General features: G+C 45.4%; 2 protein-coding genes across 4 annotated transcripts in view; both read left to right on the top strand.

Moving 5' to 3' along the window:
• ACER1 (alkaline ceramidase 1) overlaps positions 1 to 4,050 on the top strand; it is a 10,618-nt gene extending 6,568 nt beyond the window's left edge. Inside the window, exons 3-7 of the mRNA XM_054181812.1 lie at positions 261 to 375; positions 754 to 892; positions 2,045 to 2,182; positions 2,778 to 2,915; positions 3,735 to 4,050. Of these exons, the coding sequence (XP_054037787.1) occupies positions 261 to 375; positions 754 to 892; positions 2,045 to 2,182; positions 2,778 to 2,915; positions 3,735 to 3,903 (699 nt within the window). The 3' untranslated portion in view covers positions 3,904 to 4,050. The remainder of the gene's footprint in view (positions 1 to 260; positions 376 to 753; positions 893 to 2,044; positions 2,183 to 2,777; positions 2,916 to 3,734) is intronic.
• A 13,608-nt stretch (positions 4,051 to 17,658) lies between these two features.
• Positions 17,659 to 50,654, top strand: MLLT1 (MLLT1 super elongation complex subunit). Of its 3 annotated transcripts, XR_008463305.1 has the most exons (13): positions 17,659 to 17,790; positions 20,876 to 21,056; positions 23,788 to 23,870; positions 32,657 to 32,800; positions 34,432 to 34,557; positions 36,321 to 36,867; positions 40,543 to 40,638; positions 41,461 to 41,572; positions 42,886 to 42,985; positions 43,197 to 43,268; positions 45,037 to 45,108; positions 45,622 to 49,761; positions 50,118 to 50,654. XR_008463305.1 is itself a non-coding variant. In XM_054181796.1 (12 exons), exons 1-12 carry the CDS (start codon positions 17,779 to 17,781, stop codon positions 45,748 to 45,750), a joined length of 1,674 nt encoding a protein of 557 aa, XP_054037771.1. In that variant the 5' UTR covers positions 17,659 to 17,778; the 3' UTR covers positions 45,751 to 50,080. The 3 variants fall into 3 exon arrangements, 2 of the variants coding, with proteins under 2 accessions (XP_054037771.1, XP_054037772.1); XM_054181796.1 differs by lacking the exon at positions 50,118 to 50,654 and having other exon boundaries at positions 45,622 to 50,080; XM_054181797.1 differs by lacking the exon at positions 50,118 to 50,654 and having other exon boundaries at positions 36,321 to 36,866; positions 40,551 to 40,638; positions 45,622 to 50,079.
• Positions 50,655 to 50,908: the final 254 nt, after the last annotated feature.

The following is a 50,908-nucleotide window of genomic DNA, read 5'->3' as shown; positions in this document are numbered from 1 at the left end:
CTGGCCCCAGAAGTGCCTGCAGGGAGAGCCCAGATATCTGCAGCCATCGCTGTCACAGCAATAGCTGTCCTTCCAGTTCCAGTCTCACTTCTCAAGAAACGCCTCTGCCCTCTCCCTGTGCCAAGAGTAATACCTGCCTTCGCACGATGCTTTCCACTAGAGATCAGTATCCTCTTTGCACATGGAGGTACTGAGGCACATGGTGGGATGGGACTTGCCCAAGATCATGCAATAAGCTGCATATGCCTCTTGTTTTTCAGATCAGCAATGTAAGCTTCTTTGTCCTTTCTCCTGCCCTGCTCTACCTGAACCGTCAGTACCGTCAGCAGCGCGCCTTGCCCTTGTATTTCGTCTCTGGCCTGCTCTTCTGCGTAGGTGGGTGCCAAGGTTGTGAGAAGACCGGAGAGGTTGCCAGAGTACCCGACTGTTCATTCACGGTACCTTTGGCTTTGGAGGCTGGTTCTTAGTGGCCAAAGCACGGGGGCAAGCTGGGGTGGGAAACCGAGCAGCGACGTCTGTTTGAAGCCCTGCAGCTCATGGTTCCTGCTGTCTGCAGATGCACAGCTTCCAGCCCAGTGAGTCCCCGTGGTGCTGTGTGGACTGACTCACTCAAGTGTCCATTAACGCCAAGATCCATGCCCTGCCCTTCAGGAACTATGTGTCTTTAGGAATGGCCACCAAGAAATTCCCAGGCCAGACAGGCTTGCGTAAGGACGGAGCTTTGCTGACACAAGCTGTCCTTGCTCCTTGCAGGTATCTTCTCCGTGTACTTTCACATGACCCTGAGCTACGTGGGACAACTCTTGGACGAGCTCTCCATCCTCTGGACACTGGCTGTGGCATATTCCTTTTGGTACCCAAGGGTTTACTTCCCCAGGTTCATCAAGAGCAGGTATGACTCAGAGGGACACAGGGTTGCAGGCTCTGAGGGGAGGGCTGGGACATTGACATTGATGTGTGTGACCCACAGATCCCCCCCCAGCCCACAGCCAGCTCCCCTGCAAGGGGTCAACATTGAGGTTACTGCAGTTTGCTTTGGGACCAGACCCTCCATCACTCAGTGGTGGATGTGCTGACAGAGGAAGAGTCAAACACCCTCCCATGGGGAAGGACTGTGCTGGGCTCCTGCCAACTGGAGCTGCTTGTCTTTGTGAAGCTGCAGAGGAAACTTAGCATGGAGAATTTCAAAATTAATTAGGAAATTAAATGTTCCTGAGCACTGACATATAATTACCCATGCTGTCAAACTGTCATAGCACCCCTTGCCATCCACAGAGAGCTTTCCCTGAAGGCTGGTGGGGTTTCCCATGGGACAAGCTGATCCAAGTTAACACCCCACATTTCAAAGGCAGTTTGCAGCAGGGCTGGCTGGGCTAGAGGAGCTCAGCAGAAAGGATGGGGAGACGGGGTGAGCATGGATTAGGATAAACAGGAACCCAGCAGGGCTTTGCTCAAAGGATGGTCCCAGCCTGGCAGGCTTGCTGGAGCCCTCTAAGCCAGCCCAGTTAGGAGCCTTGCAAAGGCCTGCTCCGGGTCTGCTCTTCCCATGCCAGCGAGGAGGTCACCAGGAGTTCACTGTGGAGACATGGTCGGGGAGAGGGGAAGGGACTTGGGGAAGGATTTGCATGTGAAAGGCCCTTCTGAGCCCTATTGTTGTTCAGTCAGCCCAAGTCTGCCTGTTTGCACGGCTCCGGCCCCTGCCCACCGCTGCTGGGACTCCTGCTTTGCAGCCCTTCCCTGTGCAAATGCCTTTGACTCTCCATGCTCTGGCATCACCACGACAGTGCACGAGTTACCTTCCGGGCTGTGTTCCCCACTCTGTCATGGACAAACTGGAGGGCTTTTGGCAAAGCACAGATATAAACAGATACCTCAGCCTTCCTGCCAGGACTACTGCAGAGGCTGAGATCAGCCATGTGCAAACAGATCAGAGGTGCTGGAGAAGGTGTTTCCTCTCTCAGGCAACGAGCAGGACCTCTCCCATCCTTATCCTTCCATACTGTGAACCTTGGGGGCGCTGACACTCACTCCCAATTCTCTCTAGGAAGCATTTCTTCTGGTTGAGTGGTATCACCACCGTGATCAGTACCTTGATGTCCTTCATCAAACCAGCATTCAATGCCTACGTGCTCAACTGCATCGCCTTCCACCTGCTGTACCTGACATGGCTTGAACTGAAAAAGTAAGGAGGGAGCTGAGAGGGTTATCTGCAGGTCCATTACGCACTCCTGGCAGGCTCACATGTGGCAGTGACTCTCTGCTCAACAGTGAATGGAGGCCAAGATTTCATCAGCCACATGTTGGACTATCAGTTCTGCAAAGAGTTGGGGCAGCCTGGGAGGGACCCAGGAAGAGGCATAGGCAGGACTGTGGGCAGTGGGGTACAAGAAAGCCATCTGGGCCAGGTGCCATGCAGAATGGGGATAATCCAGGGGACAAGTGCATCTTCTCCTCCTCAGCTGCCGACTCTGCAGCTCTTTCCCCTTTGTGGGGGATTTAGGAACGAGTGTGGGGTTGGAAGAACTCCCCAGGCTCTGGGGAGAAAGACAGGAGCGCCCTGGCATCTCCTAGCATCATCCTCACCCACAGAAAGTCAGAAACCTCCTCTACAGTGCCACACCTCTCCAGTTCTTGTGGTCTGATGAATACCCTCCAGAAGAAACTTGCTGGGTTTTGCTGTGTTGTATTACCATTTGCAGACAGGAACCAGCCATCTTTAAAACTCTCTTTCCTTCCAACACGATACTCCGCTCACCCTCTCTCACTGTGTCTTCCAGGTGCAATGACAAAAGGGTTCACCGGATGGCCGCAGTCATGGTTGTGTGGTGGGTACTGGCCATCAGCAGCTGGATAAGTGACAGGTGGCTCTGCGGGCTCTGGCAGGCGATCAACTTCCCCTACTTCCACAGTTTCTGGTAAGGGCTCCAGCGTAGAGGCAGGAACCTCAGCCCAAACATTTCAGCAGCTGAAGGGCTACAGCTAAGGGAAGGTGGCAGCAGGGATGTGATACTGCACCAGGGAGCAGCCGCATCTCTGCCCAACCCTCTCCCCCTTTCCTCTGTCGCTATTGATGCTGCTCCTCACCCTGGCCCCAACCCAGAGACTCGGCCCTAATCACTGCTTAATATCCCTTACCTCCTCCGCACAAGCCAAATGGTGTTTTGCAAGTGAAATTGTTCTAAAAGTCCCTCCAGGTAAGCAGCTTGCTTTCAAAGGGCTGCTTCTGCTCCCGGGAAGCTGCGTGAAGTGCAATGTTCTTTGAGTTATAATAGACAAACTGAAAGATGGTGATTTGCTTGAGCAAGGCATTTCAGTGCCCGGCCAAGTGTGTCTGTAAGTGCTGCACACTGTGTAATTTCTCACATTCATCCTCACAAATCACTGGGATGACTGGGACGGATACCCAGCGCTGTTGGGCTAAGCCAGGCAAGGTGGAGTGGGTGCTTCGGTTTGGGGCTTAAGTCCCTTATATCACCCCATCCCCTCTGCGCAAGTAATTACCCCAACCCCGGCTCACAAAGCTTTTCTAGGGTCTCCCCATAGGCACAAACCCTGCAGGACCCGCACTCCCTGCAGCCCTTGTGCATCACAGTGTTGGGACCTTTGCCTGCCGTTGCCATATCCCTTGTCTCTAGCCGCAGGGTGGCAATGCCAGCTGCACACCGCTACAAGGTGCAGGAGGAGCAGATGGAGTTGCCCCTGTCCAACACAGATTTTTTTGGTTTCCTTGCCAGGCATGTGCTGATAGCCATGTCCCTCCTATACTGCTGCCCGCTGGTCATCTACTTCGACGTCAACTACGAGATGCCATCGTTCAAGCCAAAGCTAGGATATTGGCCCAGCGAGTCTTGGCCTGTCGTGGTGCCTTACATTGCCCTGGAGAAACCCCACAAGCAGTGCTAGAGCTGGTTGCCCTCAGGCATCCCTCGGGCCTGGGGTGTGTGATGCACACGTGTGCATCTGTGCGGGGAACACCTCAGCTGTGCGCCTGTTCCTCGGACAAGGGCAATGTGGCTAGTGGATGGGGCAGGGAGCAGCTGAGCCTCGTGATGCCGGGCATGAAGCAGGGTGGGAGCCCACAGGTGCCTTGGAAGACTCTGCCCGGACTGGCATCCAGGGAACCGAAGATCTCCTCCAGCAGATCCCCACTGAGAAGGGGGGGGAGACGGTGCTTCTTCTATGTCTTCTGTATTAGTCAAGCGGCGGCACCCCTTGCTGACAAGGGCGCAGCGGAGAACACAGAAGCAAAACTGGTGACAGCTGGGTTTGTTGGGGCTGCTCTAATTATTATTATTAATTTTATTTATTGATGTATGTGGTCTTGCTCAGGAGAGCTGTGCATTAAAGCTATGGACACTGACTTGCACTGAGCCCCTTTCTTTCCCCTGTTATCTGTCAGTCACTCCCGCAGGCAGGGTGGCCAAAGCTCTCTCTGACCTAGAAAGAGCTGTTTATAAAGAGAAATCCTCCCGGGTGACAGCCCAAAAGAGGTCCTGGGGTGCTCTGCCCCAGGCTCTACCTGTTCTTCAGCGCCCAGCGGCCTTTGTTCCCCCCTGCTCTGACAGTCTCCCATGGCCATGTGTGAGACTGCTGTGCTTGCCGGAAGGGCTAGCTAGTGGCAGAGCGAGGTGAGGAGCCAATACATGAGACAAACATGTCGGTACCTTTGCAAGAACAAAGAGAAGATGTAAAGCCTCAGAGAAAGACCACTGCTGTGCCATGGGTACAGAGCGATGCTTTCCAGGCTCTCCCTACAGCGTAACAGTGAAGAAGTTGCTCTCGTGGCCACAGGACGCGCTCCTGTTCTCCAAGCCTTGCTGCATCACAGTGAGGAGTTGAACCATGTCGTGGGTCCGGGTCCTCGCACAGCCAGCGGGGATTGCCTCTGGAGAACACCAAGAGGCTGGCAGAGTGGGTTGCTGGCTCCCTGCAATGCAGACAGACCAAAGTAATGTCATTCCAGGGACCACCAGCTTTTTGGGTCCCCGTGAGTAAAGCAAAAGCACTCTGGGCTTAGCCTCCGTGGCAGCTGCCACGCAGCCCCCGTGCCATGGCCCTCCCCTGGCTGCTGCTGCCTCGTGGGTCCCTCTGCAATGGTCCCCAAAGCCACTAGATGGCAAATTTGGCTCATGAACCCCGAGCAATATTTCATCTTGGGAAAGGGATGCCTTTGCTGGGACTGAACCCCCAGGCTGGATCCCCCTCCCCTCTCCATCCCCCAGCACTGGGGTCAAACACCTCTCTGCCAGCACAGCCACTGACGAGACACCTGCACAAGGTGCAGGACAAGGGGGGCTCGCAGCCCCAGCCTTTGTACGCCTTTGAGTCCCCATGTCAATGCCCATCTCCTCCTTTTTTTGCCTCTCTGTCTCTCCCACATGCCATCACTCCTGCCTCTCCCTCCATCACCCCATCTCCCTTTCACTGACCCTCCCCATTTTGCTCCCTCTTGCTCTCCCCCCACCTCCCCCCCCACCCCCCCCCCGGCCTCACCCCTTCCCCGGCCCATCACATTCTTCTACAGCCTATTAATAACTTCTGGGCAATTGCACTGGGTCCCTGCTGGGCTCAGCCCCGCCGCCGGCGCAGCCCCGCACAGCCACTGAGCGCGCCGGCAGCAAGTTCAAAAGTGCAGCGGGGCTTTCACAGCCCCTCTCCCCGTCAGGGGGTGGAGGAGGCCGCTGGAAAAGAATAGGCCGCGTTGCCAGGGAGCCTGGCACAGGAAAAGGGGGTCACCTTCACCTCCGACGGGACCGCCGGAGATGGACAGGCGCCAGCAGCCCCGCGGGCTGGAGATGCGGGGAGAGCTGCGAAGGGATGGAGGCTGGACGAGGGCGAGGAGGGCTAATTGGCCACCTCCGGCCACCGAGCCGGTGTGATGCTTAGGGGAGAAATCCAGTGGCAAAATCCCCCGTGTGGTATGGTAATAAGGGAGGTGTCCTGGGCGCCGCTGCCTTGAGAACAATGTTGCTGCAGTTGAGTGACTGTAACAGGCCCCGATGACAGCCGGGGACGCGTTAAAAATGCCTATTCAAGCAGATCAAGACATTGAGAGGCCTCGTGGGGATCTGAAACCCTCAGGGATTTCTGGATGAAGCCAGAAGCTGAATCCCCAGCCCTGGGAACCTGGGGCGGGGGGGGGGGGGAAGAAAGAGAGAAAAGAAAAGAAACCCACAAAGCAGCAGCTTTAAAAGGGTTGCAGCGCTCGAGGCAGGGCCTCCTGCTCCAAGCTGGGCTGTAGCCCGAGAAAGCGAAGCAGCCCCGACACCGGTGTGTGACTGTGTCTGTGGTCCCTGGGGCAGCACAGGGTTACCTGGGGCTGGGGTCACACCTCCAAAAGGTTCCTGAGCTGCTGGGGTTGCTCTGTCCTTCCTGCCAGGGAGCCACGGTTCCTGCTTGTGGGGCAGTGCTGGCAAACACCCCGTAAAAACGAGCAGGGCTGTCAAAAGGACGAGTCAGGGAATCTTCTCCCTGAGCTGGAAGGGGTCCTGCGGAGATGACCAGCACTCTGAACGGGTAAAGCTGGGAGCCCTCAGAGGGGGAAAGGCAACGGTGTCCCCTTCTCAACCCCCCCAGGACATGGGGAGTTTTGACGGTCCCTCCTGCACCGGGACCCTTGGCCATCCGAGTGCCTCTCCGCGTGTAACCAAAGTAACACAGGCAGGGCAGGAAGCGCTGCAAACCCCGCACGCGGGGATATGAGTTAAAACCGGTCAAAATTAAACCTTTCCTTATTTTTGCCAGATGAGCCCTAACCCGCATCATTTCCCTGATTTTGGTTCACCATGTGGCTGCCTCGACCACAAGGAAAGAGGCAAGAGAAGGAGCAGGAATGAGGAAGAGGATAGGGGCTGCTGCTTTCAACTGGTGCCAGATTAAAGGGGTTGTGAAACAACAGCATCGGTTGAGCCTATTTGGTGCAATTGCAACACAAATGAAATAATAATGTTGATAACGCACCAGTCCCGCAGCATCAAGGATTAATACTTACCTGTTCTGCTGCACCGAATTGCCTCCTGCTGTTACAGATTCACACTGCAGGATTTGGCTTACAGACTGGAAACTTCTCAAGGCAGAGTGATTTATCTGTAAAGGACATTGCACATTCATGGATCTACATAAATAATGCAAAAGTAATTAATAATAACCTGGGCCCTGCTCTTAACAACACCAGGAGAAGAAATTGCTTCACTGGAGTGTCTCTTACGCCTTTCGCAAAAGATCTTTATTTGTTAACTGTCTCAAAGAGAAAGGAAGATAATAGTTTTGAAACACGGAATGGATGTCGCTAGGTCCTGGGATTTTATTGCCAGCCTGGCAATTTTTATGATTGATTTAAAGAAGCCTCTGCTGGAGTCATGTTAAAACAGCATTGATTCAGTTTTGATTTTTTTTCAATTTTAATCTTCTTGGTCTGCAGTCAAAAGTTTGAAACCACGAACGCAAAGGGCTAAGAAACCCAGGAAGGAAAGAGATAAGCTCCAAGAATTATTACCTCTAAAAGTCTTGTCCTTTCAACTCCAAGTGCTACTTTTGAGGTTTGATACAGGAGTTCCAACTCAGGGGCCGGCACTTCTGTTACACCCACCTCACAACTGCTAGGAAAGCTGTTTCTTTTTTTTTTTTTTTTTCCCACTGTTTTGCCTACATCCTTGCTATCCACTTCTCATACAGACAAAATTAGCCGTCGGTACATAAACCAATGCCAGGATTTTCCAGCTATTGATGGCTGTTCCGGACAGACGAAAGGTATCAGGTCCTGCTTAGCTGGAAGTCGTATTTCAGTGAATAATCTGTCACCGTGTTTGCAGCAGTCAGGGTCTTGAGGTCCCCTGCCCGTGTTTTTCTGTATGAGCTCACACGGTGGCTGCACACATAATCAGCCAGTTTTGACCAGCCATCGCAGAGGAGATAGGGGTAAAAGTTGCTTCTCAGTGAGGAGAAGCACGGCCATTACACGGCCAAATAAATCAGTTGATAAAAAATGTTTTTTAATCAAAAGACCAAGTGATCTCTTCAGCTGTTTCTATGATTTCCATGATTTCCTTCCACCCAGTAAGACATTCTCACTGCTGTTTCCAGAAGGAAAACAAGCAGTTCGCATTTGTCTGGCAAAGTGGTTCAAATAACTTCAGTTCTCTAGTAATGGCTGCTATCGAAATACCTAAAATGGAAGGATCAACGTTTCTGTGCCTTCACATTACGGCTCAGAACGTGGTTTCAATTAGGACTGTTCTCCACTTTTTATTTGTTCACTTCCTATGAACATTCAGTCACTTGGGTCCCGATTCACGAGCTCACTGAAACACACGTTTTTTTATAAATGTGTTTAAACATAAAACGGAATCATGGTGTTCTCCTGAAATGGCACACTTAGTTTCAGTGTCTCAAGTATTTAACAAAAGGCAAAGATCCATCTCAAATCCTGAAGTGTTCACCAAAAGCAACATTCAGTTGTGCATCGGGTTATAAAATTCACAATCTGCAATCGATGCTGCATTGATTTAGATAGGCCTTCCATAAGAGACCAGCTGCCTCAGTTCACTAAAATGCTCAAGCATATGTTTAATTTTAAGAATATGAATAATTCCATTGATGTCAATGGCACTTGCTTACACTTAAGAATATATTTTGCTGGGCTAGAGCCAGAAATAGTGCCATGTAATGCCAATAAAGTGCAAACTGCAATATTTCTCTAAGTGCTTTCTGGGACCAATTTAAAAACTAATCAATGGAGACCTGTAATGTGAAAATGCAAAAATTAATATATGTGAGATTTTGCTGTTTACTATCCTAACATTGCCAAGTATTAACATCCACCAGAACACTGCCAAGTGCAATCAAAACCAAATCTGCGAAACAGAGCAAAAATGGCAACAAGTTGAATTTGTTATTCACCATGAATCATCCTATCAGACTTAAAGATTTACTCATGTAACATTAACATTTACGATCCTTACAGAAAGACATGCATGTAAAGACAGGGTCTGACCCCGTTTGTACCATCCCCAATGCGTACTAACTCTACCCAGCCCAGGGAGACACTCCAGTTTGAAGTGGATGCTTAAAAGAGAGAAGAGGATCTGCTCTGTAACAGCAAAAACGTGCCTTGGACAAGGATGACTTTTGATGACCAAAATGTCATGGAGCAAAGGGCCGCTAAAAACATGATTTTGCTCTGCTGCTTGCTGCGCCGTACCTCCCACAAAACTCCATGAATTGCCCTCTTATGAGGAACCGATGAAAATTTGCAGGCACCAAACACTCTAGCAATTTGTATTTATTCTTATAGCTTTATGCATCATAAGTACAACAGTACTGACGTTGCCAGTGACCTGCGTGGACTTGGGACATTCCCCTTACTCCCCTACGATGGTATCGGCGTATAAATAGCTATATATCCGTATGCAAATGATTGCTGTTTTCAAGCTGTTCATGAGTGACCTTATACACTGCCCATACGGTACAGTAATATGTTTTCCGCATATGTCAGATGTTTCATGACACATTTCACGCATATATTTAAAATAGATTTCATAGCATATAAAAATGTGCAGGCAGTGGAAGAAAATGGCCTGCATCTGCAATGTTTACATAATGCATTTCAAAACTGCATGAAACGCGTCCAAATTGATTGTATTCTTCATCTATCTAAAATATTGATGGCATATAAAATGTATGTGTAATGGATTCACTCATGAGCATGTATTACATGCCTTGTTTTGATGCCTGAGTAACAAAGGGAAAGAATTTGTTACAGCTCTGCCTCCACGGTGGAGCTACAGAGACAATTCACAATTCTCCCTGTGTTGGTCGAAACGGTATTTGTCGCATGTGTACGTCGCTTTATATTCCAACCTGACTCCCTCGAAACTGCCTTAACTGGGCCTTTATGCAACAAAATCAAGCCCCAAGGCGTTTGAGAGGTGCCACACTGCTGAGATATGGCTTTGCTGCAATCAGGTGCTCTATTGTCTCACAGGTAGCGATACCAGCCACAAGGATTAAGTTTCAGTGGGACAAATTTCAGGGCGGTAGGGCCAGCCAAATTCCCTGAGTCACAGGCAAGTTTGCATAGCCCATACTGCAGCGCGGGGGATTATCTGAACTGCTATCGTACCTGAGCTAGATAGATCAGAGGTGGTTTGCATACATTTACACACGTGGCAACCCCACCTCCGGTTGCTGTACAGACAGGTGAAAACTCATTTTGTATCATTCCATCAAAACAGCTCAGTTTTGCTGGAATCTGTCGTGAGAACAGCTGACCCAGAATCCACAATAAAATCAGGAATTCATGCTAATTCGAATCTTACATGCTCTGAAACGCTGCTCCGCCGGCTCTGGGATGTCTCACAATCTGCTCTGAGTATAGAGAGGATCAAACCACGAGGCTGGGTATCTGCTGATGTTGGAGGTGGCCAGTTGCTCTGAAAACCACCATTATTTTTTTTACTGGGGGCTGTAAATAGCAGAAACACTGGTCCCAAGAGGAAAAGGCATCACGCAATGTGAGCCAGAGCTCAGGATGCTCAGAAACATGGCAAGCGTGAGCGCGCAGCCACTGGACTGCTACGTTAGAGCCCCAGGAAACTCCAAACACTGGGAATGCCTTGGGAGAAGTTATATCTAAATGTATTTGTCCGGGATGGTAATTCCTACTTGCTTTTTGGATTCTTTTTGATACAGAAAACAATTCAGAGCAGGCTTTTTGGTACTGGTCAGACTCCCCTACTGAACTCCTCCTGTCGTGTCCTATTTTTCAAGCTATTTTTTCCCCCATCTGGTATGTTTCAGTGGCCTGAAGGTTATCCTGCCTAGGGTGACAGTCACCAGCCCTCTCTCTGAGCATGCAGATGAGCACCTTTCAATGACTTTGGCATCGACCAAAAGAAGCCCCATGCAAAGCAGACACAAATTCCGGCAGTGAATCTCACTGCCACCTATTGTACCGTGATTGTGTTTGCTCCAACGGGCACATAGGGTGCCTGGGCCCGTCTTCTCCAGCCTGCACTTCTGCCAGCAGCTGGTATTCAGTGTTGGACAAATCCAGGCTGTGAAATGCTCGTCACGGCAGGTCCAGCCGGTGGGTTTGGCACAACACATCCAGTTACATCACTTGGCCAAAGCTGACCTCTTGTCTGTAGAGTACAAGAGAAAGGTGCTGTCATCCAACAGCTGCTCAATAGCCAGGCGAAACGAATTGATAGGTGTCGATTCAGGCTGCGGTGGACCAGTAGCTACATTATAATGCCAACCTCACCTTTGGTGTTAATGAGGCCCCTTCATTAACAGCCTTGAGCAGAGGGGTCAAGGACTGAATAGAGACAGACTCCTTTCTCACCCAGAAAGCTGGTCCTTCTCATTCAGAATTGAAGCACGTTGGCGGGGCAGTTTGAGGACGCTTGCGCTGCCCATGCTGCATCTGCAAGGGACGTGATGTATTTGTGACTATTCATCTGTCTCTTTTCACCAGCACTAAATACACAGAAAGAATAAAATAAATTCTCATTGTGTTCCCGCTTACTAAGAAAATTTTCCCTTCTTCCTTCTGGTTTGGAGGGCTATTGTACATTAAAAGCCTTTTGCATTTTTCAGTAGCTATAGTATGCTATAATTTAGATTTTCCTTAGGCACAAAAGGACTTAGTTAAGCTAAACTGTATTGCAGTGTGGGGTTTTTTTTCTACTAAGTCCTTCATTAATAAGTGAACTAAAGAATTTCCAAGCTGTCCGTAATTTTTCCCAGATGCAGCTAGTAGTTGCTAAGAGTATCTTTTTGGCAATCAGAGTTTTTGGCTATTAAAAATCTGGACTTTTGCTATACTATCCTGGTGTTAAATATGTGCTGTGAATACTGTAGCGTGGAGTGTGAATTGGAGAAGGAGGGCAAGGCAGAGAACAGGCAAAGCAAAAATCATTTTTAGAAGAATAAATATTGCTAGGATGAACAGCTGATACGAACGAACACACTTCCCTGCAGGGATCCCGATGCCGATTAGCAAACCAGGAGCCCTGCTACACCAGCACGAGCATCGCTGCAGAGCTAACTCCCTCCTTCTCACTCACAGCTTCTCTCTCTGTCGCTACCTGCCCTGTTTTCTCCCTGGCAGCCAGCATGGACAAGTCCTGCCGTGAGCCTGTGCCACCAGCTGAAGACAACAAAGGCCACAGCCAGCCATACACAAACCCAGCTTCCCTCAGCACCACCAGAGAAACTCTCTTGGCTTCAGGTTCAGGACGTTTTCTGAGGCTGCAAGTAAGGACTGTTGTTGGCAAAGCCATGGTAAGTACCAGGAGAAAGATATCTGTCCCTTATTACCTAAAATATCACCATTTCCTTGTTTCAACTGCAGGTATGTTCATCTTGGAAATGCCGCGGAGTATTTGGCACATTGGATGTGCTTCATGAGAGTAGATCAAGATCACTATAATCATTTTGCAGCTGGTAAGAGAAGGCGATGAAGTGACTTGCACAAGTCCAGGAGAGAACTTAGTGGTCTTTCCTCTCAGTCATGTTGCATACGGACACAAAGTGGAGGCATGTATTTTCTGAGAGAAACCCTGCTCAAATGCCAGATTTGTGTCTGAATCTTTAGATCCGCGGGACTATTAGGAGATCGTCATTTTTCTACACTGCCTGACTCTTTAAGTGCTGGAGACAGCTCTGCTTGTTGGCTGGCTGGTGTCCAAGCCCCTCAAAGCACAGACTGACCACAAAACTCATGGTCTTCAGTTCAGTGGTAAAAGGGAAGATGCAACCAAATGAGTAATGAGAAAATAATAATGAATGACAACAAACACTGAAACAAACTTGTTTCTCCAGGGATAGGAAGCGCAATCCACAAACTTACAGATGATATAAATTGATGATGGGGGTCTTATAGCAGACATACAGCCAACCATGCCAAGGAGTGACGCTAAGCCTACAGGAAAGTACTTTTTAAGCCTACAGGAAAGTACTTTTGCTGCAATATGAGAGATGGTGGTTGGGGGCTGGCGAGTAAGAAATTTGGGCATCTTGGGTTGCATGGCAATTGGGATCATCATCTGAGGGGTTGTGTGTGTTTTCGGGGGTTCATTGTTGTGTTCCCACAGAGAGGGGGAGCCGAGGAGAAGGAAGGAGAGGTGCAGTTGTGATGGCTCTTGCCTGCTCCCCAGGCAGAGCCTCGGAAAAGCTCTGGGGGTCTGTCACAGCTCAGCGCCTGCCGGCCAGTCCTCTCCCAGGAGGTGTCTGTGGATGTCCCAGCGTGGGCTGTGCTGTCCCAACTCGCACTTGACATGACTTTCCCCACCGAAGCACTAGGACTCGTCTCTTTCCAAAGATCCCAGTTGTTGCCTCCTTCGCTTATGCTCCCCAAGAGCAGCGAGGTTTGGCCTGTACAGCAGCCATGGCATGCACAGGCAGGAACGAAAAAGATGTGTTGCACCTTCCCCAGACTGTAGATTAGCTTGTGCTGGCAGAAACACCCCAAAAATCTTTCCCATCCCTGGGTTTACCTGGCCCAGGCAGGGACAAGTGCAGTGCAAAGTCTTTTTTCCACTTTATTTTCCACCATCCACGACTCTCAGGGGACAGAACCAGCCCTTGGCGTAGCCTTCTACTGTGGGCCAAGCCAGATTAAACACACACCTTTCAGTCCAGGGCAGAGATCTTTGAAGCAAGACTCTGGAAAGAAAAATAAAAAGCCCAAACAAAAATTAGGGAGAGCTGTCATGTTTCATTTGCATATTTGAATATGCAAATAAGATCTGTTTCTTATCCATTGGCACTGGCCCTACTGTAGATGGCAGCAACACAGCAGATCTCTGCCAGCATACAGTGCCACAAAGAAAGACGCTAATTGGATTTGCAGACGCTTATTGCAGAACCCAGAAGTTGCTGGAATAGATATAAAGAAACAGGAGCTCAGCCCACGGCTGCCTTGGGTGCGAAGGCGCTCAGCTGACAGCTTGTTAGCTTGAGATGGCCCTGCGAAATTAGAAGTTTGGAGGAGCCTGGATGGCTGCTGGCTACACCTTCCCCAGCACTACCCAGCACCTGAAACTCGCAACACACTCCCATGGAGCCTGGCAAATTTTCTACCCTCGGCTGTGGGTTTTTTTTCAGACCTTGAAAAGCAAATCGGGGCTAAGCTTGATCATTCCTTGGGCTGGAAACTGTTCAGAACTGGGAACTACTAGTGGAGCAAAGGCTGGTTATAGGAATTTCTCTCCTTCAGTATTTTTGCAGTTGAATGCAAGGAGCTACCCCAGCACATTCTAAATTAAACCACTCGCACCGCTTGTCCTAGCACAGAGCCCTGGGGTGCTGGCTTGGAGCAGGCGTCGATCTAATGAAATGCTTACTCTGAATGGGGCACCCCAACTTCTCCAGTATAGTTTAATGGCCATGCACTTAGTCTGAGGTGCCACGGAAGCTGAGGTGCCTGACTCAGGGTTTCCCATCCCCGACGGGAAAGTTCTTGCTCAGATCCCACCCCAGGTGGGAGCAGCTGGAAGCTGGAGGAGCGACTTGTGTCCAAACCAGCAGAAGTACACGTGGTTGTGCTGAAGTGGGAGCGCAGTCCAGGACCTGCACTGGGAGAGCACAAAAAAACCCATTAGCACCAGGCTGGGCAAAACTAAAGGCACAGAAAAATTGTCGCCCATGGGAATTAAAATAAAAAGCAAATTCTAATGATGTTTCAGAGGAAGTAACAGACAATTTTTTCAGGAAAGGGAAAAGTTCAGGGTCTCGTGTGTCTGAGCAACATCTCTTGCACAAGGAGGAAATTCAACAGAGCAAGAGTGGAGTTAAACTTGGGAAAGACGGAGACATTTCCAGAAAAGGTTCAGGCCTGGGAGCATGTAACCCCCAAGGACTGCGATGAGGCTGTGAGTGAATAGCCAGGACTGAGAGTTAGAAAATAAAAGATTTAGACCTAAGAGTCATGTGCATGGGAATAATGTCCACAATTAAAGATATCAATGAGAACTCCCAGAGAAAGAGGCCCTGTCTCAATGGAGAAGAAAAGAGACTGTCCAAGGAGATGTCTCTTGGGACTGCATCAGACAGAAACACGGAAAATTAAAACTGGGGCACTTAAAAGAACCCAAATCAGGCTCTTTTTTGTTGTTGTTGTTGTTAACTGAAGCGATTAAGCATTTTGCTTTACTAATATCCTCTATCAGGTTGATGAGGTAAACTGGCTCTTTAGAATGATTTGGGAACCGATTAATCCTTGCCTGTGGCTATCAGTTAGCGACACACACAGCGTTATTGGCTAACACGCATTTTTCTGCTGCCTTGCAGAGATCAACAAACCATTCTCAAACAAGAAAGTTGCACGGAGGGAAAAAAAAATAAAAATAAATTCTGCCTTGCATCGAAAATTTGCACAGAAACAGTCACAAATTGTACTTGCAGCGGCAGTCCCGCGGTAATTTAAGGCTGGCAAAATTGAGCGCGATAACTTGTCATGTGGAGCTCTAAGAAAAGGTAAACAAAACCCCACTTTTGAGATGCAAATGCCACGCTCGGAGTCGGCGGCGGTGCTGAGAAAACCGCCTTTGCGGGGCGGGCGGCTTTTACCGCTGCCCCCGCCGCAGCCGGGACAGTGACCTCCGGGCCCGTCCCCCGGCTGAGCCCGCGGCCGATAACCACCGCTCCACTGAAGGAATCCCCGCGCCCATTTGCATTGCAAATCCCCTCCCGCTACAGACCAGAAAACGAGATATTGTTTCCCCCGCCGCGGTCTCCCCCATGGCGGCGCGGCCGGGGAAGGCGGCGGGCGGCCCGCGGGGCCCGGAGCGGCGGCGGCCGGAGGGGGCTGAGGGGAGAGCGGGGGGGAAAGGCGGGAACGTGAGAGGAACTGCGGGGGAACGAGGGAAGGTGAGGGACAAAGAGGAGAAATGAGGGAGAGCGAGGGGGAAAATGAGAGAAACTGAGGGGGAAACGAGGGGAGACCGAGGAGGGAACGGAACCTGAGAGAAAATGGGTGAGACTGAGGGGAAAAACGAGATGAACAGAGAAAAATGAGAGAAACTGAGGAGAAAATGAGAGACTGAGGGAGAAACTGAAGCTGAGAGAAAATGGGGGAGACTGAGGGAAAAATGAGATAAACAGAGAAAAATGAGAGGAACTGAGGGCAAAATAAGGGCAACCAAGGGGGAAATTGAACCTGAGAGAAAATAGGGAGGACTAAGGGGAAAAACGAGATAAACCGAGAAAAATGAGAGAAACTGGGGGAAAAATGAGGCAGACTGAGGGGGGGGAAACTGAACCTGAGAGAAAATAGGGGAGACTGAGGGAAAAAATGAGATGAACAGAGAAAAATGAGAGAAACTGAGGGAAAAGTGAGGGAGACTGAGGGGGGAATGAAACTGAGGGAAAATGAGAGAAACTGAGGGAAAGTGAGGGAGACTGAGGGAAAAATGAGATAATCGGAGCAAAATGAGAGGGAAATATGGGAGAGTGAGGGGGGAATGAGGGAGACTGAGAGAAACGTGTGAGACTGAGGGGAAGGAGAGAAACAGAAAGGAAATGAGGGAGACCAAGGGAAAAATGAGACAAACAGAAAAAATGCGAGACTGGGGGGAAAATTGAGGGAGACTGAGGGAAAAATGAGAGAAACGGAGGTAAAAATGTTGGAGACTGAAGGGGAAAAATGAGAGAAATGGCAAGAAAATGAGGGAGACTGAGGGCAGTTGAGAGGAAACGAGGGAGAGCAAGGGAAAAATGAGGGAGAGCAAGGGAGAATGAAGGAGAGCGAGGGGAAACGAAGAACAGGAGAAAATGAGAGAAACCGAGGAGAAATGAGGGATAAAGAGGGGGAAAAGGAGGCGGGGGGCATTGGGGGGAAAATGACGGACAGCGAGGGGAAAAATGAGACTGAGGGGAGATGCGGGTGGAGAGATGGAGGGAAAATGGGAAGGAGGGAGGGAGGCTGAGGGCGAACAAGGAGAACCGAGGGCGAGCAGTGCCACCAGCTCCCTCCCTCCCTCCCTCGCCATTCCGGACCGCCGTGCCCGCTGTACTGGGAGCTGCGGTTTCCCTTGTTCTCATTTGTGTAGGAAATTAATAAACGGGTGAGATTCGCTGCCGCCTGCGGCGGGGAAGCGCGGGCCGAGGGAGGGGAAAAGGGGCGGGTTAGTGCAGCCGGGAGCGCACAAGGCCCAAGCGCTCGGTGCCGGCCGTGCTGAGCCGTCCTGGGAGACCGGGCACAGGCCCGGGAAGGGGCCGCGGGCCCGAACCCGGCCACGCCGCAGCGCCGCGCCCGCCGCGGGGCGGGGGGAGGCGGCGAGGCCCCGCTCCCTCCCACCACCCGCTTGACCCAGCGCGGGCCCCGCCCCTGAGCCCGCCCCTCGGCAGCCCGCCCGCCGCCGATTGGGCACAGCGGCTGCCCGTTAGGCGGAGGCGGGGAAGGCCGGCGGCTCCCGGGCGGAAGCCCCGCCTCCCGGCGTGAAGCGAGGCAGCTATTGGCGGCGGGCGGGTGCCTCTCTGGTGGCGTCGGTTTCCGGTTCCGCGGGGCGGGCGCCGGGGGGGTGGCGGGGCTGCTGCCTGTGAGTGACACACAATGAGGCGAGCAGCGGCGGCGGGGCCGTGAGGGGCCGCGACCGAGGAGGCGGCGGCAGCGGCTGAGGCGGCGGGGAGGGGGTGGGGGGGGACGGACGGAGAGCGGCTTCGCTCGTAGAGGGGGGGAAGAGAGGGGGGGAAAGAGACCCCCCCCCGCCGACTGGCCAGCGAAACCGCTGCGGCGGGAGCGAGCGAGCGGGGCCCGCGGTGCTGCGCCCAGCCATGGACAATCAGGTGAGGGGAGCGGCGGCGCCCGCGCCGCCGGGGGGGTGGGGCCCCTCGGCGCCGCCCCTCCCCCCCGCGCGGGGGACACGCGTGGGGAGGGGCTGGGGTCCCCCTGCACCGGGGGGGGTGAGGGTGCATCGGGGGGGGGGGCACCCCCGTCCTGGAGGAGAGGGGGGTTGATTCCCCCCGGTGGTGTTGGGGGGCATCGCCCCCCCTTCGGGGAGGCACACCCCCTCCCCACACCCCCTTTTTTGGGGGGGTGGGGGGGTTGTTCAGCCCTCGCCCCTTCATGGGCGTCCGCGCTGCAGCCTCGCCCGCGGCGGGGGGTGGCAGCAGCATTTCCCGCAAATTCCTGCCTGGGCTTATTTACGGGGAGGGGTGGTGCCGGCGTTGCTACCCCCATCAGCCGCGGTGCAAAGGGTTAATGCCACCGAGAGAGTTATTACCGCTGCGGGGAGGCGGTGGGAAGCCGCCCGGTAGCGGCCGGGTGGCTGCGGTGCTGCAGCAGGCAGGGATGGATGCTGGAAGTTTACCTGAGGTGATCCAGAGCAGGCTGGCTCAGGCCTTTTGTGTGCGAGTGCGTGCGAGCTGGTAACAGGTTACCTACGAGCCTTAGGTTCAGGAGGTGAGCCCCGCTATCCTTTGAATAATCGTCCAAAGGAGAGCGAATGGAAGCTGGTTATGGCTTTCAGGCAATTAGCACATCAAACAAACAAAAAAAAAAAACCCAGAGCAGCCTTCAGAATGTTTATTGAGAAGTTGAAAAGCAGAGTCCTTTGTATTATTACAAATTGTTTGAATAGGATCCTGATTTCCCTTTGTTGAGAGACACGCTTGGAAAAAAAAACCCCTCCATTTTCAGTGGAGCAACTTTGCATGTTTGTTATGTTAGGAGATCTTATTTTCAAATGTGTTTCAACTTCTGGCTTAATTCATAGCGATTGTTAATTGGACCGATATGCGAGGAGTATAGCAAGTACAACTTTCACTCTCAGTTAAACAGTTCTCTTTTATGTTTAATTTTGTTCTCTTCTACACAGTCCCATCTGTTTCTCAGCTAAAATTTCTCAGCCGTTTCAACTAGAAAGGCAAATTCTCTAGACTGACAGTCATTTGCACTTCTCTGGAGAGGGGTAGTAGCTGGCAACAGTAGCACAATTTAAAGGGTAATTATGGAATCGATAACGTGAAGCTGGTGAACAGACTGGCTCAGTTGATGTGAATGCTTGCGTGAACACTGTGGGAAGTATCCCAGATAAAGCAGGCCTGCAAGCACCCTCCTATGTGAGCTTGGGATTTAGGCAGACTGTCTCCACATAATGCTCTTCCACCATAGGAGAGATTGCCCTGCTTCAACTGAAACACACCTTGTCTTTTTTTCTTATTCCTTAATACGACATGAAAGAACAGACGGCTATGTACCTTCATTTTTAGCGCAGGAGTGAGGTGGAGCCAGTGTAGATAAGCCCTAAAGCGCAGAATGGGAAAAAATGGCCTGCCAAGAGAACTTGCAGAGGAAGGTAACACATAGAAATGTGGTAGTAATACAGGTGAAGGAATTAATTAGACGAGTTTGTCCCTGAGTCTTAGAATTGATGTGTTGGATGGCAGCTGAAGGTATTTTACTATAAAGATAATTGCCTGAAAGAGTGTGTTAAGGCTTATAGTTGAAATTAGAACTGGACTGCAATTTGGGAGGTCGAGCTTTGATGCTTGGGGCTCTGTAGACCTCCTGTGTGATCTTTTTACAAAGGAAAGAATACTGAGATTGAGTGACTTACTCTTTCTCAGAAGGTATTAACCATGCTCTGAAAATCACTTTCCCATACAACGTCAAGTTGGATACGCGAAGTATTTTTTGAGCATTAACCACGGTCATACTCCTCGTTGCAGTTCCTCGATGGGAAAATGAGGATAATACTTTTCCTAAACATCTGTCTAGAGCTTGCGAAGCTTTCTCTTTCCATGTTCATTGTCTAACATCATGCCCTGGGTTTGGCTCTGTGTCCACCTGTAATATAGGAAATGACAAATAATGTTGCCTCTCCCAATGGTAATTGAGAACTGCCAGAAAGGACAAGACGCTTATTTTCAAGCCTTAGGTTAAGAAAGGGGTAAGGACTAAAAACTGCCCCATTTTTATAACTTCCAGTTGCTGAAGCTGGATTTTGTTGGGTTTAGTTTGAGAGTGCTGTGCTGCTGGTCTAGTTTGTATAACATATACATACAAAATTAGTAAGTAGTCGGATACCTCAGGTGTTATTCCCCGTCTCTACAAATCTTGCCCTAAGATTTGCTTGCTTTAACTTGTGTCTGAATCACGTTTTCCTTTCCTCTCTTATATCTGTTTAATTCATTTGCTTTCTTCTGTCTGTGAAGTCTGCAGTATTGTGTGGATCTTCACAATTAATTTAATCTATTTTTTAAGACATTTAATGGGATTTTTGTGCTTTGAATGAGACATTGAATGCAGCTTCTCTGTTAACCTATGATTGGAGTAGGATTCGGGAGTGCAAATCAGAATTAGGTTGTTTTAGTGTTGGATATTGTGCCGGCATGCTGTATGTTTCGACTTGGTCTTTGAAAGTGCGTTAATAAAATACATTTAAAAGAATACAAGGAGCATCATCTCTGTATTCTAATGGATTACATATTCCAGAGAATGTCATAAACCATCAATTCATGATCTAATTTTTCCTGTTTTAAGTTTTCTGTCAGTACTGTGAATTCTGTAAGCTGTGAACATCAAGTTCTGTCTCTGACACTTTCTAGAAATAAAGATTCTGCAATTAGGACTTTGCTGACAATTTAGTTGATAAGTGAGGCAGATAAACCTATCCCTCTTCTAAAGCTGTTTTCTCTGCAATGCTAATATTAGGAAGAAGATAGGTATGAAATGGTGCTAGGAGCTATTTTTATGATACCTTTTCTGTTGACAACACTGTAGTTTTCAGAATTAGACTAATCTCTCTGTGGAGGCTGTTGTATTCCTCCCCTGCGGTGATCTAGCGTCTTCTGTCTGTGGGGCTCAGCATTATGCGTAACATGTAAGCCGTTTCATTTTGCTTATGGTCTTACCTCTGTCCTAAAACAGTGCACGGTTCAAGTAAAATTGGAGCTGGGGCACCGAGCCCAACTGCGGAAAAAGCCCACCACTGAAGGGTTCACTCATGACTGGATGGTGTTTGTCCGTGGTCCAGAGCAGTGTGACATCCAGCATTTTGTGGAAAGGGTGGTCTTCCGGCTACATGAGAGCTTCCCAAAACCCAAGCGAGGTGAGTGTAATTTTGAAGATGCATTATTAGGTTTTCTCTCTATGTAAGAGCATTGTGCAAGTCCAGGTTGTCTTGGACTGTCGCTTTTCTGTAAAATACCTCCTTAAAGAGGAGCAAAATGTACATTGCGTGCACATCAGCTTTAACCTTTACCGTCTTTGTCTGAGGAAGGTCAGGGAGAATGGGACCTTTCTCCTGATGAAAGGGCTGGAGGTGAGATCCTTTCTCCTCTTATTTAAGCATTAGTACATGCAGGTTCTCAAGATGCTTAGTGACAGCAGAAGATAATTCATGTTCTGAAATGGGAAAGATGGGTTTGATTTGTTAATATTTGCCAAGAAAAGCTGGAAGCAACTGTGATTGCTAAGATGCTCAAGTACTGGGCTTGTATACATAGTGGAGTATGTAGAGTTTTGCATTGGTTATTAAGTAGCCATCAGGATTCCTACAATTTCTGGTCTCAGGTGCCAGTTCAGGTAGTGTGTGAACCCAGCAGAAATCAACGATGCCAAAGGGGTGATGGTCTGTTTGCCCCTGGCTGTATGTTCCAGCTGCAAGCACTGTGCAGTCAGCATGGTTGGGGAGAGTATACGACTTGTACTGTTATTTTCTGTTGGATCCGTTCTTTGCTCTTTCTGACTGTGCAGCAACATGAACCTTATTCTTGGCACGGGGCAGCAGGAACGCATGGTTGAGGTGGAGGAGCAGGAATTGCCCTTTTCGGCAGCAGCGCAGAGTTAGATCTGCTTAAGATTGTGTAACTGCATCTGCGGTGTTACTGTTATGTAGTGTTACAAGGAATGCTGGCTGCTGAAGAGTATTGCTGTAAATTACTTCGTGATGCGCATTCTTCGAAATATTTCTTTGGAAGACTTCTGGTCACACAGGATGTCTTAGGACTACCAGCTACATTGGTTCTTTGTGAGAGTCCACAGCGGAAAGTAACTCAAAGGTGTTCAGCTTGTAAGGGTGTGATTCTAGTCTGTACGTTAATGATACCTCCTTCGAATTGATGTAGTAAAACTGATGTATGATAAACAAGTGCAGTACTGAGCTGAAAGCTAATTTATAGAATAAAAGTTACAATCTGCTGTGCTACAGTTCTTGTCATCTGGTGTAATTACTTTATTACAAACAACTGTGTTGGGATAGTACGTGGTCTTCGCTCGGTTGGTTGCCATATCACCTACCTTTAAAGAGACGTTTTTTTCCGATCTCTAGGTTTTGCATGCTTTCCTAAGCTTGCTCATAATGCCAGCTTGCTTTTGACCAAAGTGTGTCTGGGTTGTACATAAATGGTATGGCAGATGCATACTATTTCTAGATTTGTTTGAAGGATTTCTTCAGATGATGCGCTCTTACTTGGAGCAAAATCTACTGGTGAAGGTAGGCTTGTGCTGCTAGCAGATTGCCTGTGTAGTAATTTTAATTTGTTAGAATAGAGCGGCAAAGGAACAAAGGCTGCTTGGCAGATAGTCTTAAGATTCCTGCTGCCATATTGGCTCTGTTCTTTGGTTTTGGGTTTTTTCCCCTAAATGATGGGGTTCTTGTATGAAATTCAAGTTAAAGCAAGTCTAGAGATTTTGATTATTTTTAGGTGTGCTTTTTATTCACAGTTGAATTTTGAGTACTGCTTTCTAGCACCTTAATGATGGTAAGAGTGCTTAGAGCTGGGGATAACATATCTACATTAAAGGAAAATAATTTGTGTGCTTTTTAGGTTTGAGGTACTGTTTCCTAGTCATATTAATTACTTGGAATTCTTCAGAGAAAGTAAAAAGATTTGCACTGAATTACTCTAATTACTTAATTGACTTTATTTACATATATTGTAGTGCCTATAAATTATATGCAAGTGCATCCGGTTCCTGAGAGGGAGAATATCTGTATTGGTCTCGTGTTTCTTCTGGCAGCTGCTGTGTATAACTATGTCACGGCCAAACAAATGATCCTAGAATCCTTCGAGTCGGCTATCACTCTAGTGAAATGCAGTGGTAGATGGTAGGAAGGATTCAGTCTCATGATGATACAACAGGTAGCGGGATGGGGGAACTGAGGCAGGAAGCACGTAGATTAATTTCTTAGAAGTGATAAACTTTTGTAGTCAGTGTTTCTGCAGTAGGCAGCACTGTGACCTTAGCGGCAAACTGTGTAACCTTTCTCCATTTCCTTGTGCGTGCAATAAATAGCAGCGCTTACCTGCCCTTCAGGTTTGTTACCAGGTTTGGAGGAAGCAGCTTGTAGTGTGGCTGTTACGTAATTGCGAAGATTGAGCGTCGCAGGAGAGCATTTCAAGGGGAAAAAAAATAATCCGCTCATGGATTTTGATTAATAAATATTGGCATCAAAGTAAATTTTACCTTTCCGTCCTGTTTAAATTTCCACCTTTTGGGTCTTTGCCTTTTTTTGCAAGACAGCTTTAACCGTCAGTTTGCATTGTTGTGGAACAGCACAGAAATGTAATTGTATCTCACTGCAAAAGGGGGCGAAGAATCTCCCAGAGACTCTGTCATGGAGTGTTTTATGTTTCCTTTCCATGGGAGGAGCTAAGAACAGATTTTCACGTTCTTAACTAAGCCCATGACCACCATCTTACTTTGTTTTTTCACAAAGACCAGTGTTTTAAATGTGTCCTGAGTTGTCGGAGGCCCATTTCCATCTTGCATCTCCTTTTCGACTCAGATTAAGTTGCATTATTTTCAAAATTGACATTTGTCTGTTCTCTTTTCAGTGTGCAAGGAGCCCCCTTACAAAGTGGAGGAGTCTGGCTACGCAGGCTTCATTATGCCCATTGAAGTACACTTCAAAAATAAGGTAGAATCTGATTTCTGGTCTTCTAATTGTTTTGAGCTGTGCCAGAGCCTGAAACTGCCTGACAGAAAGACTCTAAATTATGTGACTGTTTTATGTGTGTGTTTTTTATTAGTCTAATAAATAGAATTTAACTGGGAGTTGAAGCTCCTGCCAGACTTCAAAAGAAAGCTTTTGGCAGAAATGGAATTGTATAGAAAGGTAATATCAGGACAGTGTGATGGTCCTAGAGATTCTGAACAGAGATTGTACCGCTCGTAACAAGCTTCTCTAGCACGGATAATATTAAAGCAGTTTAAAATATTTTATGCAAGTAGGGAAGTAAATAAACATAAAACAGTGATTTTATAAACATTTGTAAATACTGTGTTGACTGGCAATACATTAAAAGATCCATTTTTTTATTTGCCATCTTATTAAATTAACTGTACAGGTATAAAATTTGTATAGGCCCAAGATAAACATTTGCTTGTATGGGACAAGTATTTACAGCTATGTTAAAAAATATTGTTGTTCTGATTCAGTACTATTCCAAAAAGAAAACACTAAATATTTTAAATCTTAAGATGCATTGCCAACAAGTATATGAAAGTTAAAATTTGGGATTTATTACTTGCTTTAAGTCTTGCCACAGAGGTCACACGCTACATGACTTGAAGGAGGTTATGAAAATAGGGATTTGGGCGCTTGTGTTCTTACTTACTCAGTTTCAGTTAAATTGTTTTGTTAAACATGAATACTGAATCTTCCTGGTTTTGATTACTACTTAAATAAAAAAAACATAATGTTCTGCTTATTATCCCTAAGAGGGAACATAGATAAAGTAAAATTTGACCACTATAATGTATGCTCTCGCCCCATCCCCCTCAACCCTTCATGCGTAAGCCATTACCCCAGGTTTTGTTGACAGCAGACCACAACCTAATTCTATTTAGCTTCCCAGCATCCTTTCCACTGTACCTCCCGCAGACGTATCTGTCTGTCGTTTCTTCCTCACCCCATTCTAGCACAGTCTTCTCTCCTGGCAGTGTCACTTGGGTATAATTAGCGTTTTAGTTTGTTTTTTGGCCTACCACACTGCTCTTGCCCCACTTCTTTACGAGTCTGAGTAATAAGCCAAATAATGGGACTGAACCGCAAGACGACTTGTCTTCTAAACCTGGGAGCGTTTTGCCCGCAACTTTCTTTTGGGTGGGTGGAGTAAGCCAAAAGGATGTGAAGAGAAATGGCAGTTAGAGAGTAGGGGATGAAAGTTGTTGATAGAAGCAGCTTTTTTGGCAAACTCTGAAAACTGCAACTTGACTGCAAAAAAACCCTCAAAAGCTTAAAAGTAGTTTGACTTCTGGTGGCTTTTCTGAGGTTTTGGATGGAAATCAGGAAACTCTTCATCTGCACTGTGTGTTGGCTTAATTCAGGTTCAAAGTCTACCTTTACGTTCCTGACCAAAAATGTCAACTTCTCCATGCTGATTTCTTGTAAGGGCAATCTCTAACGACTGTGATGGGTGAATTGTGCTTTGTTTCTGCCGTTACCTTTTATTTTTTGTTCCTTTCTTCACCCAGTCTCTTCTCACACTTGCCTTTTCCCTGTAGGTCTCCGATGGCTTAGTCTTTCACAGATCGTCAGATCTTTCTTTCTTTCTTTCTTTCTTGTTTCTGCCTCTCCTGCATTTTTTTGTAGGTGCATTTGTTTGCATTGACTGTTGTCTGCATTTGTATGTTTTCTTTCTCTCCATCCCTTATATTCCCATGCTCCTCACAGAATAGGGACCGGGGCAGCTTTTCTGAATATAACTTGGTTTCACACCCACTGGGGTCATCACTTCTCATTGTTTCTATAAACATGTGACTGCATGGTTGCTCTTTCTAGCATTAGGGATAGGATAGCTTTTATAAATAAGGGAAATAGGTGGTCTCAGTTCTGAGTGGAAACAATGGAAGTAGCAGTTAATTTAGAGAAGGCGGTTCGGTTTTGGCGTTTAGGTCTTCAGAAACACGAAAAATAAATAGGAGAACAGGTTTATTTGCAGACTTGTTCTCAAAACTGCAGATCTTAAAAATACTTACCTTTGCCCTGTTTTTTAGACTTATGCATTATGGAGAAGTTCTTTTCCACTTCTAAGTTGATTGAATTGAGTAATTAAGGAGTTTTCAGACAGCGCTTCCCATTATTAAATTGGGGCAAGCGATGGTTGAGGGAAAGTGTGATAGCTTCCGTCTTCCAGCACGTCATTTGAACAGAGACATTTTCCCAGGTTCAAGTATGAACTTGAAATAAGTGAGCTATACTGAATTTGTATGAAATTTGCTTTTACTACTTAAAAGTAATTCTTTCCATCCTTGTGTCAGCAAATGTTGTATTCTCTGCACATTTGGAAGTTAAGCATGGTACTTAGGATTGCTGGAAGCTTAGAAGTTGCCTGATGATGTGCAGAATTTGGCTCCTCTGACCACTCTTGCCTGGTGATAATGCCATCTTGAAATACCAAGAGCTATGATTTTCAGTAAGTGGAGTTGAAGGAAATATGAGAGGTGAATACTTCTGCAAAAATAGAAATGCAAAGATGAAAGATAAGCAAAAACTGGGATCTTGTAGAAATTAAAAAGATTGGTAAAGAGGAGGAGGAATGGCAAAGGCTTAGCATACAGCCCTTTTTCTCCTGATTAAAGAATGTGGCATTAAAGCACCAAATAAATAAGTCTTTACTACTTTGAGACCATATGTTCACTCTGATCTCTGGAAACCTGTTGACACTGGTGGGGATCAGCTGTTGTGCATGGACCATATATTGTTTTGAATTTGCCTGGATTGATTACAGCATTTGGGACTCATCCTTGAATAACTCTTTTCAAGTGGATGTTAAGGATTGATTCTGGGAGTGGGTAGAAAACGCTGTTTCATAGGTGGCTGGGCAGGAGTCGGGTGGGTCTTTCTGGCCATATGCTCCCTACATTCTAGCACGTTTTTGTTGATGTGTGTCCTCTCAGTTGAAACAAGAGTTGCAAAGGCTTTGGGATTTGTTTATCGATGCATGTTTAGCTTTGTAAAGGTGAGAAGAAAAAGGATTTAAAGAGGGAGTGAACTAATCTGTGGAGGTTGATCTTTGCCATGGTTGGCTGAAATTTTTTTTTCCACAGTTTAAGCCTCTTAGCCGTTTCCTTTCCCTGTTCTAATTTGTTACTCGGATGATAAATAGTGGTTGTCAGAGCCAGTGTACTCTTTGCTTTGGCTAAAGAAACATGGGCCTGTTCACTGCTAAGGAACAGTTTTACTAAAGATGACTTAAGAATGTTTTTAATGAACTGCACCAGGATTTTTTTTTTTTAGGCAAGTTTGCATAAAACTGCCCATTAACTCTTTGTGTTGGACTACTCTTTTTTTTTTTTTTTTATTGTTGTTGTTGTCTGGAGTAGGAGAGTCAGGGCTCTTGGCCCCACTGAAGCTTTTGGTGCTTTTCTGTCAAACAGGGAAGTGTCAGCAGAGGATTATAAAAGGTGCAAGAGCCTATTCTTATCCTCTACAGACATAGTTATGCCCTATTGGCATGTGTTTGTCCTTCCTGTGCTGTAATTCACTTTCTCAGTAAGTAGGTGCTTTGTGCTTTCTCAGGCTTGTTATTTGAATTACAGAATATATTTCAAATATTGCAGTGAACCTGGGCAGTTTGTGTGTCTGAGCTTTCTAGAGAGTTGCAGTGGTCTACACGGCCCCCGGGACTTGCAGCCTCATGTGGCATTGGTGGCCTGCTAGAGCCTTTGCCTCTGTAACTGAACCTGAAAAACAAATGGCAGGGTCTCAGCAGGTTGAATGATAAAGCTTTTGAAAGCACAGTTGACTAATGATAGCGGATCATTTGGGATTGTTGGACTGAAAACGTTAGTAGGCTATTTTTGTTTTAAAATCCTTTGTGTTCCTTCCTGTAATGAGGGCTGCTGTTAGTGGCTTTTGGTGCTTGAATCAATACAAACTGGGTACAATAAATGCATTGCTGTTTTTCTACTGCTCTTCCCCTTCCCTCTCCCCCACTCAATTTCAACAGTCTTGAGGCTTTTTTTCATGGCCTCATTGTTGTCTCCAAATACATCTCTTATACAGTGGCATATGTTGTAATCTGGAGGCTGTAACGCAGGTATGACTTTGGTATTCATCCCCCGTTACGTTTTTTGCATCCTAATCAAATTAGATCAATCCCCCCCCCCCCGCAACAAAAGCTAAAGGTCTAGTATACTTTCATGCTAGTCCAATATAGGGCAGATGATATTAATGCAACATGGATAAGATGTTGTATTAAAGTCTCTTTAAAGATACTACCTTGCAATTTCAATGCTAGAGATAAAAGATTTCCAGTATTTACATAATGGATACATGTAACTTGGGCTTTTTCTATTAGCGAAAAGGGAGATAGGCAAAGAAAGCAGAGAAATCTGTTTGATTTTTTCCAGTTAGGTTCAAAATAAAAACATGCATATTTTACCCCTTCTGTAAAATCTATAGGTGTGACATATAAAATACATAGAAAAATATTGGAGAAGGGAAAAAATAGTTGTGTTTCGAAGTAGGAACTTAGTAGAGCCATTGTACGTGGATGAAGATACGGCAGGGTTGGTGAAACTGGAGATCAGTTAGAACTAGGTGTCAGGACTGTGCTGTAAGGAAGGTATCAGCTTGTGAAATACTCCTGAGGAAGGTTGATGAAGAGCCTGCGTTTGTGTGAGACGTTTGATTTTACCTAACAAATTGCTGTGTTATCGGGGCAGGGTCTGCACAGGTTTGAGGAAAGAAGGAGTAGATTTACCCTGTTAGTATTTATTCAATGTTGCTGAAACTTGTGGGAGGAGGAGTAAATTTTGTCATTTTGTCTAGCCTTTAAGTGGAAGTATTCGTTGCTCACAGTTTTTAGGTCTGTTCTGTATCACCTTACCAATCCTGCAGCACTTTCTTTTGTGATACTGATGAGTGGTGAATTTTTTTTTTTTTACTTTTTTCTTCCATAAATTAATGTGTATTATCAGTTTACCCATTCTTCTATCGGAGCAGGCTGTTTTCCTGGCCAAAACACCCGGGCTGTATGTGTTTCAGTAGCCATTCAGTGTGGCACATTGATAGGCATCTCCATACGCTGAATAGATTGCAGTGCCTGGCAAGGAAGCCTTGTCAAACGTAGCAGCTTTACTAGCCATGCCAGCATCGGATCTGGTATTTGTAAGAGCTAGTAGATTATTAAATGCCTGTCTTTGAGCAGTGAGTATATTTTCCTAATTTTCAAATGAAGTAATAGGTTTCAGATGGGGAAGAGTTCCAAAATGCTGTTCTCTGTTATTTTACTTAGCCCTGTAGAATCTCAAAAAAGATAAGGGTGTTTCATAGACTTGTTAGCAGAGTGTAACGTAAGGCTACTTGCTTCAAAAAATGAATATTGGGCCATTCACTTTTCAGTGTCCTGTCTGAAAGCGGGGTGGAAGACTAGTCAGACGGGTTATACAAGCCTAGAAAGGGGGTTTCATTTATACAGAAGTTATGAACCGGTTACGGATAAATGACTCTGTCAGGCTGGATCTATGGCAAAAGGGAAGTAGTGTTAGATGGTATAGTTATTGAATAACCATGAGCCTGCTTCCTTGGTGTGCTAGATTTTTGTAGATAATTTTGTTTTATGGCTTTCTAAAAGTGATTTATGAGCTTTATGCGCACGCTACCAGTGAAATTCTTTTGATTTGTGTTTAAGTGGCAAAGGGCACACCCTGCCTTAAAAACAGGACAAGGAAATTTTAACAAAAGACTTTGAAAAATTCCTCCTCTTATGAAAAGTGCCAAAAGAACTTTAACCCATTACTTCAGAACTCAGAAGAAAAATAAAGCAACTCCAGTGTTCATAACAGTGCAGTGCCAGACAGGAAGCTGGAAAAGAGTAAAAATAAAGTGTAATGTACTCAGCTTTGGAGTTTGGAGGTGGAGTAGCAGGAGTCACTGGACAGAGGGAAATTTACAGTGGCTGCAAATAAAGCTTGGCCCTAGCTTTGTGGTACACACTCCTCCTTTACTTCTCTGGCATCTGAGATTTGAGGGGCAGATATAAACTGAGGTTCTAAGGTGGTTTGCTCAGAGACCCCATACCAGGTTAACCATTTCATGTCCAAATTGACCACTGAATTTTAACTGGAATAACCACAATATCTACCACTTAGAAGTGGATGTGATCCGTCCTTTTAAAGCCTTTCCTGGGAGTAAGGCCCTTTAGAAAAACTCATGGTTGCAGAGAGCGACAAAATATCTACAGAAAGTAAGTCTGTCCCCTTTTCAGTGTTACTTATTGACATCAAGGGTGGAATATCGGAAGGAGGAATCAAGGAAGGGTAAAGCTTGGCTTGGCTGGGTACATAAAGTGGTGTTGCAGTATGAAAAGAGACTGCCTGGACCTAAGTTTGTAGGGTGAAAAAGTACCTACCCGCTATTGCAGCTCCAAGCAGCAGGATGTGTAGATCCCAACATGTTATTTAGAAAGGCTTTGAAGTGTGGCACTGTGGATTCAGTGTGGCTTTCCATTTAAAGTTAGAGGATGTGTGGGTCCAGGTCAATTGAGAGAGATTTTCCTTGGTTTTCTTTCTTTTTTTTCCTTCTTCCCCCCCCCCCCCGCTCCTTGATGGTTGTTTGGAGCAAAGAACTTTTTAGGGAGGACCGGATGGGTTAAGCTTTGGAGTGTCTTGGGCTGTAATCATTAGCTATCAGTGAAAGCAGTAAAGGAAAGAATGTTTATTTGCAGCTTTTTGCTTTGAGACTTTTGTACTGGTTCTTTTAGGAGTGCTGTAATCTTAACTATTCACTTAGGTGGGGGGCTTCTGATGGCCTGAGACGGTACAAAGGATATTTTAATGATCATGGTGTTCGGCTAGGACTTGGTTCCCAGGGCAGTCGTAATCTCTGAGTTGGAGAAAAATCACATTGAAAAACTGTCTTAATTTTACAAAAAGTGGAAGCTCGTCAACAGGGGTACAATAAATATTTGAGAGATTCTCTGATGCTTTTGAGCCTATACCAAAAAAGAGGATACCTAAGATAAAAGGGAAATGAATCTGCTGCCCCTCTCCTGCTCTCAAATGTGATGGCATTACAACTTTTGGCTAAAGCCTGCTTTTGCTAATAGATCCAAAATCAATTTATTCTATGTTATAAGCTAGGAAAAGCATTTTAGAAACCATCCTTAGGCCACGTTTGGGTTTCTATTCATCCTTCATTTAAGTTTATTAGACTTTGAGGGACCCTTTTTAGCTGCTGTTTGAACTCCAGTGTAAGCACACACATGCAGAGCTCACTAATGGTTCAGTTAATGAGAATGGTGGTAGAGAAGAGGAAAATGACAAGGCAGTGTATTTTGCAAATATTTTCCTTTTTCTTCCCATTCGTGTGTTTTAGTAGACGTTTCGAGTATGAGTGGATTCTTCAGGGCTTTTCCGAAGGAGGGTCTGCAGACCCTCGTATTGGTAGCATGTTCTTGCTTGTTAATGGGAGACAATTCCATTGTACATGTATGCTTAGATGCCTGCCTTCCCCTGTTTGGGGAGTTAGGATCCAAGACCTTCATCCCCTGGTGGGCTTAGGGTACTGATTTTGATGTAAACCAGGTGCGGTTACCGCACTTTTTATCATTAGAGGTACAGTTTGTACAAGAAATGGCTTCTTCAGCGACGTTAGTATCCACCAAGCAAACAGCAGGAATCGGGGTGGTCTGAAGCCGTTTGACGCTTCAACCTATTTTCAGCAAATCTAATGGCTTGGGCTAGAAGCCTGCGGCGTCTGTTCCCATACAACAATGCAACTACACCAGGAAATCAAGCTGCTGGATATGAATTGTGGAAAAGACTGCTGTGCAGCTGCTTGATGTTGCACATTGAATGAGGCATGTGGGATGCATTCATGTAAATACTGAATGTACTGTAAGGCTCCGTGTGGTTTGCAGGAGAGTCTCTTTTGCCCCATTTTGAGTTTTCATCTTGAAATGCAGAATACAAGATAATACCAGGAAATTTCATATCAATATTAGTAATATGCAAGTAGTATGCAATATTTGCAGTTTCGGGAGAAAAAAAGGAAGAGATTTCTTCCATTCTGTACTGCGAATGCAGAGTGTTTGCTGAGCTTCTGCAGCAGGTGGAACAAAACCAGTGAGGCGCAGATGATCCCCAACATGCATACAAACTCCGGATTTCTTCAGTGAAAGTGCCCTTGGAAAGTTCAAAAGCCTGGGATATCTTCCCATTCAGCCCCTGCAATATGCATATTGAAAAGGATTTTACAAAATGAGTCATCCTTTTACCATTGCGTTTAATCTTTTCTCAGTACCCACAGAGATCCTGTGCGTTCAGAAGTTGTCCCTTCTCTAAATGAAGGATTATGCTTTTCTTAATATTGATACTTATAGTTCAGTTGCTCCCCAAAGGAGATAGGATCTGAATTTCAGTGAAAACAGAATAGTGGATAAAGCTTGTGAATCTGCTTTCCTAGGATGACTTGAACAACTTTGAACAGAAAATTGTCAGTCAGTATCCTTGTCCGTGCGTTTCTTTTGCAGTGAAAAGCCATGCCTGAGTTTCTGATGAACGGTATGTTAACCTCGGACACTTTAGGCACAAATGGTTTGTTTTCTAGCTCTCTGATCTCATGATGAAAAACTCTGTGAATGCAACACTTATTCAGTGGTTTATTCGGGATTTTCAGGGGCGACTGTTTGAATCCTCTGCCTTAGCGTGCTTGCCAAACTTCTTCCATTTTCCCAAAGTCTTTCTTGTTTTTAGGAGGAGCCGAAAAAGGTTTGTTTCACATACGACCTGTTCTTAAATTTGGAGGGAAATCCACCTGTGAACCACCTTCGTTGTGAGAAATTGACTTTCAACAACCCCACCAAGGAATTCAGACGCAAACTCATTAGGGCTGGAGGGGTAAGTGCCAAAGGGACTGGAGATCTGAAGAGGTTCTGCTAAAATGTGTAGTGATCTCGTTTTGCTCTGGGGTTGCTTTTTAGCTGCGGCCTAGCAGGCTACAGTTTTCCATGTTCATCTAAAGGATGACCCAGCCAATTTTTACTCCTGGTTATGAGACTGTAGCACTTGAAGCAGAACTAAACCATTGCTTGTGTGATTGGTGGCACTTCATTTTCAATTTAAATGTGACCATTAATATCAAAGCACTAAAACCTCTCCGGAAATGGAGATCTTCTGTGGACGTTGTGCACTGTCCATCAGGCAGTTATTGTTATCCGTGACCTTCCTAGTGTCGTGAGCTGTATCAGTATAGAAAAGCTTGTGAAAAGGGAGAGGCTTCCAGTCTATTCCTTACTCATTTTTGCCAAATGAAAGTTTAATACTTAGCGCTTCCTGGTCACTAAATGTCCTCTAAACCTGAGGTCAGCTGCTTGTGGCTTAGATAATAAAAAATTAAGGGAAAGTGTTAGAATTTAGAGTGAAAATGGACATGGGAGGAAAAAAAATAGATACGCTCTTGAAGGTACAATAAGATACAGGTTGCTGCAGTGGATGAACTCTTACTTGTGGGAAAGTAATAGGCATCTCTGATGAAGAAAAGATAACTACAAGATCTCGGCAAATTAGCGCAAGCCACAAAGTGCATGAAGTTTTTAACCAGACAGAGAATGTCAAGACTGTATTCTAAGACACCCCCATATATAGTAATGTATAATTATGATCTGTTCAAGGACTTTATTCAAGATGGTCTTAATTGCTGGCAAAATTTTCTTCTGAAAAAACATGTTTCTGGCTTGAAAAATTAAAAAAGTAAAAAAGCTGTGGGGAGGTTTGTCAATAATAAATCTCAAGAGTGGCAAGTATTCCAAGCTGTCCTGTCCAGATCCTCCTCACTGTGCCAGTGCTTCTCCTTATTGGGCACGAAGAGGAGAGTGCTTCTTTCAGACATAGGGTGACTAGAACATCATGTGCTTTCTAAGATTTTCATAGAACATTATTGTGTTCCTTATGTATTGAGGTGTTTCCTCTGTGAATCTCTTTTGATGCCATTCATCTAGTGGAAATTTTCAGCAGGATTGTTCTGACAGAATACAGGGGAGGTAAGAAGGAAAGTGTTTCGCAGAGCTCAGTGCTTGGTGTTAAGATCTTAAGGAAGAGACCCAAGGCCTGCTTTTTTTTTTTTTCCTTCCTGAATGAGTGAATTCAGCTTCTCCTAAATTGATGAAGTCTTGCTCATTCCTTCCAGATTTACCTTGCTCCCTGTTCTCAGGATAAAAGCATTTGCAGCAGAGCACACAGTTCTTGTCTAAACTTTATTGCCTGCTTGTGCTCGGAATATTGGTGTTCCCTTTGGGAAAGATACTTGATATTGCATGTTGCGTTTCATTTTTTTTGTGGTTTTAATGTTCTGTATTTGAGGAATTGTCTTGAAACTGAGCATTACCTAGACAATCTCTTTTTATGGCCTTTAAGCAGGGGAAAAACCATCCAAAAGATGAATAATAGTGTGTTAATTGAGCAAGTGACTTAACATAATCACGTGTTAATAGTCCATGCGACTTTACTCATACATAATTTTTCTCCTCTAGGTGATGGTGATGCCAGAAGGAGCAGAAACTGTTTCAAGGCCAAGTCCCGACTATCCGATGTTACCCACAATACCACTCTCTGCCTTCTCTGATCCCAAGAAGACCAAACCATCCCATGGGTCAAAGGTTGGTGACGCACGCTTTTGTGTTACCCCGAGGTGAAGAAGTCTTTCAGGACTTGCTACTAAGAGCTTGTTTAGCAGCTGGTTTGGGCTACTTATGATTCTGAAAACGTCTTCCTTGTATTCTGTAGTTCACTAGCTAATGGTCTGGAACTTATCATAATTTAGGAGGCCTTTTTATGATTTGCTAGACTTCTCTACAGGGAAATTTTGAAAAGAAAATTAAGTGTCCAAGACTGGCATTTTTTGGTGAACCGTATCTTCCTCCTGTTCTGCTGTAGCAGATAAAGTTGAATGAAGTCCTCTCTGATTGTTCTGACTTATATTCTTGATACTGAGCGTGAATTATGTGGATCTTTGTCTGTCATGTAGAACTGTACTCTAAGTCCTTGCATCTCTTCACAGCAAGGCTTAGTAGAGAGTCAGCACTTCCTCTGTCATTAGAGCTACTTAGGGTAGTGGTGTAAAGATCTTCTGGTAGAAGGTCCAGAATGTAAAATATGCTGCACTTGGTCAGACTAGTTATTTTGTGATTTGATGTTTGCATCCAGCAGTGTCTAGTTCTTGAGACTTTCTGGTTTTGAGTTCTTGAGTTTTCCTTTTTTCAGTTGTGCGATGAATCTATTTTTGTGCAATTATACATAGGGGAAACAATCCACAGGCAATGTGTTTTGAAGCAGATTACATACGATTTATCAGCCTGAACAGTCACAAGTATTAACAGCAATTCATTTTATGATGTAATTCGATTCTGATATCCATTTTGTTCAGGGCTCTGAACACTTCTGGCACTTCAGTCATGTCTTCTGATGTTGATGTTATGAAACAGAATAAAGATGACTTATCTGTTAGTGGCTGATTTAATTTTGGTCAGGAATTAAGCATTAGAAAACGGAGAAGACAGAAGAGAAATAAAGGGTTCTGACACAAGCTCTGGTGAAAATTGCCAGTAGCTAGAGGCAATAGTCTCCTGCTTCTCTTCCTCCAGGCTGCCCTCAGAGGTGCGTGTGTGTTTGAGTCTTGGCATGTTCAGTTCATATGCCAGTGTCTCCCCGCAAGACCCAGTTCTATAAGTGTTTTGAGTTCACATATAATTCGCAAAGGGAACTCCTTTGCCTTCATGCGTACATGACTCTTAGGATAGGCAGGGTCCTAATGATTGGTGTCTTAAAGCTTTTTATTAAAGGTGATAGAATGCTTGCTTATATCATAGACTTTGGCTCCCTTACGATTGTAGGGATATTCAGTATTTTTGTCAAGTTGCAGTGTGGTTGATGTGGTGAATTGGCAACTAGGTTGCGAACATAACTTGCATTTGCCATGGATGTGATTTAACCTTAAAAAAAAAAAAAATCCCCCTAGTTGTTGGGGTTTTTTCCCTAAAATGTTGTGTGAAGCATAACTTTGTGTGACAGCTTGAGTGGGTTTCCTCTTACCTGGCTTCAGATGTTAACACTACAGATTAAATCTGAATAAAACATCTACGTTTTAGACCTCCGTTTATAGACCATGGAAAGGAAGGAACATCTGTGAAACGTGTTTCATCCTGTCCTAATGTAGATGTTTAAGTGGCTGCTGTCAATTTCTGTCCATCAGCTTTAGGGAAATCTAGATGTCTACCTCTGAGGTACATAAGTACATGAGACATCTGTGGGTGGATGTCTACATGAAACAAAGGCTTCAATGTGAATTTTGGGACTGTTTTATAATTCTGTGCAGAGCTTCGATTTCATACCTAGCTTGCATGTTTCTTTTGCTGAATTTTAGGATGCGAACAAGGAAAGTAGCAAGGCATCTAAGCCACACAAAGTAACCAAGGAGCACAGAGAGAGGCCAAGAAAAGACTCTGAGAGTAAAAACTCCTCCAAAGACCTTGAAAGAGAACAAAACAAGCCTTTGAAGGACTCCTCCAGAAAACCAACTGAGAACAAAATGCCTAAGGAGGAGAAGGCACCTCCAAAAGCTGCTTTCAAGGAACCAAAACTGGCCGTGAAGGAGACCAAACTGGAGAACACTTCTCCAAAGGGTGGGCCACAGCCGGAGTTAAAGTCTTCCAGCAAGAGGCCCTCCAACGTGGAGTCACCAAAGCCTAGTGCCAAAAAACAAAAAAAGAGTAGCTCCAAAGGGGTAAAGAATATTCTAGGGACATCTCCCAGAACCTCGTCTTCCTCATACCCAGAGAAGAAACAAACCAAGGAGAAGATGAATGCCAAAGTGGAAAAGGTAAAATCTGAAAGTGAGGCCAAGGAGATCAAAAAGCCTGTGGAAATGGAGGAGTCAAATTCAGAGGATGAAACTTCTTTCAAGTCAGAGGTGAGTAGGGATTTGTCCTTTACCAGAATTTTTAAGCGTGCTGCTTAAATCCCTGCATGAAAAAGATGTTGAAAAATATTCCCTCAGATAAGGTAGAGATTGGCAAATACTTAGGCTGGGGTGTTTCTCAAATAAAACTCTTTTTTTGAATATCCTATCAGTATTAATCGTTACTACTGCCTGGTTTACCTCCTATTTCAGATGCGCAGTTCTATTTAGATTTATCTGCAGGCAGAGTTAACTAAAAGTCAGAGTTTAAGGTTATGGTCTCGTTCGTCCCTTGCGGTGATGTTTATGGAACTAGAGTGTAGTAGACGTAGATACACTTTCTACCTGCTTATGGTAATGTAATTTTTGACCATGATCTTAATTCAGAAAAGGATGAAATAATTTCAGTTTTGTTTCTGAAAAAAAAAAAAGGTATTAAAATGTAAATTAAAAAACCCTATTCCTGACATGGCCTGTAAGAAATGTGCTATTGGCTAAAGCTCAAAATATAACCACATGCCACTAAACCTGAATAAGTTGTGTTGTAAAATATAAAACAAATTATGTTTTTGTGCTACTATTTTTAAAAGCTGTCTAAATATTTTTTTCCTTTTTACAACGAAGAACATTCCTCATCCTCTGTCTTCTACAAATCGTTTTCCAAAAGAAGGCAAAAAAAAAAAAGTAGGAGGGGAAAGACATGACTTAAATCCAAACTCTTGCTACATTTCACTTGTATATTTTGTATTTGCTATAAGGAAGCCATGTATCTTCTAATAGAATTCACAGGATAATATCACACGAATTTTTGAACTGCTTCCTACTGACCACTTCAAGAAAGATTTGTTTTACTAGAATAAATCTTCTAGGGACAATTTGTATTATGATTTAATCAGCACTGTGATACAATAAGTATTGATGTGTTTATTTCAGAAAGGATTTTTTTGCAAAAGATTCCCAGTAAAAGAGTTTATTGGGGAAGCATTAATTCAAGTTACTCTGCAAAGATCTTTTCCAGATTGATTAAATGTTTGTAGATTGTGCATTAGGAAGAAGCAGCTCCTCTCCACTGTTAGCCTTATACCTGAAGTGCATCAGTGTGTAGCTAGCCCATCATTTCTGTACCAGATACGTGGCCCTCACTGCGAGCCCCTGTAACCTGCTGAGCTCTGTTACGTCCTGAGTGTCTCGCACTTCATTATTTCTTAGGTGACATCCATCCCCTTGGGACTCGCCATGCAGCTGTAAGCCGATAGCGCTGATTAGACTGTTCCGTGAAACCGCAAACTGTGGTTGCGGTTCTGCAGCGTCTGCTGCAGTCCTGTCCTGCCCCCACCAAGCTTTGTGTGCTTCTGTGTCCTCTCTTGCACCAGCTCTTGTGTCTCTTGGATGCTTGACAGAGGTATTTGAGTGCTAGCCCAGGAGGCGGGCAGGAATACTCAGTGTGATGGAGGGGGAACCATGGCAGCTGCCAGTCAGATCAGCTTAGGTTTCTGTGGAACTTGAAGCTTAAGGGTATAACTGCATAATGCATTGGCATCAGCAGAGAAGACTGTTTGAGTTCCTTTTCCACCCTGGGGGGTTCTTTTTGCTCCCAACCCTGCAGTTTGCTACTCCATCGTTTGTACTGGTACAGCTGTTTGTGGATCTGTGTGGTAAGCCACATCACTAAAGCGAATGAGCAGCTGGAGGTGGACTGGGGCCCGGAAACTCTTAAATCAGCTTTGCTGCTGCAGCCAACATATTGTGCAACATGCTCCGAGGCTGCGACTCCACGATTGCTTTGAGTTGACATCTTTGCAGGCTGCTGTTGAAAGGAACAGTCTTGCTCTCATTTGTGCTGCTGGCATGAGAGCTCGTGTGACTTTGCAATGGGCCGGAGGAGTTTCTCCTTCCATTTCAGCTCCTGCTGAAAGTTAGTTATCCTTTCCCTTTTTTTTTTTCTTTTTTTTTCTTTTTTTTCCTCCTTCCCCCATCAAGTCCAGTTCCCTGAACTGGCCTCATGCTTGGCTGCCTACACGTTAGTGCTGACAAAAGAGAGAGGCTGAGATGTGAGGGCAGGATTGCTTTTTTCCATTGTTGGCATGTGTTTTTGTCATATCTCGGTGACAGTAACTGCAGCGTGAGCATGCAGAGCATGTCCAGCTGGATGCCTCCTGAAGGGTTGAAATTAGCTGATAGGGTTAATGGCAAAAGGAGAGACGAGCATCTGTACAACTTCCGACTGCTGCTTAGGTCCTAATAAGTCATTTTAAGGGAACACTTGCTGGATTATCAGGAATGAAAGATGTTAGGATTGAATGTGAGGGTAAGACACAAGAGTTGTCCTTCCTTACTTGAAAATGTTGCTCTTTCCTTTCACGTTGTAATTTTTGGGGGAAAAAAAATAAAAGGCTACTGCAATGTGCCAGTACGTCCAATATTGGCATTGTTAAATTATTCTCCTGTGCTCCTGAATAATTTACAAGGGTTGTAATAACCCTTTTTGTCATTTTTTCCCGCCTTCTTACAGTTGAATAAATGAAACTCTAACAATACTTGGGTGATAAATTATAGGGAAGGGTGGTATTGGGATGAAAGTCCTGCCGCGGCTTTCGCTTATTAACGCCCAAAGCTGCTGATGTGCCTCTTTCTACCTGTTTACAATGTTTTTATAATATTAACACTTTCATAATAAAGTTTATTGATCAATGGGAATATGTGATTTTTCTAGCATCAGGATTTTGGTAATGGAAGTGGATTCCCAGGAAAGGTGCAGTGAAATTGAAATGCTAAATTTCCAGAGAATTACTTTAAAAAAAGGAAGACAATATTACAGTGCATTGAGACTCTTTAAACTACATTTTACTCAGTAACAAAAAACCCTTTTAAGATTTTTGTAATAGTCACTGCTGCTCTCGGGGGATGAAGAGTTGTTTTAGCCTTCGCTGCCACCTCGTGGTCCTTTAAGCTAAAGCGTGTGATTGCTATACAATATCTGGGTTTCTGTTAAAAACACACATAGCACTAAAGCTTTTTACTCGCCTTAACTGCATAGTGTGCTCCTGGCACTTCTGCTGCCTACTGACAGTGAGTGGCGTTGGTTTCACGAGAGTTTATCTGGTTTCTGTTACGTTTTCACAATAAACTGGAAACAGTACGGTGGATTGCTCAAATTGGTGTAGAAACAACTGTTTTGAGCGTATAGTAATAAATTAGAACTCATTTTGGCGTCAAGTGAGCTACTTAGGAAAGGCAAGCCTGTCTCTGTTTAACGATCAGTACGAGGTGTTCAGAGGGAGCGTTGGTGAGTTACAACAAATAACGCTTTTTAAGAGGGCTTTGCTAATTGTGCTAAGTTGTATGCTAGTCATCTTTCACATTTCAAAGGAAGGGGTTTTCACTTTTACATTTTTCAGATGCTATTTTTCATCACTTGAGGCTATTTGAAACTAGTGGCGTGAAGGGTTTTGTTGGCAGCTCATGCCGCTACCCGGGAGCACTGAGCTACGCTGTACCAGTTTTCATAAATGTTGTTTCTATTTACCTTGTATTTTGTATATTTTCTGTAATCCGGAGAACTGCATTCAGCCACCTATGACATTGTAGAGTGCTCAAATGCTTCTATCTCCCTGTGCTTTGTGCTCTGCGCTGGTTTTCCGGATGAGAAAGGTTAAGATTCTTTTTTCTTTTTTTTCCCTTTTATGGGGGGTTAAGTCTGTCCAGTCCAGCCCTTCCAACTCCAGCTCCAGCTCCGACTCCAGCTCTGACTCTGATTTCGAGCCATCTCAGAACCACAGTCAAGGTGCGTTGCAAGAAATAAAATGTGTTTAAAATCTTCCTTGCATAACCTTAAAAGGCTCGTGAGAATTGGATCTGTTTTCCCAGCACTATATATAGTTAAGGCTAATACGGTTTCTTGTATGCAACCATATGTTGAAGCTGTGACGCTTCAGCAAGAAAAGGCGATAATGTCATAGTGTAATCATGAACAAGTATTTTTCTTGTTTTGGCAGTTAATTTATGAGTAGGGTATCTCTCTGGATTTGGTTCTTTCCCTGTTGGCTTTGGTTCCTGCCTCGGTTTATAAATGTTTGCTGTTGCTTGATCTACAGTGTCACCAGAGTATTTCTCCTCCGATCTCATATATGCTTTATTAAAAATTATAGATGTGACACTCATCACTCTGCCAGCACATAACGTAGCTTTTTTTCAGATTCCTCCACTGAAAATCCAGAGAGATATACTGTGGCAATAGTAAATGTTCTAACCTTAGCAAATACTGTGTTGCTACAACTACTGTCTCTTGAGTGACATTTAAAATGGTCCCCAAACGTGTGAAAAATGTGTCCTTTTGTTTTCATTCCAAAAGAGAGTGGGAGGATTTGGGGGGAGGCTAGGGTGGCTTTGCGGCAGTTGTAAAGCTTGTCAACTCAGCTTTAGTTTTGCGACTGAAATACAGTGTCTTTTAGCAATATCTTTGTGCAAAATGAAACTACCACTGACATCTTATTGAGAAATCTTGATGTATCTTAATAATACCTAATCCAGTTTAGATCAGATAGCTTGGATGGAGTTCTGCTGCACGTGTCCTTGTGTTGAATCGCTTTCTCCCCTCTCATCCCAGGCCCACTGCGCTCCATGGTGGAAGATCTGCAGTCAGAAGAGTCAGATGATGATGACAGCTCCTCTGGAGAAGAGGCAGCAGTCAAAGCAAACCCAGTCAGCCGGGATTCCAGGTGGTAACAAATCAGGAAGAAAGATGTTTCTTGTCTTTTTGCCTTCCATATTTGGTGGTTTTTGTGTGTCCTCCTTTTGGAGGGAGGAATCAAAGTGATGGGGCTATGTGTGAGAGGCAAGTGTGAGAGAAGGAGAGAAAGGGCAGATGTGTGGAGCACATAGCACGGGGTGGGGACACAGAGTCGATGAAAACAGCAGGGTGAGAACAGAATTGAGGAGAGATCACCGGAGCTCAAAGAGAGGAAGCCACTGGGAAGCGGTATGTTTGAGTTTGCAGGTGTTAGTGACTGAGCCCCTTAAAATAGTCACCTAATTGTCGTCTTCAGATCTCTGCTGAGCTGAATGGTGTGTGACACCTTTGATCTGCAGAGATTAGAGAAGTGTTGTGGAGGCTGTCAGCATGTGTGCTCTTCTTACTGCATATGACTGATACAAAACTGAGAAGTCTTAGTCTTTGCTGATAGTGTGTGCTGACAGTTGGTTACTTGGCTCCTATGGGACTTGGTTAACAGCTGTTTCCTGCTTTAGTCAATGGAAATAGTTGAATTTCATCCTTCTCCCCTCAGGAAATGCTGTTGTAGCCAAAACCTGGAGTCTCAGGCTAAATACTTGAAACCAAATGCTTGGCCCAGATAGCAGCTGCAAATTTCAAATGATGCTGGTGTTCACCAAAACCTAAGAAAAATAAAATAAAATCTGTTGTTGCACTCTGTCATTATCAACTAAACAGGAATGGAGAGACTTTGAAGTATATATATATTTTTTTTTTTTTATACCTTTAGGGGATAGATAATAAATAGTTTTTCAAGTTCATCAAAAGTAGGATACCTGGTATAATACCTCTATAGGGCCACAACAAGAATGAGAATAAATAGCAAATCTCAAAGGTCACAACAAACACTAAGTGCATTTTCTTGCCTGTGTTCTCAGTGGGGGTGTTGGAAAGCCCCTCCTGCAGGTACTGGGTGATTTTTGGAATGAATCCTCAAAATGAACAGTTGCTGCCTGTGAAAATCAGGTGGTACTTTCTGAGTTGTTCTAAGGGGACTTCTGTATGAAAGAGTTGAACTGCCAGCTGTAGCGTGTAAACTGAAACTCCCTCTTCTGCCTGCCCAGGGAATGGAAGATGGCAAAAGTGATGTCAGCAGGGAAAAAAGGGATTCTTGGAAATTACAGGCTGACCATTTCTCCCAGACAATTTAGCAGTCTATAATAAAGAGGAGAATTTCACTTAACTCTCTGTGGTTCGCTTGACAGCTAAGTAAGTTTCCTACTACCTGGTGATGCTAATTCTCCGCTGCTTGCTTTTCAGACTGAGCCTTAGTGACAGCGACAGTGACAACAGTGCAGATTCCTGCCTGCCGAGTCGAGAGCCACCTCCTGGTCAGAAACTGCCCCCAGCAAATAATAAGGTATTGCATCCTGTACCATGCTACTTTCCACCGCTCTTGGTTCCTTGTTCCACACATGGTGTTAGTTCTGACTTGCACCAAATTTTCCCTATCTCACTGTCTTCATCAGACAGGTGATTTCTCTCTGTTCAGTGTTGTGCACCCAAGCCATTAAACCACCGTCTCGTCTGAACTAATTTTAATCCTTAATGTTGATTTCTTTTATCCTCAGGCATCTGGAAGAAAAAGCCCAGAGTCTTGTAACAAGCCGGAGAAGATCCTGAAGAAGGGAACATATGACAAGGTAGGTTTGAGGATTTGCATATCATAGAACTGTTGGATACTCACTAACATTTCTGTGTAGAAAACAATCTGAATCAGCTTAGGCTGTTCACATTGTTCTGTCTCAGCACGTTAAAAGCTTGAGTATAATGAAAAATAGATGTTGAAAGGGACAAACTTTGGAGAGTGACACTGCAGAAATTGTGTGGGTTAAATAGATGGACCCCCAGGTTGTTTCCATATGCAAAATGTTAAAATTAACTTTATTTGTTTGCCCTTTGTCTGAACCAATGGTCTGGCCACCGCTGCAGTGGGGAGTGCCTCTTCGTTAAAATGCAGCTTTTTATCTGTCTTTGATCTTACAAATTAAAGATTGTTTGATGCTCTGCTTTGCTGGGTTAGTTGAAACCTTTGTTTATTCAAGGAAATTCCCTCCTTTGTTGCCTCCAAGGAAAGCAGAGCAGTGTACATGCTCCGAAAGCATGGCTAACTCGCAAGCAGATAGCCAAACCCCAAGTTGTCACAGTCCGCTGTGACTTTTTTTCATAAAGAAATCAATCAAATGGGAGCTTAATACTTTTCCTTGGTCTGATCATGGAGGTCCTTGCAGTAATCAGAAGATCAGTCTGTAGCTCTCGTTTGTGTGTTTTAATACTTTTTCAACAGGAGAACAGAGCACAGGTTGGTCGCTTAATGTTAGGTCTAGGTGTGATCTTGGGACACTTGCATATCTGAGTCTCCTGCTAGTTACAAAGTATTCGACCACTAAATACTGGTAACTGGAGCTGAGATGGCTTATCTGAGGCAAGGTTTGTAGGTAACAGTACCTTTTATTGGACTACTTAGTATAAATAGCAGGGAACATCCTTGAGACCCATTGAAGAAGGTGCCTGAAATGCCATCAGCTTTTCCAACTGTTAGAGGTTTTCTAAAAGATACCAGCTCTCCCAGCAAGCGTAGCATTCAGTCCTGCTTAGGTGTTTGGGGCTGCATGAATGTGCTGGGGGGGGGTGTATATTTCACAATTTTTTTGGGGGGGGAGGGGGAGAATTTGGGATGTTGTGGGTTTTGTTTTTTTTTGCCTTGCTACAATTACTTAAATGAGTTCATTTTGCTGATACAGACATGAACAACTCTGAGGCAGCTTTACAGATTAGGAATCTATCCCCTGTGAGCCAACAGAACTTATTGGCTGCCTGGAAAAAAAGAAAATAAATTAAAAAAAAAAAAAAAGAAAAAACAAACTGCCCTTATATAAGAACAGTTCCCATATTGAGCTTGTAAACAATCCTGCATTTACCATTGTGGCGTCAGTAAAACTACCTGAGAATACAGTGCACTCAAAGAATTTTTCCTTCCCTAAACACAAACCATTGTTCAGCAGATTGCTGGGATGTTGGTCACTGACGCAGGTGTTTTCAGGTAATGAGTAGTACAACTGGCTGATGAAGAACTCGTGCTGAAGTTCACCTCGGTGAACTTCACCTTGTTGAGGTCCTCTAAGCTCAAAGGTTCTGACCACTTCTTAAAGCTGGTTACAGGTGTTTGTTTAATGGTGTCATTAACTAGTCTTGCTGATGGTCTTTAGACCATCCGTATTTGTGTGAAGTCTTTAGGCTCCCAGTACTTGATAACGATGGAGGAGGCGGTAAAAAAGGTAGAGAAAAATTGGGAATAGAAACATGTCTGAAAGGGCCTCCAGTTCCTCTTATTCTCACTAGGAAAGTCACTTTGGCAGTCATACAAACATGCCATGTGTGTCACTATTTCTGTTCATGCCTCCTTTACAGGCCTACACTGATGAATTAGTGGAGCTTCACAGGCGACTAATGGCACTACGAGAGCGCAATGTGCTACAGCAGGTAGAGATCATTTGTCAGCTTTCTGGCAAGCTGTTGTACTCTGGTAACCTTTGTGTCCAAGGGTCTCAGACGGACCCCTGTGATGCTTGACCTCTCACTTGCCTCTCCTTCATGAGAGGGTCTGGTTCACTTTGAGAGGAAAGATATGTAGAAAAAAACCCCATCAGATGTGCATGCAATGTTTTTGTTGGAAAAGATACAGAAGTGTGGTGTGTGCACCTTTCCTCTGCCACCCTGGTAGCAGTCCCAAGGCTGGGCTCTCTTGGTGTAATTTAAAAGGAAAGAAATGTGCCCACATCGCGTTCCCAACTGAGCTAGTCAGACATGCAGCAGGAGCTGGTTTGCTTTTTTGGGAGAGGATTCACTTCATGTTGTGAGACATTCTCATCTGTGAGGCTGTTCTAAAGGGATGAGAAAAGGACTGGATGGGTTGCTCTATATCTGCTGGCCTTTCTGCTGTCCTTAATCTTTACGGGGTCTCTATACATCCTTGCTTGTCTCCTTTCTGTACAGATTGTAAATCTCATTGAGGAAACCGGGCATTTTAATGTTACCAACACAACCTTTGACTTTGACCTCTTCTCCTTGGATGAGACAACCGTCCGTAAGCTGCAGAGCTACTTGGAAGCAGTGGCAACATGACGCTTGGCCTTAGAAGCAGGCTGCTTTTGAAACCAGAAATCCCGTTTATTGGTACCAGGAAACGAACCCATGGAACTAGGCCTTCTTATTCTCTTGATTCACCCGAAGCACTGCCTTAGAGAACAGCCATGCTCTATGAATGCACAGCCAGCTGCACTTTCTAGTAGGCTTCAAACAAGCACCCATATTGCTGAGTCTGTCCTCCCTAGCTTCATAAGTACGCTTGGGCACAGGTCCTGAGTAGAGCAAAAGACGTGCTGCACTTAGCTGCACAGTGTGACCTTTTTGGTTTTACTTCGAGAAACTGTGTTTGAAGAGCACATTTTCAGGCATCTCTGAGATCTGAAGAAGTGTGGACGATGTTTTCTTCACCAAATCTAGGGACCAGCCTGCCTGTGGAGAGCTTTAGCGAGTCCCGTTTCCTCCAGCTCTGTGAAGAAGCGTTCATGCTGTGTAAGCAAGATTGGCTTTTACAAAGCTAGCCGAGAGACTGATGACAGAGGAGGCTTCCCAGGGGTCCCGCTGGTCTGCTGCAGAGGAAAGTGGACAGATTCCAGTTTTGATCACTTGCAAGTTAGTTCTGCCACGGTTCGGTATAGAGCGCTGCTGTAATTTGGCTCCCGATTCCTACAGGGCATCGTTCCACACGCAGGACCTTCAGCTTCCTGCAGAGACAGTTCGTGCTCTTTGGAGAGGCCTCTAGAATCTGCTGTCTCCTGCTGGGGTTTTGAGATGTCTTGTTTGTTGATCTGAGCTCCTAAACAAAGTCTCACTCCTTTCAGTCTGCTTTAACTGTAATAGGACTACAAAACTGTAAGCTGTATATTTTATATATATATTATATATATGTATGTACTGTATGTATAAGAAGGGCCTAGTTGGGTCTTATGATCTTAAGGGTGTGTTTTTCTGTTATGTTTTTTAATGGCTATGGCAGGGGAAGGGCGCTTAATAAGATTTGACTTGTTTGTTAAAATGCCTCTTGTGGACAATTTTTAGTGTATGAAAGCTGAACAGCAATCTTCAAAGCATTTTGTGCTCTGGAAGGGACTCACCTGTCGTCTTTTCATTTGTCAGTGTTTAATAACTTTGCCAAAATAGGTGATTGGTTTTGTTCTATGTTCTCAAAGAGGAATCTCCTACAGTGGCCCCTATAGTAGTGGCTGTACTTTGGGAAAACCGAAACAAGGGAGAATTTTATCTTGGGACACACCTGGAAAATGCTGATGTAAAAACCAAGTTAAGTCAGGTTTGTTTCCTCCTCCCTTTCCCGCCCCGCTGCCTGTTAAAGAAATGGCAGAAAACAGTAAACACTAATCCAGAATCTTTCATATATTTCTAGTTAAACTAGTATTGACTTCCAAGTGTTGTCTAGGTGGGTGTGAGGAAAGTCCCGTGGCTTTCATCAAAACTGTATTACACTCCCGTTCCCTAAATTCAGTATTTTTGTTGCAGAATTGCTCTGTTTTTCCAATCAGTGTGTAAGCTTTTGCCAAATGTTAAGTGGGCTGCAGGCAGCGAGGAGGAGAGCAGCGGTCCAGGGGAGCCTCCGCTCCCGAGTGGACCTCCCATATCTGTGAAAGCCCCCTGTGGGAGCTGGGGGGTTGTGTCACTCCAGGGTTGGCTGTCCCTTCTCCATTCTGAACTTGCAGTCCCTTGTTTTGGGTTACCCCTTTCTTTATCATGGAAATGTTGCAACTAATCAACTTAAGTGGCAATATGATGATAAGCTTGTTTGAGTTGGGTCATGTTGACCCGATTCCCATTAATTTTGTCTTTGTACCATCTTTCATGTGTCTCGTGTGTGTGTGCGTGTGTGTGTATATATATACACACACATATATATATAAAAAATCAAGCTCATGCCAGGTGCAAACCCTGTCACAACAGTGATCTCAGCTGTTTTCTTTCTTGATGGACAATGCCAAGCCTGGATAGAAACCCTGTGCGCAAACGTACACGGAGAAGGTGGAGGACAGCGGGAAGAGGAGGAGCTGCCATTCTGTCTTGGTTGGCAGTGGGATGCATCATGGTGGAGGACAGCAGACGCAGGCCACGAGTGTCACAGACTCTCCCGTGTGCTGTGTTAGGCCTGGTGGGTATGTGCGAACTGCTCATGGTCTCTGTTGCATCTGTGGCGTGGAGGAGGCAAGCCTTGTGTGGTCGCTACGGCCCCAGACTTGGCTCCCTGGGTGTGCGGAGACTCCTGCCCGCTGCTCCCAGCGCAGGGTGGGGTTGGTGACGTTGTCCTGTCCCTGAAGCAATAGGATCAGCGGTGGTAGCCAGCCTGAGATCTCCTGAGGTCTTTTGCCTCCTCTCTCCACCCGGGTAACCCACTCCCACAGTCATTGCATCCTGTCGCCTATCCTGGCAGCGTTTCTTCTGGGACTGTCAGTAGCCTCCAGAGTTACTCCATGAGGGATGGGAGGTGCCACCTCCCTTCTGTCCCCTTCTCCTGTTCAGATCGGAATGGTCATGCTGCTCCCAGCCAGTCCAAGAACACGTGTGGGAGGGTGTTCCTGAACTTGGCTGGAAGTGCCCGGGGCTCCCGCCTGCGGCTGTGGCATCGTCCTGTCCTGGAACCGACTTTATTCGTGAAGTCTGATGAGCATTGATAGGAATTTTGTTTGGTTTTTATAAGAAGTATTTTACACATGGATTTTTTTAGACTGTTTATAATCTCCTTGAAAACCTGAAATAGGATTGTTCCCCCAGCAATAGTTCTTTTCCATTGTGTGCACATGCTGATTTGTTACTAAAAGGTTTCTTGCAAGTACTTAGTTGTTCTACAGAGTTGTTGTTTTTTGGGGTATGTGGTAGCGTCGGGGACCACAGGAGGAATGACTCTGCAAAGAAAGAATGGTCAAATTTGGGCCTCATCTTGTGTCCCCTTCTAGTTACATATGAACGAGTTCCCTGTGTAGATTCTCTATAGGCTGGCTGAATGCTGTTCTGAACATGCCGTGTACAGGTATTTGTGGATAAAGTGTTTGTTCTTGTGTCACTCTTGAGAGCATGGATGGATTATTGTACTATAGGAAGGAGGTGGCAGTGCTGCCGTCGGCATTGCTTCAGGTCTTCGAGGATGTGTAGTAGCTTGCGTTGTTAAAAAAAGGAGAAAAAAAAAAAATACCCAAAATCGATTTCTAGCCATAATGGTTTTTCCAAGGAAAACAGACAGAACTCTGTTACTTTTCAGTGTCCTTCATCTTGTTACTGGAGGCGTGAACAAGTGCGGATCGGTCTGAAGGCTATCAGAGTTGCTTTGAATTGAATCGTGTTGGAGGTGAGATCAGGACACAGCTTTTCCTTTGTCCTTGGCCTTTGTATTAAAGGGCAAAAGAGGGGGCAGGAGTATTTTCCGGTTGTCTTGGTCTGCGTATGTATTAAGCCTTGAGGCTTTGATTACTGACATTTACTATTAAAAAAAGGAGGGGAAAAAACAAAAAAAAAAAGGATAGTAAGGCTGGCTGGATCCCAAACCAGCAGCTGAGGAATATTGGACATGTAGGTAACGAGACTGGCTGTGCTGTGGTCAGGCTGAATACATGGAAGTGCAATGATTTTGCCACCAGTTCTTCTGTTGCTGTGTGCGGTGGTAGCATCAGAACTAGCGAAGCAATTGATGCAACAATCCAGAAGCAGTTTTTTGTCAGATCTTGAACGTATTTGATGGTGAGAGAGGTTTAAACTTCCCTTACGGAGCTTGCCCTGTCACGTTCTCTGCGAGCAGAGACCCGAGTCGCTCTAGTTCTGCGGATTTCAGCTGTCCCGTTGGTGAATGCACTGGAGCGCGGGCGCTGGGCTCGGACGGAGCTTCTCTCTGCTCGCCCAGGTGCCTGGCACTCACGAGTTGGCATGTTCGTGTCGATGCTGGAGACAACCATTGCGCACCTTGTTACCAGTAGTACTTCTAAAACGACGAAAATCGGTCGGTATTGCTTTCCTGGAGGCGTGAAATAGCCATCAAAAACTGACAAGATGAGTTTTGCACTCCTAAAGAAAAAAAATGTAAGTACTTCAACTTCTAGATAATTTTTAATTGTATTTCTGCCTAGAGCCGAGGTATTAAATACCTTGTCACTTGAGGATTTTAAAAGTTGTGTTGGGAAATGAATTCTTCACTCAGCTGTAAGAAATTCAGCTGGCCCAAGACTAACTTCAAGATTTAAAAAAAATAAAAAAAAAATAAAAAATCATGTTTGTAATACGTTACAGGATTGTTTGTCCTGAATTTTAAACTTTTTGTTAAATTTGTGGAACTATGGAGGAATTTTCTAGAAAAAGTGAAATAAAGTAAAGATGGAAAAGTAAAACTTCAAGTGTTTTTGTTTTTTTTGTTTGTTGTGTTGCTTCTCCATGGGCAGCAACGAGGTTTTCCTGAAGCGCCTTGTTATCGAAAAGGTTTTCCGTGGGAAATGCAGAAGCCGGTAACGCAGTCGGCTGCTCGGCAGCTCCGCAGGGAAAGGAAACTTGTTCTAAGCGCAGTCGGTCTGGGGTAAGGCTCTGGTACCACGTTAGCGTGGTAAGTCAGTTGTTTAAATCCTGTCGCTGCTGCAGGGTGGTGTTTGGGTTCCCTGCGGGAGCTGTGAGCGCTAGGTGGAGCGAGCAGGCCAGGACACAGCTTCCCTCCTTGCTTCCCTGGGCTTTGAAGGGGTTCTCCACTGCTCCCAGAGCCTGTCGGAGCTTGTCACCAACCCGGCAGAGCCCAAGCGGTCCTTTGCCGTGGGCTGAGCACGAAGGGTAAGGCCAGGAGCTTCCTTCCCCAGGCTGGGGTGGTTTCAGCCTTGATTGTGATCGTGGAGTCGGCTCTGGCTGCCACTCTCCCTGCAAGAAGGCAAATTACAACCTTCTCGCCGCTCCCCACGCTGTCACCTTGGCCCCTGACCTCAAGGCAGGGTTGAGGGTTATTTTGCAAAAATTACTGAAGTGTTAAGAGACACAAACTGCAGAGTTTGTTTATTAGGCATTCCTCTGAAAGTTGGAGACATTTCAAATTCTGACATCTGAGAACACAAATGATCGTGGTTACAATAGTGCATTACCCACCCTTCCCTACAGGGGCTGGAGGCACACGTGCGAGTGGAATTTCACCAAGCCCAGATCACATCCAAAGTTTTAGGTTTAAAAAACCCAGTCCCAGGTACTGTTAACACCC

The sequence above is a fragment of the Rissa tridactyla genome, chromosome 22 (assembly GCF_028500815.1).
Source record: "Rissa tridactyla isolate bRisTri1 chromosome 22, bRisTri1.patW.cur.20221130, whole genome shotgun sequence".
In the NCBI taxonomy this organism is placed as follows: Eukaryota; Metazoa; Chordata; class Aves; order Charadriiformes; family Laridae; genus Rissa; species Rissa tridactyla.
Note: the sequence above shows the minus strand (reverse complement) of the source record. Positions and strands in the feature narration are given on the sequence as shown.

Bases quoted from the DNA above. Each gene is read 5' to 3' on its own strand.
- MLLT1 (XM_054181796.1), top strand. The intron at 23,871-32,656 runs GTAGAATCTGAT...TCTTGTTTTTAG, and splicing joins AAGTACACTTCAAAAATAAG to GAGGAGCCGAAAAAGGTTTG. The intron at 40,639-41,460 runs GTGCGTTGCAAG...CTCTCATCCCAG, and splicing joins ATCTCAGAACCACAGTCAAG to GCCCACTGCGCTCCATGGTG.